The following is a 51,099-nucleotide window of genomic DNA, read 5'->3' as shown; positions in this document are numbered from 1 at the left end:
CATGCTGAAGAGTAAAAAGCTGTCTAACTTTCTGTGGGGAGAGGCTGTGTTGACAGCCACATATGTTCTTAATCTGTCTCCAACAAAGAGACTAAATGGTTTGACACCTGAGGAAGCATGGACAGGGGTGAAACCAGATGTTAAACATCTGAAAATTTTTGGCTCTATATGCTACAAGCATATACCTGACCAGTTGAGAAAGAAGCTAGATGACAAGGGAGTGCCACTGATTTTGGTTGGGTACAATGCCACTGGAGGTTACAAACTGTATAATCCTATAGGAGGAGCAGTTTGCATCAGTAGAGATGTTGTAGTGGATGAAGCTGGAGTATGGCAGTGGGAGACAAGTGAGCAGGAAGCATCAACCATTAATCTGGAAGATGCTACTGCTGGAGAGGAAACAGTGGAGACAGAGGAGAGAAGAGATGACAGCAGGAGAAGGTCATCAAGAGTCACACAACTGCCAGCACATCTAAGAGACTATGACTTATCCTATGAGGCAACACTCACATCAGAAGGTAACTTTGTTCACTTTGCTTTAATAGCAGAAGCTGAACCAGTTGAATTTGATGAAGCAGTGAAAGATGAAAGGTGGTATAAGGCAATGCAGGAAGAGATTGACTCTATAGAGAGAAATCAGACCTGGGAGTTGGTTGATCTGCCCTCTAACAAGAGACCCATAGCATTAAAGTGGGTTTATAAGTCAAAAATAAACCCACAAGGTGTTGTTATAAGGCACAAGGCAAGGCTGGTTGCTAAGGGTTTTCTACAAAAGGCTAGAGACAATCAGGTTGGTGGTGTCTCTAGCTACTAAATTTCACTGGTCCTTACACCAGTTGGATGTGAAGTCAGCCTTTCTAAATGGAAGGCTGGAAGAGGAAGTGTATGTTGTACAACCACTGGGATTTGAGGTTAAAGGGCAGCATGACAAGGTGTACAGGCTGAGAAAGGTTCTCTATGGGCTTAAACAGGCTCCAAGAGCTTGGAACCAGAGAATTGATGGGTTCATGAGCAGTATTGGCTTTGAGAAGTGTGTATCAGAACACGGGTTGTATGTGAAGAGCTGCCAACACAGTGGCAGACAAGAGAAGTTAATTGTATGCCTATATGTTGATGACCTATTAGTCACTGGGAGCTGTGAGGAGCTGATTTCAGATTTCAAACTTCAAATGCTGAGTGAATTCAAGATGAGTGACTTGGGAAAGCTCAGCTACTTCCTTGGAATAGAATTTACTGAGACTGAGAATGGGATTGTGATGCACCAGTCCAGATATGTTCTAGACTTACTAAAGAGGTTTGAAATGGTTGACTGTAATGCTGCTAACACCCCAGCTGAAGTGGGGTTGAGACTAGAGAAGGAGCCAGATGAAGAAGTTGTAGATCCAACAGCTTACAGAAGTATTGTTGGGAGTTTGAGATACCTCTGTAACACAAGGCCTGACTTGAGTTACAGTGTTGGAGTGGTGAGTAGATATATGGAATGCCCCAGATTGTCACACTTGAATGCTGTCAAACGCATTCTAAGATACTTGCAGGGCACTCACTCTTATGGAATACTGTTGGGAAGAGGAGAGACTGGGGAAGAAGTGCAAATCACTTCTTACTCAGATGCAGACTGGTGTGGTGATAAGGAAGATAGGAAGAGCACTGCTGGTTACATCTTCTTCATGGGAGGAACACCAATTTCATGGAGTTCAAGAAAGGAACCAGTGGTTGCCTTGTCATCATGTGAGGCAGAATACATAGCTGCCTGTGAAGCTACTTGTCAAGCAACTTGGCTGGGATTCCTATTGGAAGGGTTGAAAATCGAGCTAACTGGAAGAGTGAGGATGCTTGTTGACAACAAGTCAGCCATAGATCTTGCTAAGCACCCTGCATCTCACGGCAGGAGCAAGCACATTGAGACCCGATTTCACTACATCAGAGAACAGGTCAGTAGTGGTAGACTGGATGTTGTACACTGCAGATCCGAAGACCAACTAGCAGATATACTCACCAAAGCACTCAAAAGTGAGCGCTTTCAGTCACTCAGAAAGCAGATTGGGATGGTGCGAGCTGAGATCAGTGAAGATCGCACCAGAAGGAGGGCGAAAACCTAGGGTTTCCGCCGGAGAGGAGGAGATCAACCTAGGAAGAGCTTTCCCCGAGTTTAATCGGTGGAAAGTGCTCGTATGCTACAGAGAAAGCGTTTGCACCGATTTTAATCGGTTCAAAAGGCTCAGAATCACAGGAGAAGAATTTTCACCGATTAAATCGGTGAAACAAGTGTTTTTCTTCAATAAAATCATGTTTTTGTTCGATTAAACGTTTTTGTTTAGGAGGAGTGTTAGAATAAACAAAAACAAAAACAGATTCAGTGTATCTGAACAGCTATAAAAGCAATTTTAAAACAGAAATACAGATGATATTATTCAGTACCTTGTGTGTGTGCATGCTTTCTGTTTTCTCTCTACTCTGATCATCATCTTCATCTCTGATTCTCGTGAGGGTGAAAACCCTAGCTTCTCCATTTCTCGTGCTCTCGTTCTCTCTCTCGAAACCTCTGGACCTCAGCTTTCTCTTTCTTGCACGTGGGATTATCACTTAATCCTAACTCTGAGTTGTGCTTTCTCGGTTTTACCCTTACCACTTGTGCTTTTCCATTTCTGCCCTTACACTAATACTGCAAAGAAACCTCGAGACTTATTCTTGGTATAATAATCTAAAGATAATGTACTAATTCCTTATGCTATTGAGAGAATTGTTTTAAGTTGCCAATAGTATAAAGGAAGAAAATGTATGTGAATCCAACATTGAGTTTTCATGAGTTTCACAAAAACAAAGACAAAATCTTTTGTCCAAGAAAAACATGACAAATGTCAGAAGATAAATTCAAAGTTCCAATAGTCAAAACCCTTCACATCTCTTCTAAAGAAGAAAAAAAAAATTCATAGAACCTTTGACAAATGGAATTGTCTTCCATTGACCCAAATGTTTTCAAGCCACATCATGTATCTTACAAAGTTCTAAATATGTAAGCAGTGTATCACATATTCTTAGATCTATAACCTAGACTTTGGGATCTAGAATGGTTGGTTTTTTTTTCTTGTAGGTGTGGTCCTAGAAAATACATTTTATATTCATGCTGCTAACTTTTCACCGAGGGATTCACAAGAATCCTTATCCCTACAAGTTTGAAAGAGTAGTGTATGAAGATTTATAGGGGTTCCTATATTTAGCTAGAAAGTTAAATACAACAACAAAAAGTGAAACAATAACTTCATGAATTCATTCTAGCTATATTCATAGAGCACCGAGTAGATTTTTTTGTGAAAATCTATAAGTAGATTAATAGGTTTTTGGTAGGTAATACTATTTGATTGTTTTTTATACTTACTGAAGAACTGTGTATGTATTTTTTGTAAAAAGGTTAGAGCACCCTAAGTGCTCCACAATCAATATATTTCTTTGCTAATAAAAAAATGTCTATGCAAATTATTTTTACACTCCTCCAAACCAACTAGATAAGCTTTTTTAGTAATATTGAGAGATTTTTATAGTACATGAATCTATTGATCACACACTCAACACTAACACACATAAGCAACAAAGAATAACTCTATATATTCCTTTTGTATTCAAAGAAATTACAATAACACACCCAACTCTCGGGAACACTCTCTATCCACAAGAATAAACTCTTGTTTACACAAAGAATATCAAAAGCTAACCCTTTACAATAGTCGTTAACCTTTTTATAAGGTTCCCCCATCCTAACCAACTGTTAACTGAATTGCTAACTGTTAAACACTCCCCCTAATCGCCTTACCACAATATTAATTTCTCTTCCTCCTCTCATAAACCCTTAACATTCTATCATTACCTACCGCTTCAAGTTCAACCTTGTCCTCAAGGTTGAAATCCGGGAATTGCTCCTTCATGGTCAGCTCATCCTCCCACGTTGCTCGTCCGAGCTCCTATCCTGGTTCCTCGTCCTTTTCCAAGAATGTCTGTGATCTCTTGTAATTCTTGGTGAACACCTCTCATTTCTGCCTTTAATTCCTCCACCATCGTCTCCATCGAATTAAACCTTCCTTCCAGTGCATTCATTCTTTCATCCATCCTTCCCTCTAGTGCATTCATTTTTCCTTCCATCTCGCTCCACACCTTGGGATCCGGCAAGTTGGATCAATTTGATAGATTTCTTTAGTACATGAATCTATCTATCACACACTCACCACTAACACACATAGGCAACAGAGAACAAAATTGTATATTCCTGTTGTATTCAAAGAAAGTACAAGAACACACCCAACTCTCAAGGGAGCACTCTTCCTCCACAGGAACAAACTCCTGTTTACACAAAAAATATCAAAAGTTAACCCTTTACAATAGCCCTCAACCTTTTTATAAGGTTCCCCATTCTAACCAATTGTTAACTGAATTACTAACGATTAAGCACTCCCTCTAACCACCTAACCACAATATTAATTTCTCTTTCTTCTCTCATAAACCCTTAACACTATCAAATATGGATAAAGATCATACAAAAAGAAGGTAATTAAAACAAAGAAATATCACACGCATTATATTATTAAAGACCTGGACAAATGTACGTTTTTGTTTGTGTCCACTCATTTGAAGAAAATTTAAAGAAAGATAGTTTTTCGTAATCTTAATCTTATAATTAGCTCCAAGGAATATGAAACCAAAAAAAAAAAACAGTCATACTTATGTCTCATCAAGTGGCTAACCTTCCTTTAACAACCAAATATTAGCTAGAGTTCTTCAAATTCCCCTAAAACACCGCTTATAGGATTTGTGTCTTAATTGTTATGATACCATGTAGTCATTTTTCCCAATGTTTTTTCTTGGCGTTGTAGGAGTCTTACCACAAACAATGCAGAATTTCAAGTGACTGCTATACTTGTCCATAACTATCCTTAGAAGGATGTACTATTAATTCTTTAAAACCCGACCTATAATTAAATCAGTCAAAATACTGTTTCCAAATAAATTCAGGGAGTATTGTGAACTTTTACATCTAAGCTATGATCAAAACTCTGTTTTAAAATTTAATAGTTTAATCAGATTGAAATTAAGGTTAAATTAATAGTAATACATTAAAAATATATAAAATGATATATATTTAGTAATGTTAAAAGTTAAAATAAAGCGTAAATGCATAGGTTCTTAACATTTAAAATATATAATAAAAATAAAATAAAATATTGTCACACTTAAACTAAAATTTGAATAATACACATCAATGGGTAATAATAGTAACAAGTTTATATTTAGCAAACAACTAATATAGAATTACTTTTATTTTATAAAGTTAAAATGAAAACTTTTATTTTTTTTATTCCCTCTGTTTTTGACCAATTTTATCAGTTGATATCAATCTTATGTTTCACTGATTTTGCACTCTAATCGAATTGAAAAAAAAAATGAGTGCCAATTAATCTCAAGTATAATTTTCACTATTCAACATTTTGTAACCCCTCATATAACTTAATATGTTTATGAATTATATGCATGGGTATTTCAAAGTCCATTGATGTAGTTGGTCAGTGAAAATTGTTATTACGTTATGTTGCCTTTACTGCATCATACTTACGTAAACCCAATTCAATATTGTTATGCACATCTTGAAGTCAATTTTTATATGATCTAATATTACTGTATTTACCTTCAGTTTTTTCTATTTCTTGTGGAACTGATATTTTATGAAAAGAGTGAAAATGTTCTGAGATAAGTTGTGTTTTATTGGTTGTAGTGGTCAGGTTTTGCAATGATTATATTCAAACTACTCAAAATGTGCTCATAGGCCCAATATCTACATCATACTAACATGCCTATTTACCCTTGCACAAAACAAAAAAAGACTAAAGAAATATAAACAAATATTACAACCTACAGTGCCCCCCTAACCTCCTTCAAGGAATTCAAGATTTCCTTGCAGACTATCTTCTTGGCTGTGCCCTTCAGTGCAGAACCAATATATTCATGCTGGTGAATAACCCCATCGGCTTCTACCTCCATTTTAAATCTGGTCACACCATCCTTACGGGACACATCCTCCTGTATAATATTATAACTTCTCTTTTGGCATAGTTCATTCAACTCTCGGACGGGATGGAGCCTCAATGTTTCAGGTGTGACAAGGGGTTCTAAAAGTGGCTTTATACTCTGCCACACAACCTCCATATTGTACCCTGAATCAACTAGTATTGCTCCAGCCAGGGACTCTATAATGTCTCCAAGTACCTATCAAACAGTAGGAACAAACTTATGTGTTCTGTAATGGCTATTGCATTGCAGCAGAACATCTAGGACAGAAAATGGAATGTGCTGCAAAACTCACAGAAAGCATATACTAACATTACTTCTATAAAATTGGGTCAAAGAAGGGAATAAAGCAGCTACATCTTTAAACATGAGTCAAGACAGATAAATAATGTTTGCAAGGTCATCTAACACTGGTGAAGCACAAGATTTTGTTCGAATATACTAATAATTGTTTAATTCATTAGTATGTATATCCTTTGACATTCCACGTGTTTTGAAAACAAGGAACTGGGTCAAAACTTGGAGTACTAAATAACTAACATATAACGCTACTCCAAAGTTGAATGGAAAACATACTAGAAAATCAGGAAAACCAGCATCAAAATCAACGGATTTTCATTCAACTAGTTAAGAATAGGAAAACTAGTTCGATACGTTAACCTCCCCCTCTCCAACCACAATTGGTTATTAGGCATTCATAACAGTTTTTATAAGAAAACTCATACCAAATAGTATTGCTAAATAAACCCATAATGCAGGTAATTTTTCCTATCATCACTTAAAAGACTTTCTCTAAAAAGTTTATCCACCACAACAGTCAGAATTTATTTAGTTCAACATTCTCAAGGATCCTCTGAAGTAAACTTGTCTAAAAAATGCAGGAGTAAGCACTATCCACTCTGGAATTTATAGAATAGATACACCAGATAAGGCATGCGTATTTTACAGTCAAGTTCACTTTCAAGGAACTTTTTTCTCTATTGCAAACACCATGACCATAATAATGTATGTTAGCATGCACTTTGCTAAACAATAATAACCAAGTGGACCTATGAGCTAAACTTTAACAGCTAACCTTAGGGAGTGATGTCTCTGACCCGTATCCAAAAGTTGATGCCGACGACAACTTATCAAAATTGACAAGTGTAACAGCAATATGCTTATGCAATTCTTGTGAGGCATGAAGTACATGCTTGTGTAACCCATGGTTAATAGCAGACCATGCATAACAATCATTATTTACAGAAGCTGACCTCATGTCAGTTAACTGTCCAGGTGACATGCCAGGATATCTATTATACAAATGCCAAGTAATGAGATAATCCAACACTGAATCTCCAAGAAATTCTAGTCGCTGCAGGAAGGAGGGCATATTATTCATCAATTGCGATAAAAGAAGCAAAAGTAAGAATAATATGAGAAAAACATTGATTTATCAATACAAATGCCAAGTAATGAGATAATCTAACACTGAATCTCCAAGAAATTCTAGTCGCTGCAGGAAGGAGGGCATATTATTCATCAATTGCGATAAAAGAAGCAAAAGTAAGAAGAATATGAGAAAAACATTGATTTATCAAGAAGGATGTGTACAATTACTATTTATTGGGTCCCACCAGGCCAGTCTGCATGGAGTTTGTGAAAGTTTATTCATGCATAATAAATACATGCTAACGTCCCTCTCTTGTTCCCATAGAATGAACAATAACTACAGTACATACCTGATAACATCTAGGAATTTCAGGAAGCATGTAGGAACCATGGGTCAAAGCTTCCACTAGAAGAGTACGGTCATTGAATGAGTACTTCAATTGTGATTCTAAATGATTGACATGCACCTGTTTCTCTGGTTGAATGTCAAAGTGTCTTTCATAGGGTATTTTATTAAAGCTAACTTTAATACCAACCCAGTCCATAAACAATAGAGCAGCCTTTTCACCACCACTGCTGAGAAAGGCACCAATTAGTGCCTCGACAACATCAGCAATGATCTTTCGATTTAATTTCCTTTCTCCCATAACATAAATTTTTTTCCCCCCACTAACCAACTCTTTCAATTTAAAACCTCTAGACTTATCACCTGGAACGGTCCAGGTATGAGGATCAAAAGGTTCATTTTGTATGAAGCCCTGCAAATCAAAATATTGCAGAATTAAGAATTCTAAAGTTTCAAGATGATAATGCAATCCTCATCATAACAATGCAGAATTCTACAACCATATAAACTCATTCGAAAATGGATTAAAGAACATCTAAGCAATACAATCAACTCCTCATGGCACAAGCTACAGATTAGAGACAAAATTACTTGTAGAAATTATTAAAATATTAATTTAATCTTTGATAAATTCTGGAAATCAAGTTTTATTCCATTCAAAAGCTCATAGCTCTTACAAGGAAAAAGACTAACACCAGCCCACACCCTAGCTCTCTTTACAACCTCAAGAAGTTTCTGCTTACACTCCATGCCAGTTTCTTCCCAAAAGACTGTACCATTTCCATGTGCTTACTCAGCATACTCAGATGCCTGCACCATTAGGGAGCAGATTTCTCTGCTCTCCTTTCTTTTTCAAATGATTATTCAAGTCTTGGGCCCACTTGGACTGTGGTCCAAAACCTTATCAGCTTCGGTTTCTTCAATTTTAGAGCTCACAATGCTCGCTGCTCAAAAAGCAAATAACATACAAAATATCGTACAAATATGATAATCATCTAAACAATTGCAACCAGTTAAGTTAAAATTATAATCTATTATCAAACTTAAAATATCAATCGATCAAACGTAGAAGATTCCTACGTTTGAAGAAACAGTAAAACCAAAATACAGATAAAAGCATCATGTTGGAAGTTTCACATCGACTAAAGATAAGGTCAATTTGTAGTATATAAGTAGGTACATATCTCATCTTACAAGTTGGTTTTGTGTGATTGAGTTAGACTTAAAGTTCATTTCTTAATATGGTATCAAAGTCAATGTTAGAGCCTATTCTAGCGAGATTTGTTATTTGTTAGATATATTGTTTCACCTCTATTGAACCGTTATTGGACTACCCATTAATGTTTAGTTCCATGCTATAGATGTATATACATTGACATGAGGGAAGTGTGTTGGAAGTCCACATAGAATAAAGATAAGGCCAATTTATAGTATATAAGTGAGTGTAAACATCACCTTACAAGCCAGTTTTGAGGAATTGAGTTAGACTTAAAGTCCACTTCTTAACACATACAATAAAACCATAATATAAGTTTAAAAAAAATGCTGAAAGGAAGCATCACAACATATGTACAGCACAAAAAGTGGAACAACAAAATCAGAGAGAATGAGAGAGTACCGGAAGTCCAGACCTGCACCCTAACTTACACAGGGCAGCATTAGAAATTATTTTTTTCCTTTTAATACTGAGGAGACCTTCATGTATATTTTCATAACTGCTAAAAAGTTGTTGAGAGACAGCATATTTTAAAAAAGAATCTCCAAGAGTCTCAAGAGACTCATAATGAAAGGCCTCCTTGCAGCTTGTAGCAGTTATTGCTTCCAAGACCTACAATGCAAGTCACATATACCATTGGTTTTAAAATATTAGACAACTGGACAAACTAGCAATAACAAAATAACCAAAAGATACCAACAGAATATTTTACACTGACAAGTTTCCTCTCAATCTCTTCATTGTGCATTGATCGATGCAACATAGGCTTAAAAGAAGGACGGTCCAGAAGATATTAGTTACCTTTTAAGAATGCCCTGCTTTCTACGTCAATTTTTTACACGACACAACAGCTTATATATATATATATATATATATATATATATATATATATATTAAGAACAATTAGCAGAAAGATAAAATTTCCTATTCTGGATAAAAAGGAGAAATAAACTAGTCTAGATTGTATTGACAAACAGTTGTAACACACCTTGATTGTAGGAATTTCATATTGTGCGCAATGATCCAAATGCATCTTTTTCAAATTGAAAGCTCCAAGCAATGATTCAAGCCGATGCATAATTGATGGAATAAACGAGAAGGTATAAATGATACTATCTTTTATTGGCGACATGACAATAGAGCACAGTTCAGGGGGTAATTCAACAGAGGCTTTGCTTGCTTCTGAAATGGAAAACACGAAGTTAGGATTCAGATTAGATCACGCATTGTCAGAGCTTGAGACAAGCATTAAAAACAGCCACAACTTTTTTGAACACATAATACAACTATAGTTTGGAAATGAATAAAATTAGGCATTATGACATGGATAACTAAGTTATTGCTAATAGAAGGAGTAACTGCAGATACAAATTTGGTTCATATTAAGATTATAATATTAGCTTTTAAAAACAATCAAGCCAATAGAAAGGTAACAACTAAGAATAATACCCTCACGAAAAGAAGCAGAGGCCATTTTAATCCCAAAAAATTGTTCAGAAGAAATAACCAAACTAACAAGCCAGATTTCCTTTCAATTATAGTCAGAAGGCATACAGTGGCAGATATACGAAAAATCCACTTCAATAGATTTTGGTTACACAGGTAACCCTGATTTTAAGATTATTGGCATAATCAACCTCCTATATATCCACCAGAAGCAACACTTTTGTATTTATTGAAAAAAAAAAAACCAATGCATTTCTGCACAAACCAAGACTGGTCATAATTGGTCAAATCCCACAATGGAGACAACCAGAAAGAAAAAATTTAAAATACAAGGTCCAACCTCCTTCCTTCCCTTGTTTGTATCCATGAATATAGTTTTTAACTGGAAATTTGTGTCTTGCTTTAATGAGTTTTTGATCTTCATATTGCAATTGAACGTGATGTCTGAAAAATTGGAAAAAGAAATAGAATAACACGAGTAGATACAGTAACCTGATAATAAACATCAATCACAAATTTATTTACTTTTGTTTGTAATACTTCTTGTAAGTAGTAACTCCACCATCCCTTAGCTTCATAGGAGAGTTTCCATCCAATTCTGTTGTACCAGTTGTGATATAAAAATGAATCCTATCACCAGCATGTGAAGTAAACACCAAAGCATCTTGTAGTCTACAAGTGCAAACTATACCACTTTTTGTCCTAATGCAGAGCGGATGATACTCACACATAATATTAGATGGATTTACCGCATTGATAGCCAACCAATTAACAATTGATTTTTCCCCTTTGCCAATAGCCGGAAGCAAGAGATAATCAATCTCAACACCACCTTCCAAACAGCATTTGTCTAAACCCATTGCCAAATTATTCATACTATTATCTATCAAAATTCTAAGCAAAGTGACCTGAAATTTCTTACATAAAAGAACCTGTAAAACAAAAAACAGACAACAAATACAATGAGTTTTCTTAACCAATTATTGTGGAAACATTAAAGGACAACTAAATAGCATACCAGATCGGGTGAAAGATCAATGGTTCCTTTGTATATCAACTTCACCGACAAGCTACCTCTGTCAAAACCCATATCGAATTGTGTGCATCCAATTTCCGGATCAAGCACAATTCTTGTGGCAAGAAAAATATCTTGAACAGAGATATCATAGCTAAAATTTTGACTTAACTCCATCAAATAACAATGGTATGTTGTGTGACTATTATTTGACACACAATTTACCAATCCAAATGGCACATAAGCTGGTTGGTTTTCATCATAAGGTTCATTCCCTGAAAGAAATTGTTTAATGTGGAATTCATTCAAAGAATTACATGGACAGATAGAATTTTATGATCAAGACAATATTTAAAACCCACGGTAGTAATAGATGGACAAAAGAATAAAAGGTTTGTAAAGTACCAAATTCCTCCATCTCTGCTTCTTCAATGAAGACATCAGGAACAAGATAATCTGTCAGAGCTCCAATCTTATGCAGTTGTTTGCATGCTTCAAGGCATGCAATATTCTTTAAGAGTTTTTGGTCACCTTCAACTCGAATAGGCTGTAGAGGGCAGCTCTTGGGAAGATACAATGTGTTAGTCTCTCTGTCCCACCTTGGAGTTGGTTTGAAGTACCTGACAGTTTAATATAGATGGGATAAATGATGGGCAGGATAAAAGCAAAGCAGAACAACCAGAAATATGCAAAAAGAAAGCATATCTTAAGTACATTAAACTGAAGGAAGAAAACACATGTAATAACAGCAGAAAATTAACCAACTAACCCATCTGCAGGGAGTCGTGAGCAATACAAATATATTAAACTTATGCTAGAACTAAGATTTGCAATGGCTCCAGTACTTGCAACACGATAAGACTCTTTATCATATTCTTCACCTTCAAAAGGATCACAAGGAAGGGAAGAATGGTGCAAAGACTCCTTCCTCATAATATCTGCACTAGCAAGATATTTCTCTAGCCGAGAACGAGTAACTGAATCTCCACTGTAAATTCAGAACAAAATCAAGGTTGTTTGGGTATAATTTGTTTCAAGTAGTAAATTATACAGAATTAACACTATGATTGTCTCTTGCAGAGTGCCAGGGTAGTGATAAATGTGAGGAAGGAGTAATTTAAGAAACAAATACCTCTTAACAATTAATATGTAATCCGAATTTCTCATCCTGGCACGTCCTCTGGACTGTATGAAACTACACACTGTTGGAGATGGATCAAATCTAATGACTAAATTACAACTTTGTACGTCTAAACCCTCTTCAAGAATTGATGTTGCAACAATGATGTTGACCTGCACATTACTTTTTTTTTATTGACAAGACACTGCATATGGTTATTACAATACAGTGGATTGTTTAAGAAAGCAACATACCAATCCCATTCGAAATTCTTCCACAATTTCATTTTGTTTTCTCCTAGACTGATTTTGCAATCCAAAATTGTGTCCTGCAATGAATTTAATCTTCCAGCTACTGTATTTTGGAAGAAGGGTATTCAACAGATCCTGAAGGACAACAGCTGTAATAATCCTTTCCACAAAAATTATGCATCTCATGTCAATCAAAGCCCTGCAATTGTAGAAAAATAGTAGATCCTTCACATAAATTTAACAATAATATAAAAATGGCATAACAAATATCACTACAAAAAATCAAATCAATTTAACAGTAATAAACTATGATCACTACTTACAATCAAACACCAATATCCTTATCCCACAGTAACCACATACAATCAGTCAATAAAAATAGTGGACTGATCAACTGATTAGGATAGAGTATAATAAAGATTAAAAAAAATTGGTCACAATACAAGAACTTCGGGAATAAATCAATGAGGCAGAATATTTTAGCATCCATTTGTTAGAACTTACGCACAAGAAGATAGTCCACCTAAATAGACTAGTCCATTAGGTAGAAGAGTCTCAAGGCTTTAAGTTTAAGTAAAATATCAAGTTTTTAATCAGCTAAACTTTAGACTCCTAACAATGTCACACTCCCTTTAATTGTTATTGTCCAATATGACTTTCCCTCATTCAACAACAACCCAATGATAACCCTTTTCTGTTTTACATCATTACTCATCTTAGATAATGAATTTAAGTCTAACTTAACTTCATAAAACGGACTTACAAGACAAGGTTTGTCTCCTTATATAGGATTTAGGGTTTGATAAAGTCTTTAGTTGATGTGAGTTGGAGTCCCACACTGGATAAAAATGTGCTAGATCAGCAATATATATAGAAAAATACCCACAATCCTATTACTTTAAAGTTTTTGAAAACGGTGTCATGTTCTCTTATGTAGTATGATCATGACCCATTTCCCAAATATCTCACCCTCAATCTGTAACAAAATGGTATTGAAACTAATTTTGACCTAGTGACTGATGAGTATGTCTAGATAATTTGTTGAAAAAGTACATGTTTTGGAGCACAACTGATCACTACAGTTTGAACAAGTATCTTTCAAAAAAATTCGATTTAAAATATTTCTAACAAATGAAAAAACATAATTAACAAACATAAAACAGGAACAAATATTCTATTGATTATAATTAATTTTCTATCTAATAAAACATATAATTTAGATATTTATATTAATTTTCCATTTTCTTTCTATTCTAAATATAAACTTGTTCTTGTTAATGGACACTATTGTATTTTGTTAAAATGTAAACCTATGTATTAAGATTAAATGTTAAGGACCTATAAATAATGTTTTCTTATAATTTTCAGTTTAAAGTCTATGCTATTACATTTATTTAATACTATTGTATGTGATATTTGATGATTACTAATATAATTTTATTATTGTATGTGCTATTTAATGATTATTAATATAATTTTATTAATACTAGTTGGACCTCAAACTATTGAACCATTGTCTTCCCTTTTTCAATGATTGGTCCGTTGACAATTAGCAATAAAAAGTCTTGATATAATATCTGGTATATAATATATACCGATTGTATAAAAAAAGGATCATAAAAACATTCATCAGCTCTCTACCTCTAAAATTGTATGTCAGGACAAAATGTCTTGATTTCTACATTTACCAAAATATGGAGTCAACCTAGTACTAGCCAATAATTAGTCAGGAAGTGATAAGGCTTCATAAGAGTATAGTTTTATTACTCTGTCTGATCCGCTATAACATTTGCACAGCAGTGGATTTTCAATAAGCCCACTATCGATATCGTCTAAATCTTACTTTATTACAGTTGGTTATGGCTCAGTTTCCCTATATGTACAGCTATAAATAGCTGATACATAACCCTTTTGTAATGATTGAATTCATTTTCAGAATACATCCCTTCTCTTCAAATTCTTTTAACTTTAATAAGCTGAATTATCAAATATTGGGACAGGTTATCATTATGTTAAATTCATCAGAGGATATCCCTATTCAGAGTTGAAGAATAAAGAAGAAAGATGAGACTAAAAGTTAAATGACAAGTGACCAACCATAGAGGCAATTACTCATCCAATAAGAAATTTAAACAAGGAAAGTCTACAAACCAGAATATCCACAATAATAACCCACATTACATGAATTTATAATGTGGTAATATTAAAGAAGAATCTTATCCATGATTATAACCTGTACTCAAGTAGAGAGTCAATAAGGCAACAAACTTTGGAGGTCAACAGCCCCATCTCCACATCAGAATCAACATTGTCACCAATGGACCACTGAGGATCTGAGCAAGAAGAAAACATTGGAAAAAGTTAGTTAACGCTATGAATGCAAAGAAAAAATTTATTAAAATTTCACCATTAGTCTCCACGATTGTAGAATCATTACCACATTGAAAGTAACTTTTCAGTGTATGTACGACAGCCAAAATAAAGTTTTTAACAACTTTATCCCCAGAGTGTCCCCATGAAAATGAATCAAATTCATTGGAAGATAAAAATTCTGCTGCCTGTCACACAAGAAAAAATTGAGAATTATGATTTATGAAACCTTGATCAGTCCACAGTCAGAAAGTCTGCAGGAAAAAAGTGAGAACCTTCAAAGCCAGCCAAACACCAAGCTCATCCAGGCAAAACATTAAAGCACAAAAAATCTTAGTTATTCTTTTTTGTGCAGACTCAGCAACTGATCTAGTGAAATCTGAACTTTGTAAAGTGAGTTCATGCTGAGAAACAGGAAATCCATTGTCAATTACCCAAAAAGAAATAATAAACTATAGCTTATAACTTAGTACCAGCTACAAATAAAATGTGATTCTGACTAATAATTAAATATAGGAAGATTATATGACTAAAAATTGGGAATTGATTGAACACAACTTGTCACTTGATGGAATAGATAACTAAGGCAAACTCATATTTCCACTTGCAACACGTGGGGAATTTTTCTTTTTCTTAGTTGTTTCAGAGCATGTTTAGAATTTGGTGTCATTAAATGTACAAACCTGTTCTTTTAACATCTTGAGTTTAGATTCCAATTCTTCAAATAATACAAATTGAATTCCACTGTCCCTGTAAAACTTGAATACTGGTGTTGATGTTGGCATGAACTCTGTGATGACAGCTTCACTACATGTATATACCTACATTTCAAAATGTTTTAGCAAAACCAAGTGGTTTGCACATAAGCACAAATGAGCATTAATCACATGAGAATAAATTATTCCAACCATATTGTTTCATTTCTTGAAATAAATAAACAACTTTATAGCATAGGTATATATTACAATACCTCTAGACTTGTTAAGATAGAACTGTTTTCTAAAAACTAAGAAAACAACTACCGCAAGAAATAAGTATATAAAGTATCAATTAGATAACACATGTTAATATAAATGTCCTAATGATACTTCTTGCAATAAAACTTGTAATGGAGAGCATATCGATAATCTTTGCAATGAATCTACATGTGATTATCTTTAAATTACACCAATCTATACAATTATACCAAGAAGATAGCAGACAACACTCAAACAACAGAATAAAAAGCAGAACAAAAGCAAGAAAACTTCTTGAAAGAGGGAAAGAATAAAAATACAACCTTTGAATGCATTAGAGTCATTAGTTTCCGTACATTCTCTGACCAGGATGAATCAGAACTTCCAACTGATTAAAGAAATAAAATAAAAAGGAATTCAACATTAAAGAGAAAAGGCTAGCAATGCAAGGAGCCATGTACTTTCTCTGGGCTGTGTACCTTTTGACTTAATTGGAGATGCAGTCATTCCAAAAATTCGAGGAAGGTCAGAGATACCACACTTTAATTGATGATGATAAAATTCCTGCATGAAATCAAATCTTACGAAGGTAACAAACTAACTCAACAGAAACTAGAAGCTCATGATGCTGACACACAACAAGGGACCAGCAAAGTACAATACAAGTTTACAAATTAACTAATTGTCTGCAAACCTAACAAAACAAAATAAAAATAGAAAAGCACAATACTATAGGGCAAAATCAGCAATTCAAATTAGTATTTCGTAGAGACTATGTCCCTGTTTAGGATAGACTTCAGTTTTCAAATTTTTAAAACTGTATCAAGTTTCAGTTGAGTTTTGAATTTTACTTTTTTTAATTTTTGAAATTTTAAAAACTTGTAGTAAATCAGAGATGGATAAAATGAATGCAACAATTCTATCCTACCCATTATGAACTCCCTTAAAATAGACAACGTCATATAACAAAAATTAGAAGCAATTCTTGCATGTTCAATTCACAAATTGCAAACTCTTGATTTTAGGCTCCCAGGAATAGCAAAGGCCAATTGAAAAATCCCAAATTTTTCCAGTGAAAACACAAACAAAAGGAAAATGCAAAACAAAAATCTTTCTGTTCCATGTTTTTCAAATTTTTTACTTGGGGCAGGAACCGTGGTGACCACCATTGATGAAAGGGAACTTGCTCATTGTTCCTTCAATAACAAAAAGGTAACAAATTAAAATCAAATTATTGTTTAAGTTTCTTTTTTATTCTCTGAATTGATGAATATATAATGTAGTACATACAGAAGGAACACAATTCAATAATTTCTGTTCCTCTTAGTCATTGGCATTACCAAAACCTGCCAGAGCAAAAGAGAACAATAGCAAAACAGAACCAAGAAATAAGATGATGCACAACACCCACTCTTAGCCGTGCAAAATGTCGATAGAGTGCCTCAACGAATCAGTGATTTTGGTGGAGGTTCCACACATCTTCTAGTTGATAAAATTAGAGAAGCATAAAACTTAACAATAAAATAAAAAGCTTATTATTCAGAAAATCAGGTAAAAAAACAATTCAGCTCTATTTCATCCAAACAGATTTTACATTCAGAAATATAACAGAGGTAAATGGCCAACCATGCATCAGATCACAACCTTATTACGTTTGCAGAATTCATGTTCAATATCAAGTCCTTTTAAATATTATCTTTGGAAAATGCTGTAGTTCAGAGTCCAGACCACTTGCCAACACAAGTTTAATGCACTTTATATGACAATGTATAGCAACCAATATCATGCTTGGGGAAATAGTTCAATCAAGTGGTTATTAATTACAGTTTATCACATTGGCTTATTTTTATAAGATTCACAGTGAGGAATATTCAAAAATCAAGTAAAAACTATAATGAAGCTATAAGTTACTTCCGTAGTCTTGACAAAACACCTGCATTACTGTTTTTATTTAATGACCAAAGAAGCCCAATTTATTTAAAAACTCTTACAAATGGAAAATCCATGAATGGACCCGAAAAGTCATTTTTATTTAACAGTTTCTAAGGATGTGTGCACTTCACATGCTTGGGGTAATTGTTCAATTAAGTGGTTATTATTAATAACAGCTTATCACATAAGCTTATTTTTATAATATTCAGAGTGAGGGTTATTCAAATAAGTCAGTAAAAGCTATAAGAAAGTTATAAGCTACTTTCATAGGCTCAACAAAATGCATGCATTATGGTTAGATTTAATGTCAAAGAAGCTTATCTTAGGTAAGAACTCTTTCAAATGGCAAATCCATGAGTTAACCTAAATGTCATTTTCATTAAATAGTTTCTAGGGATGTTTGAACACTGCAGATATTATGATAGGTTCTTGGGATCAAGAACCTATGGAAAAACACTCGAATACACACAAAGACAATTTATCTGAATTATATAGCCTCCTTTTATTGAAAAGAATGAAAAGAATCAACAAGAATAGTGATACAACTAAATCCGAGAGCTTAACCTCCCTCTAAAGAACTACAAGAGTTCCCGCCAAACAATAACACTCAAAAACTAAACCCAACCAACCACTAATCCCCCTTTTATATCACTTACTAACAGCATTAACAGAAACTATTCCTAACTGCCTTGGCAGTTAGGCTCTGTGACTTTACCCCTCCTCCTATATACAATTAACTCCCTAACATTACTCCCCTCTCCTCTAACAACCTTGTCCCCAAGGTTGAACTCCGGATATTGCTCTTGTATAGTCACCTCATCTTCCCATGTGGCACTCTCTTGTCCCCCTTCTTGCCATTCTATCAAAACTTGGGGTATTTCCTCTGCTCCCAGTTGTCGAGTTCTCCTGTCCAGCACCTTGGCTGGTCTAAACATTGGTCCATCTGCTTGTAACTCAGCTGGAAGCTCTTTTTCCACTTTCTTCTCCCCCACAGCTTTCTTCAGTTGGGAAACGTGGAATATGGGATGGATTCTGGCTGCCTCTGGTAATTGCAACCTAAACGCAACTTTCCCTATCTGCTGTAATACCTCAAATGGTCCATAATACCTTGCCGATAGCTTCGGATGTAAGCGAGTTGGCATGGATGATTGTCTATGGGGTCTAATCTTTAAAGAGACCCAATCGCCTATCTTAATGTCTGATTCTTTCCTTTTTTTATTTGCCTGATTACTCATCACCTCTTGTGCTTGCCTTAAATGCATTTTAAGCTGTTTCAAAGCTTCATCCCTTGTCATCAAATCTTGAACAACCGACTCCACCGTTGTCTCCCCAGGAATAAACCGACTCAAAGCCGGAGGTGCTCTTCCATAAACTATTTCAAAAGGGGAACACCTGGTTGCACTTTGATAACTGGTATTATACCAGTACTCCCAAGGAAGCATCAACTTCCAACTCCTCGGCTGTTCTGAGCAAAAACACCTCAAATATCCCTCCAAAATTCTGTTCACCACTTCAGTCTGGCCATCCGACTCAGGATGGTATGCGGTGCTCATACTGAGCTGAGTACCCTGCATCCTAAAGAGCTCTTTCCAAAATACACTTAAAAACAGGGGGTCTCTATCACTGACTACTGACATAGGGATCCCATGTAACCTTACTATTTCTTGAACGAACTTCTCTGCAACCGTGCGAGCCAAATAAGGATGTTTCAAATCAATAAAGTGGCTATACTTACTCAGCCTGTCAACTACCACCAGTATTGCGTCAAACCCGTGTGACTTGGGTAGCTTAACAATGAAATCAAGGCTTATTTCTTCCCAAATAGCTTGTGGTATTGGTAATGGCTGCAAAAGACCCTGAGGAGAGGCAGCTAAGTACTTATGCTGCTGACAAATCACACAACCCGCGACGAACTCTGTCACTGTTTTCTTCATCCCTGGCCAATATAACGATTGTGCAATTTTTCGGTAGGTGCGAAACACTCCAGAATGGCCCCCTGTACTCGTCACATGAAACTCTGCTAGAAGCTTTGGAATCCAATTTGATTTAGCGGACAAAACCAACCTTCCTTTATAGTGAAGGCGGTCATTCTCCAACGTATATGCGTCGTGGCTAGTTGGATCCCCCTTAAGGTCCTCCATTATCTTCCGAAGCGCAACATCTTCTTCCACTTCTTTCAAAACCTCTTGGAAATCATGCCAATAAGGCCTGGAGATGGCTCGTAGTTCTCCCTCCTCCATACCACCTTCTTCTCTCCGGGATAAAGCATCTGCTACCTTGTTCGAGATTCCCAACTTATAAACTATCTCAAAATCATACCCCATCAACTTGGCTATCCAATTTTGTTGACTGTGCGTTGTTATTCTCTGTTCCAGCAAATATTTGAGGCTGCGCTGATCAGTAAAAACCACAAACCTCCTCCCCAGAAGATAGGGTCTCCAATGTTGGATGGCCATGACCAACGCCATCAGCTCCTTCTCGTATATGGATTTAGTACGCGACCCCTCAGACAGCGCCCTGCTAAAGAAAGCAATGGGCTTCTTATTTTGCATCAACACAGCTCCCACACCACTCCCAGAAGCATCACACTCCACGTGAAATTCTTGTGTAAAATCGGGCAACGTCAGTACCGGTGCAGACGTCATCGCAGCTTTCAGAGTTTCCATGGTTGTCCTGGCTCTCTCCGACCACTCAAACTTCCCCTTTTTCAACAATTCCGTGAGGGGTCTCGCTAACTCCCCATATCCTTGCACAAACCTCCTATAATACCCCGTTAAGCCCAGAAATCCCCTCAATGCTTTCAGATTCCGAGGCTCTTCCCATTCCAGCACTGCCTTCACCTTATCTCGGTCCATCTCTACTCCTTGCTCCGAGATCTGATGTCCCAAGTATTGAATTCTCCGTTTCCCAAACTCACATTTTTTTGGATTGGCCACCCAAACATGCTGTTCCAGTAGCTGCAGCACCAAATTTAAATGGTGGAGATGTTCTTCCCACGAGGAGTTGTATACCAAGATGTCATCAAAAAAAACGAGCACCCATTTCCTCAAGTAGGGCGCCATTAATCTGTTCATGGCACTTTGGAATGTCGCTGGCGCATTCATTAACCCGAAAGGCATCACCAAAAATTCAAACAAGCCCTGGTAAGTTCTGAAAGTCGTCTTGTGGATATCCTCTTCCCCCATCCGTATCTGATGATACCCCGCCTTTAGGTCCAACTTAGAGAAGAACCTGGCACCCTTAAGCTCATCCAATAGTTCTTCAATTACCGGAATAGGGAACTTATCCGGTACAGTGGCTTTGTTCAATGCCCGGTAGTCTACACAGAACCTCCAGCTTCCATCTTTTTTTTTCACCAAGATTACCGGGCTGGAAAACGGACTCTGACTCGGCCGAATGATGCCCACTCGCAGCTATCCGCTACCTGTTTCTCCAGCTCTTCTTTCATGAAAAAAGGATACCTATAAGGTCTTACGTTTATAGGATTTGTGCTCTCCTTAAGCACTATTCGGTGCTGCGCATCACGTGAAGGCGGTAATCCACCTCCCTCCTGAAACACCTTGTAATGGGCATGCAGAACTGCTCTGATTTCTGCCTGCTGCTGCTCCGTCAAATCAGCCATCCCGTCACCGTCTACCCTGGGTTCCACTATGCACATTTCCCAAACCAAGAACCATGACTCAGCATCCGTGATCTTTGCTAGTGCGCCTGGCTCTACCAGCTGTCGAGCCAGGGCTGGATCGCCTATAATCTTCATCTTCTCGCCATCCACTACATATTGCATGGACATCTCCCTCCAGTTAACAACCACTTCCCCCAATTTTGCCAACCACGCAATACCTAATATCAAATCGACTCCTCCTAGTTCAAACACATACATGGCTTCCTCCACCGTCACCTCTCCCAGCTTCAATTCCACCTTCTCACACCTTCCGCTCGTCCATCTCTTACACCTGTCACCCAGACTCACGGCGTAGGAGGGTGTTTCTACCATCGGAAGTCCCAGTTCCTCCACCAGTTTTCTGCTAATGAAGTTATGGCTGGCTCCGCTGTCAATCAAGACTACCACGCGTCTTCCTCCTATCAGCCCGGTCAACTTCATGGTCTTGGGAGGTGTCAGACCGTCCGCCGAACATGCTGAGAGCTCCATGGGTTTCACCTCCAGGTTAGCGCTTTCCTCCAACTCCCCTTCCTCATCTTCCGCGAGTAACAGTACTCGTAACCCCCTTTCCGCACATCGGTGACCCGGTGCAAACGGACCTCCGCATCGGAAACATCTCCCTTCTTCCCGCCTCTTTAGAAACTCTGGGTAGGGCAAGTTTCTAACCATCCGATTCTTGTTTTCTCCTCCGGTCGTGTTATTACCCTTCGCGTTGGTGCTATTCGCCACTGTCGAACCGTCTCTTCTGGCCGGGCCCACTCCGTCTGTCCCGCCGATCCTTGTCGCAAAACTGCGATCTCCCTCAGCCCTTACGATCGACGCCGAGGTTCGAGTACCCGCGTGAGTCACCTTGATCCCATTCCATGCTCCTCCGCCTCCACGGTTTATGGCGTCCTCCACGTCTCTCGCCACCCTAATCGCAACCATCAAGTCTGGGGGACCCTGGATTCTGACTTGGCCCTTAATGTCTTCCCGCAACCCCGCCAAGAAGAAACCCAAAATCAACTCCTCCGACAGGCCCTGGGTCTGACCCAGTAACATCTCGAAACTCCTTACAAACTCTTCAAGCGTTCCCTCCTGTCTCATAGTGGCCATTTGTTCGTAGACCGTCCCCCTGGACCCACCACCGAAGCGATTAATCAACCCCGTCTTCAAACCCATCCATGTCCGGTTCTTGGTTTTCTCCCGCCAATACTTGAACCAATAACTCGCGCTCCCCTCCATGCTAATGTAAGCGAGTTCCACTTTGTCCTCCTCAGCCACTTTCTGGATTTCGAAAAATCTTTCGGCTCGATTAATCCAGATGTATGGGTCTCCGCCTTCAAAGGATGGCAATTCCACTTTCTTCCTCCAGTTGTGCGATATTCCCCCAGTATCGCCTCTCCCCTGATTATCATTCACTGAACTGCTGCTTCCCTCAGAACCACCCCCTTGATGGTTTGCACCCCCACTCATCAACCTCATCATTTGTTGCAAATCGCGTCTGATTGCCGCGGTCTCCTCTTTAATTCCCTCCACTGTGATCTCCAAGTTATCCAGTCTTCCCTCCGTCTCGCTACCCATCACTGGTTCTCCTCCTATCGGATCCGGCAGGTCGGACCAAATGATAGGTTCTTGGGATCAAGAACCTATGGAAAAACACTCGAATACACACAAAGACAATTTATCTGAATTATACAGCCTCCTTTTATTGAAAAGAATGAAAAGAATCAACAAGAATAGTGATACAACGTAACCCGAGAGCTTAACCTCCCTCCAAAGAACTACAAGAGTTCCCGCCAAACAATAACACTCAAAAACTAAACCCAACCAACCACTAATCCCCCTTTTATATCACTTACTAACAGCATTAACAGAAACTATTCCTAACTGCCTTGGCAGTTAGGCTCTGTGACTTTACCCCTCCTCCTATATACAATTAACTCCCTAACATATTACTGTAAAACCTTGTTAAGAGTTGTTCACGAACCTAATAGCTGACCCACATAATGATGGACAGTCTTTTGTTATTACTGGTATGCAACTATGCACCGCAAAGTAGAAAAATATTTGAATGCCACCAATCAACCACAGCTCATACACCAGTGCATGGTGAAAGAATGTATAGTTTCCCCCTTTACACTTGTCCACTGATCTTTGTCACTTGTTGTATTTGTATTACCCAATAAAAATGAATCTTTAAAGTCAAAGACTTAGCAAGGTAGAAGATATATAACAACATATTAATGAAGAAGTCACAACTCAAACATATTGTAACAAGAATTAGAAATAAATTCAACGACACAACCACTTAAGAGAGAAGACAGAAAGGATATAACACTTACAGTCATGATGCACGCATAAGGGTGTTTACCCCTAGCATGATGGCATTCATCCATTATTAAAACCTTAATCATGTTCAGTTTGAAGAAGCTATGCCGCAAGCAATTCAGCAATATCACAGGAGTCATGACAAGCACCTATGCATTCAAAAGCATTAGTGATAGTAATTACCAATTATCTATACAACACAAAATAAATGACACAAACATCATACTAAAATTAAGAAATTAAGCAATGTGCTTCATATTAAAGCCAATAGAATTCTTTAAAAAATAAAACTTTTGTCTTCTTTTACATTTAATTCAAGCATAAAGAGAGAAGACAAAATTATCCTTAAGCATACTATAAGCTTTAATCCAGTACAGACCTCAAAAGTAAAGAGGAAAATGTAAAAATTAGATGACATACGAAAATGAATTCCAAAACTGGCAAAAAAATAGCATGCCAGATGGAGAAATGAGTATCATATTCAAGCCAATAGAATATTGGAAAAAAGTTAAGAAAACAATTTTACTATTTTTGTTAGGAATTGGAGAACCCAGGAACCTAACAATTTTCCATTTGTTTCAAACATAAATATAAAGACAAAACTATGCTTAAGTACTCCTAAGCTTTAAACCAGGAACAAAACTTTAAAATAAATAGGAAAATCTTAAATTAAACAACATGCAAGAAAGAATTCCACAATGACCGATGAAAAGAGTGAACAACGGCCACCAATTAAATCAATGAAGAAAGTTGAGTATTTCATATTCTCTTCAAAAGTGGCATGAGGTGCACACTAAGTTCAGAAACGGAAAACAACAAGCACCCAAATGGGGAGGGTTGTGGAGTATTACCATTATTATTTAACTCCATGAATAGGAAAGGTTTATTTAGACGTGATTTATACAGTTTTTATTGCCTTGCAATTCCTTATTTAGTTTTAGACGTACATTTTAAATAGCAGGCCACTATAGCAGTGGAGTGGAGCAGCCCCTATCCACCACAAGGGGTGCCTGGTGGAGTGGTTTAGTGTAGCAGCTGGAGCAGACCAATCTGGCTAAGAAGCAGCTGTAGGAGCGCTAAATATTGATTCCAAAAAACCCTTCTGAACAATGGTATTAGGGCTTTTGGGGAGGTTATTTTTGGTATTTATTTTAAAGCGCAAATCAAAATCTATGTAGAAAAAATTATAAATTACCTTAGTCATTGATGATTGATTAATCATACCTATGGAAGGAAACTTGTATTTGATTTGTGTTCAGTATTTACTTGTATGTTTTGGTCAAAACACCAATGACTTCTAATTGTTATTCCTGAATGCCACTAAATTTGACTAATATTTGTCATTTTTGAGAATTTATAAGTATATATTATATATTATTTAGATTATATAAACAAATTCAAAATAGAGGCTTTCCCACTTTTTTTGGACTGGCCACCAATGTCTGCATGGTGCATGGCTTTTGTTTTATCGTGAGCTATTTTTCTTGTTTATCTTATGTTTAATGTATCTTCAGGTCTATAAATATAATTTTCCATGTATGCATGACGTGAGTCTTACAAGTCGAGTTACAATCTTTGACAACCCCCTCCAATCCTTGAGTTTAACAAAATTGCATGCATTAAATGAGTGAATGACAACTAAAGTAGTGGAACAGTCAAACAATAATTTCAAACATGTTCCATCAAATCATTTCATTTACATTTAACAATTTAAATTTGTTTGAATTTTCAATGGAAATGATAAAAGACAATAATATATATATAACGAATCATTGAATCATGTGATTTGTATCAATACAAAATAGCCCAAATTCATTTATGTATTGTACGATGCAAAGTCATTGATGATTCATCTTATAATATAAATCAGTTGGTAGCTAAATTGTTTCGAAACAAGAGATTAAAATAATGAATCATAGAATTCAGATAACTACTGAAATAAACATTCAGCTATCTTTTTAAGTGGGGCAAAACAGGAGTACGCCATGCATGACAAATAAATGGGTTATGATCAGGCAAAACAAATCCGTAAAAAGGACAAGGCAATTTTCAGTTTTGATAAAACTGCAAAAACCATCACCTCATGTTTCTCCGTTTCTTGTTTCCAGGTAGCACCATCCCAATAATCAACTCCCATATCACCCCAATACGTTCCCACTTTCAAGTCAGTATGCATTTTCACAACTTCAGCTTGCTAAATTTACAAGTGAACAGCAATAAGTTAAAAGATAACAAAGAAAAAAGCACAGCGAAAGTAGTGATCCATTCCATGGCTCCTCAACAACCACATGTCAATCAAATAATGAATCTCCAATTTCAAACGGGCATCATAAGATAGGGACGGACATACTTGAGAGACCAACACAACTTGGGGAACCAAGAACACTGCAATAAAAGGAGAAGGCTTGCGCAGATGATGAGCGTAGCTACGAAGAAGCATGATGGCTATCAAAGTCTTGCCTGAACCAGTCTCCAAGTACACTATAGTATTCTCACGAATAGCTTTGTCCAATGCTTCAAGTTGATAGCTACATAAAAAAAAATAAAAAAATCAAACAGAAGTGAACAGATAACAATAATATATTCAAGAATGCAAATGCTTAACACGAAATGTGTTAACAAGTCTAAATATTAAACTCACCTTCTAGCAAACGGGAGAACATCACCAGTAATCTCTCCCTGCTGGGAATGGGTATCTATTTCCTTTGAAAGAACCTCTTTCATGGTTTATTTGCTCTTCGAACAACCTACATTCAGATTCCAACGCAAGAAAAACACCCAATCACAAAAATTATCCCTCTCCAAGTCACAGAAGATGAAAAACAGCGAAACAAATACAAACCCACATTATACATGATTAGTGTATGTGCTTATTTAATAGATTTTCAAAATCAAAAGAAGAAATTTCAGAAAAAATGAACTGGGCGAGAGAAACGATAAAAGAGATGAATGTACCGCTGCTTCTCTTTTTCTTTTCCTTCCACCGCGTGCTCTGGGAATGACCTGTGGAGTCCATACTTCAGCAAGAAACTGTAAAAAGGTTTTATGCGAACGAAAAAGTTGGTCAGAGGAATATCAGGAGATTCTTTAAAATTAAACAACAAAATAAAAACTAAAACATTGTTTGGATGCATAATGATACTTTCATTTTATTTTATAACATCTTAACGTTATTATATCCAAAATTACTTCATCATCAATAATAAAAATCATCTCCCACCGTGAATCAATGATATTAAAATACTTAGGTACTGTCAAAGTATTATTATTTTTTGAATTTTTATGAATGACTGAACTTTGATTTAGGCATATGTATATATTTTTCAATTGCTTCACACATTTGAGATTATAATTATTACTTTCAAATTTAATTTATTTTAAAATACAGATGAAATAGCATTTTTGACTGGAAAATTGATAAAAAATATTTAAAATGTGACACGGAACTGCGAATAACAATGATATATATTACTTAGAATAATTATTTTGCATCCTGGTACCCTGGTAACAGCGTGTTTCTATATATATTTTTAAAGTAAACAATAAATATATAATATAATAATACTAATATGTGGTGTAGCATATATTCGATTATGTAAATAAGTTGAAAGATAGATAAAATGGTGAGAGAAAAAAAACAATGACAAAAGTTGCAATATGAAAAAAATGTGGTTACTAGTTAACGTATTTAATTAATGTGTTATTTTTATGAATGATGGTTAAAAATAATAAATTTATTATTATTAGTATAATTAAAAAATTAAAAATAAATATTTTTTATAATTTTATTATGAATAGTTTTTATTTATTTTATAGGTAGTTTTATAATTAAAAAATGGTTAAATTTTAAAAAGATATTTAAACTAATAATATTTAAATTCAAAGAAGCAATAAAATAAATAAAATAAATAAAATAATTATTTTATTTTAAAAAATATTTTATTTAAAAGATAAATTTGAAACAAAAAATAGACAACAAATAAACTTTTATATATAAATATAAATATATAATAATAAAGATAAAAGTGTAACATTCCAAATATATAATATTAAACTATAATAAAATTATCACAATTAATAAAATATATGACTTAACCGTTACGAAAATATAAGGTTTTATTATACATAACCTTAATTAAATTTTATATATTGATTCACTAGGTTCAAAACCATATATATATATATATATATATATATAAAAGGTTTGATATTTTCAAAACAACAAAAAAAAAAGAAAATTATTAAAGAGTTATTATAAATACTACTAAACTACTTAACCATCTCTATCTAAGGTTTGTTCCACAGTTATCTTATCATCCTCTGCTCACATTCACTAGATGATTATAGCCAAGACAACCAAACACAATAACGACTAACAAAACATAAACAGAAGGTAAACTAGTGATATAAAACAATTCATATTATACATTACCATTTCACACATTAATTACATTTCATATAAAGCAATCCAAGCATCTTAAACATGCAAAGACCTATATTGGACCATCCAGATTTAGTATGAATGTCAAGTTATGGCGGATTGTGCACTTGTGATGGTCTCTACTATTTTGCAAAGTTATTGTCAACGAGTTTCACTCTACCACACTCATAAAGTTAGTTTGTAAAGCGTCTTAGGTCATACTGAAAGCACTTAAACTGAGACCTCCTACTCTCAGCACATGTATCAAACCTCTCTACTTGAGAATGAATGATTATTACAGTTTTGAAATAACCCCCAAGACTAAGTTCCTCCTTCCATTCATACCAACAACACTTTTATATAACACTTAAGAATCTTCCTTAGGACTCTTATACATCTCATTTTATTCAAACATGTATTCCAAACATTATCACATAGCACAACAATTTATTTTAACTTTTAGAATCATCACATAAAATAAAGGATTCAAAAACACTTAACAACACAAACTCACTTGTCCAACTAAAAGTCTTTGCTCGCCCAACGAGAGACAAAACAACAACCCTCCCAAGCTTGCTCATCCTTTGCAACCCTCTGCCAAAAAACCCTAAATCCTCTTAATTAAAAGCCTTTACAAGATTCAAATGACCATAAGACAATCCCAAAAACTCAGTTTTTGTCATTTGCCTATTACTTCAAAATCTTACTCATCAAAACCCTTTTTAGACCAAAATTGCCCATGACTCATCAAATCTATCCACCAAACCAAACCAATTGTATACCATCAACATTCTCACCAACAACCATTCACCAGATTATATCCAATCCAAAACCGAATCATACCATACATTCAAGAATAATACCACCATTTTAACTCATCAAACACAATGAACAATGCACAAATATCTCAATAACAATTAAATCATCCTATTATACAAATAACCACAAATCATACTTTGGAAAAAAAATTTAAGCATAAACACTAATTTCCTTGCCTTACACCGAAGCTACTTACCTCATAAATTAGGGCTTAAGAAAACCTAAAAATGCCTACATAACACACAATGAAGATTAGAAAGATTCCTTAGAACCATAATCAATAAGAAACTAGGAAAATTAACCAAAAAATACATGCGATGGAAATCACTATGCATGAATTCAACTTAAGAGGGGAAAACAAAAAGAAATCGAAACTTACTTGTTCTACACTATTTAATGTTGCAGATTACCTAGTTGTGATCTTCTAAAAATTTTGTCAAACAAATAATGGAGGAATCAGATATTTTAGAAAAAAAGTGAAAGAGACATAAGAGGAAGAGTTTTAGAGATATGACTTGTGTTTTAAATAATGAGATGATTTAAAATTTTTTATTTATATTAATAAATTATTTTAACTTTAAAACACTATTATTTTAAAATACCCATCAATTTTAATATTTTATTTTCAAAGTTATTATACAAAATATCATTATATTTTTTACAATAAAAAAAATTATAAAAAATAAAAACTAAAAATATATTTAAACTTAGAAAGTATATTTCTTTCCCCAAATTAAATTATATCTTTTACTTTTAAACCATTTACAAAAGTAATAATTAGTTACAGAGGGTTTAAAGTAATTTGGTGTGTTTTTGAATATACGTTATTGATTAAAAGTCTCATCGACATGCAATCGAGGTTAAATGAATAAATTTTCAGCATCTATATATTTAAATTTATAATATAGGATTTCTTGATATACACATTTTTATTTATTTATTCTCTTTAAATAACTTTATTTTTAATTAAAATAATTAATTTTCAAATTTTACCCAGCATTTTAGTATACACATTTATTTTCTATGTTTATTCTTTATAAAAATATTATTCTAAATTAAAATAATTATTTTACCAATTTTACACTGCTTTTTAAATTTGGTATATTTTTTACCATTTTTAAAATTTAACCACTTTTTAAAATTAAAATAATTATTTATGATAAAATTGTAAAATTTATTTATATTTATTTTATAATTATAATAATAATAATTTTATTATTTTGTTATTATAAAAATAATGAACATGTATTTTCACATATTAATTTATGTAAAAAATGATTTATGGATAATGTTTTCATCTCTAATTTGAGTCCTTAAATAAAGAGGAGTCATTCTTTACTTTTGAGAAGTCCAAAACCTTTAACATTTGGCAATAAGCAATCATGTTAAATTGTTTGTCTTTAAATTGTTAAAGTGCAAAATAACAATTAACAAAGAATAAAGTATAAGAAAATATAAAGTATATTCTTTTCCGATAAAACTCAGTGTTACTGCTGCTGTTTTGATGCCTGCTACTGTTTAAAAAGGTACAGGTTTTGAGTATGGCAGCATGGACACATGCACGCTCAAGATATTATCTTCTTATAATTAATCATTGATTCAAAGAAAAGGTTAATACTTTCAGTGTTCCACAATGGTGGGAGAAGTTTGGTGTGATTTTATTTTGGAGGGTATAATTCGTATTTTTTAATGTGAAATACATATTTTACAATGTGAATTGTAAAATATATTTTAAATTTTTATTATGGATTATACTGAAAATTAAATTTATATAATGATTTATATAATTTAAAATATAAATTTACATTACAAATTATATAATCCAACATATAATTTATATTCTAGATTGTTTTCTAAATTTGCATTGATAAATTATATAATATAAATTTATATTGTTGATGGTATAATCTAAAATATGGTTTATATTTTATATTATTTTTTAAATTTGTATTATAAATTATACAATATTAAATGTAAATTTTTATTATAAGTTATATGATTTAAATATATATATTTACATTAGATATGAAATACAAATTTATATTTTAAATTATATAATTTAAAATATGTAAAATTAATATTTTTAATTTCTGGATTATGAAATCTAAAATATTTATGAATGGTAGAATATGAAACTATAATTAAAATATGAAAAACAATTTGCACTATCTTTTTGTAATTTTAGAATGTACAAAGCGCAAGAAGAAAAATATAGGCCTGAAAAAAGAAATTTCCGTATTTTTATTATATTATATACCACTAACAAAGGAAGGCTAAAAACCTAATAAAATTAGAAGAAAATGGCTTATTGAACCAATTTTGTATAAAAGCCATTTTTGTTGGAGAACATAAATTCTACAATTTAAACAAATAAACTATAGTTTTTTTTATTATAAAATCTTCAAATTAATAATAACAATAATTTTCTTAAAAATTTATCATTGATAATAAATTTGTAAAATTTACTACTAAAATTATTATAATATCTGCTTTACATTATGTTTTTAATTAATAGCAATACTATTTTTCTAATATTTTGAATTTGATAATTTACAATTATTAATTTTATATAAACATAAATTTAATAAAAATATTTTTAAAATATTATTTAAATTAATAATAATATTTTCATTAGTTCATTATTTTGAATAGAATAACCAAATTTTTATTTTATTATATAACATAGTAAAATTATTATGTTAATTTAAATTGATAATAATTATAATTTTAGTATACTTTTAAATTAATAACAAATTTATAATTTAAAAATAAAACTTTGGTATATATAAAAAAGACAATTTCTTTCTATAAATTTTTGTATTTCATATTGTATAATTGATAATGTAAATTTTGTATTTTAAAATATTTAACTCCAAATGTATTATTGATTTTATATTTTAGAATATACAATCTAAAATATGTTTGTATTTCAAATTATACCATTGAAAATACATTATTTTGTATTTCAAAAATACAGTATAATACGTACTTGATATTTTTTTTTATTGAACATTTCGAAGTATAAAAGTTTTTGGGATGTCCGTTAAAATTATGGAGAGAAAAAAGAAATTACTTATAAAAAAAAAAGCACGTTGACAAATTGGGATGAGTTTTTTTCTTGTAGATTTAGAAGACTAACAAATATGATTCCAAACTTTATTTTAATTGTGACATTAAACAAGAAAAAAATTTATAATTTTAATTTTTTTATAGATCTAAATGTCACCTTAAGAAAAATTTTAGCATTTAAAATGATATAATCTTATTAATACACATTATAACATTTTCTATTACAAATCAAGGTAAAATATAAAGACAAATTACATGCTTAAATCACAATTTTTATTAGGCTGGTTACAAAATTGCATAACAACAAATAACATGTGAACTACAGTATATTTGAAGGATGAGATTTTCTTAAACTAAGTCAAATTATCTAAAAAAACAAAGTTTAGAATCATATCAGATAACAGATTCAATCCACATTTTAATAAGTTGTGAAAAATGAACTTTTCATATTACTTAAAATAGGAAGACAGTGATATGTTTATAACTGGAACATTAGAATCCAAATATCTACACTCATGAAAATTTTTATTTACCAAATGTTAACTTGTATTCCTGAATACTCATTCCGGAGCTAAAAACAAAATATTAAACTATACAGTAGTTAAATAATTTTCACTGGACTTGAATTAAATTATGATTAATATTAGAACACTTGCATAAAACTAAGAAATTTTAGCAAGTCTTTTTACAACCTACAATGATGGTTAACCCTTGTGCATACACAATAACAACTTTTTCAAACTTATTTACCCAAATGATATCATTTCTTTAAGGAATTCAAAAGTTCCTTACAAACAATCTTCTTTGCCGTGTCCTTAAGTACAGCACCAATATACTCATACTCATGAATAACCCCATCAGCTTCTACCTCCATTCTATAATTGGTCACACCTCCTTTGCTAGACACCACATCTTGTATAATTTTATAGCTTTTTTTCTGACAAACTTCATAAAACTCTCTGATTGGATGGAGCTTCAATGTTTCAGGTGTTACAAGGGGTTCCAAAAGTGGCTTGATGCTTTGCCACACAACCTCCTTATTATATCCTGAATCAACAAGAATGGCTCCAGCTAGAGCCTCTAAAATGTCTCCAAGTACCTACCAGATCATAGAAAAAATTTCATGAGTTTTTGCAATGATCAATACATTGTAGTTCATCATCTGAGTTAAGAGAAATGTGCTGCAAAACTCACAGAAAATATACACACATATTAAATCTATAAATTATGCCAAAGAATTTAAATGACCCCAATGACAGGAACAAAGTAGTAACATGTTTACACATGAACTATGGAAGACAACTTTTCCAGGGTCCATTAACATTGGAGAAACACAATAATTTGGTCAATTTTACTAGTAATAATTTAATTAATTAGTATAGTAATTATTTCTCCTTCGACAGTCCCAGCGACAAGGAAATGGTTCATGACATATACTGCATATAGTGAACTAATTTATATTTCATTTAGAGAAGGTCTTCCAAAATTGCAAGAAAATTGAAACAGTGCTGCCCCTAAAACTAAGAAACCAATAGAAATTCAAGCGACAACTTAAGAATGGAAAGCATGATGCGTCAAGTTACCCACTGATCCAACTTTTTCCCACACCCGTTCTCCAACAGTTTTTGTAGAACAATTCATGCCAAATAGTATTGCTAAATGAAAAATCATAATAATGAGATATTTATTTAAGTAGTTAGTTCAACACTCTCAAGGATCCTCCTCTGAAGTAAACTTGTATATAAACAGCAGGAGTAATCATGTATCAAACCTGAAATTTATAGAATAGATACACCCTTATCTGCATATCCAAGTTCACTTTCAGGGAGCTCTTTCGAACACTGCTGATGGTGATGATATATGCTAGCATAAACTCCATGCTCAAACAATAATAACCAAGTGAAACTATAAACCAAATGTTTACAACTAACCTTAGGGAGCGATGTCTCACACTCGTATCCAAAAGTTGATGAAGACGACAACTTCTCAAAATTGTCAAGTGTGACAGCAATATGCATATGCAGTTCTTGTGATGCATGGAGTACATGTTTGTGCAATCCATGTTTAATGGTAGACCATGCATAACAATCATTATTCACAGAAGCTGATCTCATGTCAGTTAACTGACCAGGGGACATGCCAGGATATTTATTGTACAAATACCAAGTTATCAAATAGTCAAGGACTGAATCTCCCAGAAATTCTAATCGCTGCAAGGAAGGGAATATATCATTCACAAATTACAACAAAAGAAAAAAAAAACTTAACAAGAATACAAGGAAACAAGCTTGATAACGAGGAATGTGTAGAATTACTATTTATGAGGTCCCACCTAGACTTAAAAATGATAGGCAGTCACTATGGAATTCATGAAAGTTCATTCATACATAATAGATACATACTAATGTCACTGTCGTGTTTCGATATAATGAATAATAATCACAGTAAGTACCTGATAACATCTAGGAACTTCAGGAAGCATGTAGGAACCATGGGTTAGAGCTTCCACTAAAAGAGAACGGTCATGAAATGAGTACTTTAATTTAGATTCCAGAAATTCGACATTTACCAGCTTCTCTGGTTGAATGTCAAAGTGCCTATCATAGGCTATTTTATCAAAACTCACTTTAATCCCAACCCAATCCATAAACATCAACGCAGCTTTTTCACCACCAGTGCTGAGGAAGGCACCAATTAGTGCCTCAACAACATCAGCAATGATCTTCCGTTTTAATTTTCTTTTTCCATAAACATAATTCTTTTTCCCCTTGGTAATCAACTCTGTGTATTTAAAAGTTCTCGAATAATCACCAGGAATAATCCAGACATTAGGATCAAAAGGTGCATTTCGTATGAAGCCCTGCAAATCAAAAGAATGAGGAATTCAGAATTCTGACGTTTCAGGATGATAGTGCAATCCTAACTTGATGTAATGACGCAGAAGTCTAAAACCACACAAATTCATCACACAGAATGGATAAAGCAAAAGTTCAGCAATAGAATAAATATTGTAAACTCATGCAAAGAGCACAAATTAGGAAGCACATTACTAGCAGCAAATATTGTGAATTTTGGATTTGATCTTTGATAGGAACCCAAGAAACAATTCTGAAAATGAAGTTCTATTCCACTATGAGGAGCTCAGCTCTTAGGGGGAAACGATCCACACCAGTCTGTACACACACACTCAACATTTTTCTGCACACTCTCCATACTAGTTCCTGCCGGAAAAACCATATCATTTCGTTGTACTCATGTGCATGCACCACTAGTGAGCAGCTCACGGCACTCCTTTCTCTTTCAGTAAACAATCAGATCTTTTCATCTCAAAATACAAAATTGATAGAAAGTAGATCAGATTTACAGCAAGAAAACTGTTTAACTTGCAGAATTCTGAGGGTGTGTATCTCCTAATGCCCAAAGGCCACAATACTCTAAAAAACGATAAGACGATCACTGCCTTCCCTTCCTCATATTAATTGGCAGCATGCTTTATTTCTCTAATCATCCCTGCCACCAACTAACTCCCTATCTAGTAATTTTACTATGGGGGATGCATATAAAACATTTGTACAAACATGACAATGACCCAAACAATCACAATTATAATCTTCTATCAAACTTTAAGGAAAAAACAGTATTAACTAACTAATTAAAACAGTGAACCACTCATTACTTTTTGTCATTATATCAGAAACCCACTTATTCTTGTAATTTTTGGAGAAGAAATCAATCTTTAGGAAGGGAATGGGTAGCAAAAAATCCTAACCATCCGGATCACAAAATAGATATATGTGACGGAAATTTGGATTCAGGGAGATAATTCCGACACAACAAGTAACCAAGTGCAGGGAAATCAATAGCTTAATAATTTCCAGTGCAATAAGGAAAGTGCTGAATGAAATACTTTTTAGAGAAGGTAGATTGTTTGAGAATGAAAACGTGTATTCCATGGAGGCAACCAGTCATGCTTATAGAATTAATTTGTCACACGTGCCAAGAAGAGAGAAAAACCTCAAACAAATTTTGCTGAGACACTGCCACATCAGCAGAGTTTAATAACCCACTAAAAGGGAAAACATGATATGAAAAAGCTAATATATGTTGTAAAACTAGTATGCAATAACACTAAAGCAATGTATAAAATGGTGTTGCTAACACAACACATTAATGCTGTAAAAATATAAGGAAGGGATAGAGAAGAATCTTCTATACCAAATTTCAATAATCCCATCTTGATATTAACTATCCAAATCTTCTAGAATAAAATAAAATAAAATCAAATTGAGTATTCTGATTTTATCCATCAACCTTAATCTCCTAGAATCCTTAATTTGAAATTCAAATTTAAAATAAAAGTACATACATAAACACTTCCTTATGATCATAAGAAATCAGCCAATATGTTTACAGAAATAGAACTTCTAAAGCAGAATAAAGACAAAAACATACAATAAAGTTTTAAATGTAAATATGAAAAATGCTGATAGAAAGCATTTATAACAGATGCAGAGGATAAAAAATGGAATAAAAATATGAGAGATAGAAAGTACCGCAAGTCCAGAATTGCACCCTAACTTGCAGAGGGCAGTATTGGATATGATCTTTTCACGCTTCACACTAAGCAGTCCTTCATGGTGATTTTGATATGTTTTAAACAGCAATTGACTGGCAGCATATTTTAAAAAAGAATCACCAAGAGTCTCTAGAGACTCATAATGAAAGGCCTCTTTGCACCCTTTCGTAGTGATTGCTTCCAACACCTACAATGTAAAATGCAAGCACCATTTCTGTAAACATCTTTAAAATACTTGACAGCTAGAAAAGAAAAACAAGAAACAGAATCCACACATTCAGAAGACACTAATACAAATTAACCAAAAGATGCTAGAATAAAATATTTCATACCAACAAGTTTCTTCTCAATCTCTTCATTGTGTATTTGCTGAGGTAAAAGAGGGTATAAGGAAGGCAGGCCTGAAGGAATTAGTTACCTTAACTATTCCAAATGACGTACTTCCCACATCAATTGTTTTTTTCCAAGGGCCGTGCAGTAACGTTAGCACAACAAGAAAAGAGGGAAGAGGATGCCCTATTTAGGAGATTAGAAGAAAGGACTTCAGGGGAGAAAAAGCTAAGGATCATGTCCAAACCCTTTTGGCAGGATCTTCGGACCATATCATAAGAATTGGAGGAAGATCTGGTGTTGCAGAAAATTAAAAAGGAGATAGTTGGCAATGCAGAGGCACACACAAAATACACATTGGAACACAACAGATTACATCATAAGGGTAGATTGGTCTTATCCGCCCAATCCCCTTGGATTCCCAAGTCGTTGGTTGAATACCATATGATTCCTACAAGGGGACACTCAAGTGTTTTCAGGACATAGACGAGGCCTTCCCAATCCCTGTAATGGATGACATGAAGAAAATGGTGACAAAATTGGTGGCAACATGTGTGATCTTTCAACAACACAAGTATTTGGCTTCATCTCCTCAAGGGTTGTTGCAACCCTTGCCTATACCAAATGCAATATGGGAAGATATTAGTTTAGATTTTGTGGGAAGCTTAACTAAGTCAAATGGATTTGATACCGTTTTGGTGGTAGTTGACAGACTGAATAAGAATGGTCACTTCATCCCCATCAAACATCCATATTTGATTTTTGTGAACGAGGTGGTAAACCTACATGGAATCCCTGCTTGGATTGTCAATGATAGGGATCCCACATTCCTAAGTCTATTCTAGAAGGAAATCCTTAGATTACAAGGTACAAAAATTAAAGATGAGTACCGCCTACCATCCAGAGTCTGATGAACAAACTGAGGTGTTAAACTGAATCCTGGAAACTTACTTAAGATGTTTCTGTTCAAAACAACCAAAAGCATGGGCAAGTTTTATACCTTGGGCTGAATATTAGAATAATACCAGCCAAGTGCACCCCCTTTGAAGTAGTGTATGGCAAGCACCCACCTTCCCTCATGAGATTCATTCCTAGAGAAACAATTGTAGGAGCAGTGTCGTAGGACTTGATGACTAGGGATGAAGCCCTTAAACAACTCAAGTTCCATTTGGTTAAGGGCACAATAACAAATGACTAAATTTGCAAATAAACATAGCAGACCATCACCAATAAAAGTAGGAGATTGGGTGTATTTGAAGATTCACCCCCAAAGGCAAACTTCTATGCCGAGGTTGCATCCAAAACTGTCAGAAAAATATTATGGCCCTTTTTTGGTGATATGACAGGTGGGGCCAGTCACTTTTGGATTGCAACTATCAGAGACCCCACGTATTCATCCTTATTTCACGTATCCTAGTTGAAGCTAGCAATCAGAACTCACCAAGCGGAAAATGATTTGCCAACAGAGTTGCAAGGAAGAGTTTCCACCTGTTTTCCCATTAAAATTCTGGACAGTAGGACCTTTCCGCAAAACAAGGAATCAATATAGCAAGTCCTGATTCAATGGCAAGAGAGAGGTCCAGAGGCAGCTACATGGGAAGATGTAGCCACCAACAAGTCTCAGTTTCCAGACTTCAACCTTGAGGACAAGGTTGATGATGCAGGGATGGGTAATATTAGAGGATGGGATGTTTACGTGAGAAGAAAATATATGGGAAAGAATAGTTAGCTGTTGGGTGGTATAAGGGTTAGTTTTATGTTAAGAAGACTATATAGGTGTGGGGGAGTCCCTTGCTGCGGGATATGTTTTTGCTTCTGTTAGAGAGTGTTGACAGGATTGTTGAATCCTGTGAGGAAGGATACTGGGATCCTTGGCAGTGTACTTGTTGCTTTTCCTTGTTCCACGAATAATACGTGGGTTACTACTAAGTTTTGTTCGTTAGAATTGCGAATAATACATTTCTTCTAACAAGAACTAATCAACATCACACACACATTCATACACACATATACATAAATATGTATGTATACATATAGTCAAATAATTCATTTTCACTACCTTTTTTTTTATCTAATATTTATTAAGGACAAATGACAGACAGACACAAAATTGTCAATTCTGGAGAAAAATATGGAAATATAATAATTTCTAAATATAACAATGAGCAGTTATAACACACCTTGGTTGTTTGAATTTCATTTTCTGTGCAATGATCTGAGTACATCTTTTTTAAGTTGAAAGCTGAAAGCAATGATTCAAGCCGATGCATGATTGATGGAATAAATGAGAAGGAATAAATTACACCATCTGTTATCGGTGACATTACTATAGAGCATAGTTCTGGGGGTAATTCAACGAAGGAATGGCTTGCTTCTGAAACAGAAAACATAATGTTAGGAGTCAGATTGGATAATATATGGGTAGTGTTTTGATGAGATTTTCTTATGTTGTAGAGGGGTTTTTAGGTTATATATATGATATGAGTTTTACCCCATATAAAGGATTAACACCACTTTTAATCAAAAGCCTTAAATCAATAGATTTATGGTCTTTTCTCTTATATAGTATTTAACTTTGTCATTTCTACCTAACGTGGGATTTTGACTCGCTTGGATTATTCCCAACATGATTGAAACAAGTACTAGACTACAAGTATAATTCGGCATCATGATATTGATAAATAAATAAACATTAATAGAAGCAGTGTGATACAAATTATATTCATATTAAGTTTATAACAATACTTCTGTGTATTAAAAAAGAAAATCAAAAGACATCTTTCATTCATATGAGGACAGCAAAGACAGAAAAATATAATTGGTCCAATCTCACCAAGGAGAGATCAAGGAACAAAATAAAACAAACAAATTGAAAAATCAAGGGTCAGACCTCTTTCCTTTCGCTCTCTGAGTCCATGACAGTGATTTTTAACTTGAAACTTGTGTTTTGCTTTGAGAAGCCGCTGATGTTCAAATTGCAATTGAATACCATGACTGAAAATTGGGGAAAAGAAAAAAAAATAACCACTCTAGTGGATTAAGCAACAAGAGAATAAGCCTCAATCACAAATATGCACTTACTATTGATCAAAGTACTTCTTGTATGTAGTTATTTCACCATTCCTTAGGATCATAGGCGAGTTTGTGTCCAATTCCATAACACCAGTAGTGATATAGAAATAAATCTTACCAGCAGCATGTGAAGTACACACCAATGCATTCTGTAGCTTACAAGTGCAAACTAGACCACTTTTTGTACTTATGTGGGGTTGATGATACTTACACCTAATATTAGATGGATTTACAGAATTAACAATTAACCAATCAATTTTTGAATTTGGATGTTTACCAGTAGCTGGAAGCAGAAGATAATCAATCTCAAGATCATCTTTCAAAAAGCATTTGTCTAAACCAGTTGTGAACTTATCCATACAATTGTCTATCAGAATTCTAAGCAAAGTGACCTGGAATTTTTTACATAAAAGAACCTGTAAAACAAAAAACAAACAATAAATACAGACTTTTCTTAACACTTCCAAATATGCCAAATACAATTAAAGGACAACAAGACAACATACCTGATCTAAGGAAAGATTAATGGTTCCTTTGTAACTTAACTTTACCGAGACACTACCTCTATCAAAATCCATATCAAATTGCATGCATCCAATTTCTGGATCAAGCTTAATTCTTAAGGCAAGAAAAAGATCTTGCACAGATGTATGATAGCAAAATTTTTGACTGAACTCCATCAAATAACAATGGTAAGTTGTGTGACTACTATTTGGCACATAATTGACCAATTCAAATGGAGCATAAATTGGTTGGTTTTCATCATAATGTTCATTCCCTGCAATAATGTTTCGATGAGGAATGCATTCAAATGAACAAATAAGTTTTAAGGAAGGCAGAGGCAGTAATAGAAGGAGGAGAATGAATAAGTCATGCTAGTTACCAAATTCCTCCATCTCTGCTTCTTCAATGACAATATCAGGAACAAGATTATCTGTCAGAGCTCCAATCTTGTGAAGTTGTTTGCATGCTTCAAGGCATGCAATATTCTTTAAGAGATTTTTGTCACCTTCTACATGAATAGGCTTTAGCGGGCAGCTCTTGGGAAGATATAAAGTTGCGGTCTCTTTGTCCCACCTTGGAGCTGGTTTAAAGTACCTGAGAGTTAAATCTAGATGGGATAAATGATGAAAAACAAGATAAAAATAAAGCCAGAATGAAGTAAAGAAAGCATATCTGAGATTCCTAAAATAAAGGAGACAAACATTTAGTAAGGGAAAAAAAATGAAATAACTGACCCATCTGCAGGGAGCCGTGAGCAATACAAGTGAATCAAACTAATGCTAGAACTAAGATTTGCAAAGGCATCAGTGTTTGCAACGCGATAAGTTTCTTCGTCAAATTGATCACCTTCGAAAGGATCACATGGAAGTGAAGAATAACGTAATGCCTCCTTCCTCATAATATCCCCACTTGCAAGGTATTTCTCTAGTCGAGAACATGTAGCTGAATCCCCACTGCAATTCAAAATAAAGTAATGGAGTTTTGGGAAAATTTACTTTAACTGTGTATAGGTTTGACTATAGAATTTTGTCTCAGATTTGACTCTATAATCCTGCCTCAGCTGGATAATTAGCACATGTGCAAGTACTACAGCAATAATGATGCTGAGAATTGTAAAAAAGGAACTACCTCTTAACTATTAATAAGTAATCTGAATTTTTCATTCTGGCTCTCCCTCGGGACTGTATAAAACTACACACTGTAGGAGATGGATCAAATCTAATAACTAGATTGCAAGTCTGAACATCTAAACCTTCTTCAAGAATTGATGTTGCAACAATGATGTTAACCTGCACATTCAATTTTTTGTTGTAGATAAGACCTGCATTTGGTTATTATGATACAGTGGATTGCTTAAGAAATCATCATACCAAACCCAAATGAAATTCTTCCACAATTTTATTTTGTTCTTTCCTAGACTGATTTTGTAATCGATATTTGTGTCCAGCAATGAATTTAGTCTTCCAGTTATTGATTGTTGGAAGTAAGGTATTCAATAGATCCTGAAGGACAATGGCTGTAACGACCCTTTGCACAAAAATTATGCATCTTATGTCAGTCAAACCCCTGCAATTGTAGCATATAAAGTAGATCCATATAAGAGATTTAATCATCATGATAGCATAAAAAAGCTTACTACATTCAATCAAACAAAAACAATAGCATTATCCCACTGGAACTGCATATACAACCAAAAGGTAAACTAATTATAGTAATAAATCAAAAGAAGATTAATAAAGAATGGGGTTTAATATATTATGTCACAGTCCAAAATCTCGGTCACAGAAAAAGTTGGAGTTTAACATATTAGGTCACAATGCGAATTTTGTGACAAAATTAATATAGGGTACAGTGTTCAACACTCATCCCAATCTGAAGCTAGCACTAACAGGCTTAGATTCCAAAAACTAGGCCCGTTTAAGACTCATGTTATATCCCAAACTCTACCTGGTGTCACAACATTTTAAAACCCAACATCATTTCAACTTTATACACTTTCCATAACAGATAAATAGCTATAGTTTTCAAAGAAGTAATCTAAAGATCCATCAGTTTTCTACCTTTCAAATTTTGTCATATAGCACAAAATATCCAAATCTATACAAGTTGTCAAAATAGAGTCAACCTAGTACTAGCCTAAGTATTTGCTGGGACATAAGTGAGCTGAAGATGAATTATTGGTGACAGGTTAAGATTAGGTTAAATCCATCCAATGAACAGCCCTATCCAGAGCTGAAGAATAAAGGAGATATACGAGACTTCACCCTATCTAACCAAATGACCAACCATAAAGGCATTTAACCGTCCAATAAGAAACTTAAACCATCTTAACAAGCACAAGGAGAGCTTAGAGGCCAGAACATCCATAAAAATAACCCATATTACATGATTTCAGAACCACATCATAAATCTTTAAAAAGAAACCTGCTCATGATTATAACCTGTACTCAAGTAGAGAGTCAATAAGACAACAAACTTTGGTGGTCAACAGCCCCATCTCCACATCAGATTTAATATTGTTGCCAATAGACCACTGAGGACCTGAGCAAGAAGAAAGCATTGTGTAAAAATTAATTAATGCTAGAAATACAAGTAAGAGAGTTATAGTTGAAATTTCATCATTTTTCTCAATGGTTGTAGAATAATTACCGCACGGTAAGTAAGTTTTCAATGTCTGCACACAAGCCAAAATAAAGTTTTTAACAACTGTATCCCCACAATGTCCCCATGAAAATGATTCGAATTCATTGGATGACAAAGATTCTGCAGCCTGTCACTTAAACAAACAGTTGTCGTCAATTATATTTATGAAATCTTGAAGAATCATGAGTCATGAAATCTGTGCAGAAGAAAGGAGAGAACCTTTAAAGTCAACCAAACACCAAGCTCATCCAGGCAAAACATTAAAGCGCAAAAAATCTTTGCTATTCTTTTTTCTGCAGACTCAGCAGCTGATTTAGTGAAATCTGAACTTCTTAGAGTGGATCCATGCTGAGAAGCAGAATATCCATTGTTAGTAAACTCAAGAAAAAATAAACTATGACATAAAGAGAGTAGCACAACAGAAAGATAATAAGACAGAACTTATAAAGGATCAGACTCAGTTCCATTTTTGACACAAGGGGATTTTTCTTTCTATTAATTGTTCGAGTTTATATCAAAAGCTGATATCCTTAAATGTACACACCTGCTCTTTTAATATCTTGAGTTTCAATGCTAAGTCTTCAAATAAAGCAAATTGAATTCCACTGTCCCTATAAAACTTGAATTTTGGTGTTGATGATGGCATGAACTCTGCGAGGACAGCTTCACTTACACATGTATATACCTTCATTACAAAATAGATGTCAAAGAAAATAATACATAGCAGGACTATATGCTAGCACATCAACAAAAACAATTACTAATCACATGAGAATAAATTATTCCCACCATATTGTCTCATTTCTTCAAATAAATAAAGAAATAACTTTCAAATATAGGTACTGGTTCAAATACCTCTAGGCATGTTAATACATTGGGTCACGAATGTTCACAAATGTTTCCTAAAACCTAGGAAAATAACTGCTAAAAATAACTAGAAAGAATCAAATAAGTTAACATGAATTTAATCTTTTTGGTACTTTCTCACATAAAATCTATCACTTGGAGGCTCAATCAATAGTCTCTGTACTGTATCTATATACATATGGTTATCTTTAATTACAACAATTATTTATAATTTACACGAAGAATATAGTTGATAACACTCAAACAACACGATAACATGACTAGAAAGAAGAAAGTAAATAAAATTGTACAACAGAGGGAGAAAATAAAGGGCAACCTTAGAATGCATTAGTGTAATTAGAGTCCGAATATTCTCTGACCAGGATAATTCCGAATTTCCGACTGGATTAAAAAAGAAAAAGCAACATTAGAGAAAGAAAAAAAATCTGGCAATTCAAGGAGGTACAAATTTTCTCTAAACTGAATACCTTTCGACTTAATTGGAGATGCAGTCATCCCAAAAATTCGAGGGAGATCGGTGACACCTAAATTTAATTGGTGATGATAGAACTCCTGCAAGAAATCAAATCTTACAAAGGTAATCAACAAACTCATGATGCATATGAATAACAAGCAAAGATCAACTTACAATACATGGTTGTAATTGTCCTCCGAAAAAAAAAAGTTACAACTCTTATAGAACAAAATAAAATCAGAAAAATCATGATAGTATTGAATAAAGTCAACAATTTAAACTAAAGTCTCAAGTAATAAAGTAACACGATCAGCAATACATCAAATTTTCAGAAGCCATGCAACAGGTCACACCACCTCACTACATCCATTAAATTTGCTATGATGGGTTTTTTGGTATTACTCTTGGTAGACACATGGCTTTTTGATGCAGAGCATTTAGCTATTATGAATGTTATTGAAATTGCTCATTTAAAGAAACAGTTAAATTTGAAGAATGAGAGTGATAGTACAAGCCCAGTCCATGCATTCACTACTTTTAGTATTGTTTCGTGAAGACAACCTAGATGGGATTGCAGATAGCACAGTGATGCTAATGCATACTTACTTTTAAAAACAACATCAAGTCCTTCTTCAAATTATTTTGGAAAATGCAGTAGTTCAGAGTCCAGATCAGTTACTGACTCGATAAGTTTACTATAATTTATGACAACGACATATTGAAACCAATGAGATGTTTGAAAAAAAATTCATAGGCTTAACCAAGCACCTGCACAAGTGTTTGGTGTTAATATCAAGAGAAACCCATGTAAGTAATGTAAAAAAACTTCCAAACGCCCCCAAGTCTATGAATCTACCTAAATTTCTTTTTCATCAGATAGTTTCTAGAGATAAGTGCACACCACATGTATAACTGTAACAAACTAATATAAGAGTTGTTTATAAAAGTAATAGCTGACCCACACCGGAGGGTCTTTTTTTATTATTGGTATTCATGTCATAGAAGAAGGTGGATACTTTACCGTCACCAATCAACAACAGCTCGCACATAACCCTACCCAGTCTGTACACCAGCCTGGTGGCTGAGGATTTAATTTTCCCACTTAATAATGAATCTTAAGGACAATGATTTAGAAAGGTTAAACTTATATTTCAACATACTAATGAAGAAGTCAAAGTTCACATATATTATATGATAAAAATTAGTAAGAAATTCAAAGACGCAAACCAGTGAAAAGATTAAAAGAAGGAAACGATATAACACTTACAGTCATGATGCAGGCGTAAGGGTGTTTGCCCCTAGCATGATGGCACTCGTCCATTATTAAAACCTTAATCATATTCAGTTTGAGGAAGCTATGCCTCAGGCAACTCAGCAATATTGCAGGAGTCATGACAAGCACCTAAACATTGAAAGGGCAATTCAGTAGTATTGCAGGAGTCCTGAGAAACACCTAAACATTGTAAAGAATTACTTACAGTAATTACCAACTATCCATGCGGCATACAAAAAATAAATTTCAGAAACATCATACTATAAGTAACAAATGACTCAATGAACATCATATTCGAGTCAACTGAATAATAGGAAAAAGAAAGCATTTGTCTTCTGTTTCATTTGGATCAAGCATAAAGATAGAAGCATAAAACTATGTCTAAGTATTCTATAAGCTTTAACCTAGTACATACTTCACAAATCAAAAGGACAATGCAAAAAAATTAGACAATATGAAATGAATTCCAAAAGTAACAAAAAAAAAGAGTTTGTGGTCAGGAGTTCATCAATAAACTCAAAAAAGAAAATGGAGTATTTCTTGTGTTCTCATGGAAAGTGGCGTAGGGTGTCAAGAGAGATTAGTTATGTAAAAATATTAAGTTCAGAAAATAAAAACAACCATAAATTTTATTTGCATGACAAGGAAAGGCTTGTATAGGCTTGAATTATACAGTTTTTATTCTCTTCTAGTTGCATAATTAGGTTAGATGCGGTCTATACACATGATTTATAATCACCGCTCCCTAATTACCAAACTAGAAATAAGCATTCAGCCACCTTTCAAGTAAGGGGACGCAGGAACATGCCACACAAGGCACATACAGACGGATTATGATTAAGTAGAATGTTCATACAGTTAACAAGGGCATCTTACAGTCTTGATAGAAATGAAAAAAATCCTGACCTCATGTTTCTCCACTTCTTGTTTCCACATAGCAGCGTCCCAGAAGTCAACTCCCATGGCTCCCCAATACGTTCCCACTTTCAAATCAGTATGCTTTTTCACGACTTCGGATTGCTAAAGTGAATCAATAACAAGTTAAAAAGACAATGGATACAAAAGGCTAAGAAGCAAAAATACTGATCCATTAATGTATTTTATTATGTCTTTATTCTTGTTGGAAGTCTTACATCGACTAAAGATAAGACCAATTTAGAGTATATATGTGGGTGTAGACCTCACCTTACAAGCTGGTTTTATGGGTTGAGTTAGGCTTAACGTCCACTTCTTACCATGGTATCAGAGCCATTGTTAGAGCCTATACTAGCAATATTTGTTGTTTATTGGATATATTGTTTCACCCGCTATCAGATCACCCATTAATGTCTAGTCTCACACACGAGATGTATATACACATGGATTATTCTTTCCCAAAGACTCATCTTTATATCTTGTGGCATACAGTGATATTGATTGGGCAGGCTATCCAGATACTTGTCGGTCTACTACAGGTTGGTGTATGTTTCTTGGTGTTGTCTTAATTTCTTGGAAATGTAAGAAGTAAGATTGTGTCTCTAAATCTTCTACTGAGGGTGAATATCCTTCAATGTCATTTGCTTGTGTTGAAGTTGTGTGGTTATGTGGTCTTTTGGAGCAGCTTGGGTTTTCTCAACCTACATCAACACCTATGCATGCCGATAATACGAGTGCTATGCATATTGTTGTAAATATAGTGTTTCATGAATATACCAAGGAAGTAGATTGTCATTATATTCGGGAAGCCTTAACCAACATTGTCATCTCTCTACCTTACATCTCTATTGATCTTCAAGTTGATGATATATTTACTAAAACCTTGTCTTGACAGCACCAACAGTTTCTTGTTGGCAAATTGTTATTGGTCGACTTACCAGCATTAAGGGGGATGTTAATGTATTTTATCATGTCTTTATTAGATTATTTTCTACCTTTATTAGATTGCTGTTAGGATTTATCATAAATTACTCCCTATAAATAGGAAACCTCCTATAATCCTCCCTTTATTGCATATCTCTTGCAATCTCCCATGTTAATGTAAAAACATTATATGCTGCCTATTTAAGAAAAGAAGGTTGCAAAATACATAAAGCTTTTCGAAGGAAAGAAATCATGTTATATACTATGCTCTCTTGCCTTGATATTTAGACAATGCTTTCTTGCCTTGATATCTTGACAATGACAAAGCTATAAAAAAATGTATCTCAAATTCGAAAAAGGCATCATCATCACAGAGAAAAAGTGACATACTTGAGAAACCAACACAACTTGGGGAACCAAGAACACTGCAATAGAAGAAGAAGGCTTTCTCAGATGATGAGCATAGCTGCGAAGAAGCATGATCGCTATCAAAGTCTTGCCGGAACCAGTCTCCAGGTACACTATGGTATTCTCACGCAAAGCATTATCCAATGCTTCAAGTTGATAGCTACTCAAAAAACAAAAACCAATCAAAAGAAATGAGAGAGATTATAACAACAACAATAATACATTCAGACATCCGTGTATTAACGCACTCATTCAACCCTAGAAAAGTTAACAGGAACATCGGTGTATTAAACTCACCTTCTAGCAAATGGAAGAACATCACGTGTATTGTTCTGCTGCTGTGTGTTGTCAATAACATCCCCCACGAGTGCCTCTTCCATGCTCTGTTTGCCTCCTTGATCACCCTACATTCAAATTCCAGTGAAAGAAAAACACCCCATTAGAGAAACTATCTTCTCCACGTCATGGAAGATGCAAGAAGGCATAAAATTAAACTCATTACTCAAGGAAACTGATTGAAAATGGGTAGTGCAAAAGGTCAAGTTTTCCCTCTGAGAAGTTTGAGTGTGTATTTAAGAGGTTTTAGGAAATAACTGTAGATACTACTTCTTCCAAAAGCAGCTTCGGATGGAAGGATCCGAGGAGTCACTCTAACTCTGACTTTAAATCCTGTCGTTTGTGATATAAGTAGAAATCTCGTGGAAAATAATGAGAATTCGGTGTCACTGTTTTCCTGACACATGACACATGAAAGAGCTACGTTTGGTTTAGCTTTTTTTTTTTTTTCACTGTCTGGTCTAAATAAAGGCCGTATGTTGACAACAGTGAACAGAATTGAACATAGCAGAATATTTTTTATTAGAGTCCTCGAAATTTAAAGTTGAATGAATACCTCTCTGTTTTTTTCACTGTTTTTTCTTTTTTCCCCTCCTGATGGTATTGAGTGTAGATTCATGAGTAAATGAGAATTTGTAGATGTATCTGAAGACAAAATTAAGAAAAAGAAAAGAAAAACAGAGAGTATGATGAGAAAATTTTTAAATTTAAACATCGGAAATAAAATACATGATAAATTAAATTTATGTTTTTAACTATTCAAATCCATTATTAAATAAGATAAAATATATTGTTACTTGTGTTTTGATTATCTAGTCTTCTTTTATTTTATTATTTTCCCATTTTTTTTCCATACCAAGTCAAAAACAATCTATTTATTCATTATCCATTTCTTTTATTCATAGCTAAATTTATCTAATTTATTCAGATATATAAAAAATCATCACAAATTCACAAGTACATTTATCAAGTTTTTTCCTCTATTATTAAGTAATGAGCAAAAATTAATTTAACCAAATCTTTTTGGGTTTTAAAATGTTCAAAAATTATTTTCTAAGATATCCATCCATGAAAATTTGTTAGTGGACGGATTGGATCGCATTTTTAAAAGGATTGAATTGAATTTTTACTCGATTAAAATAGATTAACAAAAAGCTTATTCAAATTATTGTAATTGGGAATAAAATTTATCCTGTTCAACTTTTCATCCTTAATTAGCACATGACATATCTCGAATTTATGGCTATGGGATTACAATTTTTCTAAATAAATTATCAAAGTTAAAGGGTAAATTTGGAATCAACATCTAATAATACATTTTTGAATAACATTTTTATTGTTGATTGAAAATTACAAAAATATATAGGAGACTCCTTTGTTGAACCTTAATTAGGGTTAAGAAGAAAATTTCCTTACCAATTTGAATTTCGAATTCGATGTTGAGTATTAAAAAGAGTAATTGACTACTTTATCCCTCCACGGTATGTATTGTGAATGAAGAGCACGAAAATAAAACTATGATGATAGATCTAATTTGCTTACGGCGCATTAGGTTTAGATGAAGTATTGTTAGATAATTCCTCTTTATACTGTTATATATACGTTTTTGTATATACTGTAACTTAAACTTAAAATTAAAATATTAGAATACGTTGGAGTCTTTTGCAATTTAATAAATCGAATACCATAAAAAATAAAAATATAATGAAATAAAAGATTAAAACATCCTCATCAAAATAATAAATGAGTTTTACTTAATTACAAGAAACATAAAAATTGACCGTAGTAGAGATCATATATATCTTTAACATATTTTGTAAAAAAAATATATGTTAAAATATATTTTATAAGTTAATCTTAAATCTATTTATTAAATTGATATCAAAATTATATTAACAAAATTTGTTGTATGTATTAAAATTTTCATAAACTCTTAACATATTCCTTAAATTTAAAATCAAATTCAAGAAATTAGTGTATAGTTCAGCAATGAAATCACAACGTTCTCATATTAATACCATAAGTTAAATACTATATTAATTATGAACTTATTACATTATTAATATTATATAGTTTTTTATTCATTAATTACATATTTATTACATTATTAAATTATATGACTCATGGGTTAATTGTTTTTACACATACCCCACTCACCGCAGTAGGCAAGAGGCAATAAAAATAGGTTTCAATTGTATTAGAAAATAAAGAGCATGAAAATGTACAAAATAAATCGATCATATAAACTGCATCCTGTAAAAATCTGAAGTTATATATAAATAATTGATATCAAGATCTTATGATGGAAACATTACAAAAAAATTAGAAACTTTGATTGGTAAAATAAAATAATATTAATTTATTTTCTTAATTATCATAATAATTATTTAAATTATTTACATATTTTTAGTTAGAAAAAATACACTATGCGAGAGGCTTGATAC

The 51,099-nt window shown here is 33.9% G+C and overlaps 2 protein-coding genes across 9 annotated transcripts; both read right to left on the bottom strand.

Moving 5' to 3' along the window:
• Nucleotides 1-5,731: 5,731 nt before the first annotated feature.
• Nucleotides 5,732-27,142, bottom strand: LOC108342803 (endoribonuclease Dicer homolog 2). 3 transcript variants are annotated; one of them, XM_017580609.2, is made up of 23 exons: nucleotides 27,001-27,139; nucleotides 26,687-26,792; nucleotides 26,396-26,573; nucleotides 26,126-26,239; nucleotides 24,060-24,194; nucleotides 16,622-16,706; nucleotides 16,466-16,530; nucleotides 15,870-16,007; nucleotides 15,462-15,590; nucleotides 15,254-15,374; nucleotides 15,050-15,149; nucleotides 12,820-13,015; nucleotides 12,578-12,738; nucleotides 12,215-12,433; nucleotides 11,851-12,065; nucleotides 11,449-11,720; nucleotides 10,956-11,362; nucleotides 10,771-10,874; nucleotides 9,973-10,166; nucleotides 9,387-9,596; nucleotides 7,773-8,180; nucleotides 7,127-7,405; nucleotides 5,732-6,249 (listed from the first exon to the last, which is right to left on the bottom strand). In XM_017580609.2, the coding sequence occupies exons 2-23, from the start codon at nucleotides 26,767-26,769 to the stop codon at nucleotides 5,896-5,898; spliced, it is 4,167 nt and encodes a 1,388-aa protein (XP_017436098.1). In that variant the 5' UTR covers nucleotides 26,770-26,792; nucleotides 27,001-27,139; the 3' UTR covers nucleotides 5,732-5,895. The 3 variants fall into 3 exon arrangements, with proteins under 3 accessions (XP_017436098.1, XP_017436101.1, XP_052735390.1); XM_017580612.2 differs by lacking the exon at nucleotides 15,462-15,590; XM_052879430.1 differs by lacking the exon at nucleotides 5,732-6,249 and having other exon boundaries at nucleotides 7,263-7,546; nucleotides 27,001-27,142.
• Nucleotides 27,143-32,974: 5,832 nt separating this feature from the next.
• LOC108342804 (endoribonuclease Dicer homolog 2) lies at nucleotides 32,975-49,001 on the bottom strand. Of its 6 annotated transcripts, none has more exons than XM_017580614.2 (24): nucleotides 48,822-49,001; nucleotides 48,617-48,723; nucleotides 48,302-48,479; nucleotides 46,979-47,092; nucleotides 46,067-46,201; nucleotides 44,813-44,897; nucleotides 44,662-44,726; nucleotides 44,023-44,163; nucleotides 43,698-43,826; nucleotides 43,485-43,605; nucleotides 43,277-43,376; nucleotides 42,206-42,401; nucleotides 41,964-42,124; nucleotides 41,570-41,788; nucleotides 41,215-41,429; nucleotides 40,838-41,109; nucleotides 40,341-40,747; nucleotides 40,150-40,253; nucleotides 39,440-39,633; nucleotides 36,907-37,116; nucleotides 34,806-35,213; nucleotides 34,285-34,563; nucleotides 34,125-34,197; nucleotides 33,314-33,452 (listed from the first exon to the last, which is right to left on the bottom strand). In XM_017580614.2, the coding sequence occupies exons 2-23, from the start codon at nucleotides 48,697-48,699 to the stop codon at nucleotides 34,132-34,134; spliced, it is 3,882 nt and encodes a 1,293-aa protein (XP_017436103.1). In that variant the 5' UTR covers nucleotides 48,700-48,723; nucleotides 48,822-49,001; the 3' UTR covers nucleotides 33,314-33,452; nucleotides 34,125-34,131. The 6 variants fall into 6 exon arrangements, with proteins under 6 accessions (XP_017436102.1, XP_052735386.1, XP_052735388.1 ...); XM_017580615.2 differs by having other exon boundaries at nucleotides 34,125-34,194; XM_017580613.2 differs by lacking the exon at nucleotides 34,125-34,197 and having other exon boundaries at nucleotides 32,975-33,452; nucleotides 48,822-48,999.
• Between the last annotated feature and the right edge of the window lie 2,098 nt (nucleotides 49,002-51,099).

Source organism: Vigna angularis, chromosome 6, assembly GCF_016808095.1.
Source record: "Vigna angularis cultivar LongXiaoDou No.4 chromosome 6, ASM1680809v1, whole genome shotgun sequence".
In the NCBI taxonomy this organism is placed as follows: Eukaryota; Viridiplantae; Streptophyta; class Magnoliopsida; order Fabales; family Fabaceae; genus Vigna; species Vigna angularis.
Note: the sequence above shows the minus strand (reverse complement) of the source record. Positions and strands in the feature narration are given on the sequence as shown.

Bases quoted from the DNA above. Each gene is read 5' to 3' on its own strand.
- LOC108342803 (XM_017580609.2), bottom strand. From the start codon at position 26,769: ATGAAAGAGGTTCTTTCAAAGGAAATAGATACCCATTCCCAGCAGGGA. The intron at 26,574-26,686 runs GTGAGTTTAATA...TTTTTTATGTAG, and splicing joins GTTCTCCCGTTTGCTAGAAG to CTATCAACTTGAAGCATTGG. The intron at 15,591-15,869 runs GTTTGTACATTT...CCTGTTTCTCAG, and splicing joins TCAAGATGTTAAAAGAACAG to CATGAACTCACTTTACAAAG.
- LOC108342804 (XM_017580613.2), bottom strand. From the start codon at position 48,699: ATGGAAGAGGCACTCGTGGGGGATGTTATTGACAACACACAGCAGCAG. The intron at 47,093-48,301 runs GTATGTCACTTT...GATTCACTTTAG, and splicing joins AAGTTGTGTTGGTTTCTCAA to CAATCCGAAGTCGTGAAAAA. The intron at 35,214-36,906 runs GTACTTTCTATC...TTTGATTTGCAG, and splicing joins GGTGCAATTCTGGACTTGCG to GGCTTCATACGAAATGCACC.